The sequence below is a fragment of the Ranitomeya variabilis genome, chromosome 1 (genome assembly GCF_051348905.1).
Source record: "Ranitomeya variabilis isolate aRanVar5 chromosome 1, aRanVar5.hap1, whole genome shotgun sequence".
NCBI classification, from domain to species: domain Eukaryota; kingdom Metazoa; phylum Chordata; class Amphibia; order Anura; family Dendrobatidae; genus Ranitomeya; species Ranitomeya variabilis.
The window spans coordinates 992,540,057-992,612,145 of NC_135232.1; positions in this window are offsets into that span (position 1 = coordinate 992,540,057).

Consider the following 72,089-nt stretch of genomic DNA (forward strand, 5'->3'; position numbering starts at 1 on the left):
GGCCTGAAGGAGAGTCTCCTCTGCTCCAGACCCTGGGAACCATACGCACCGCACACGCCTGGGAACTTATAGTAACTTCCGATTCCGATTTCCGATATCACAAAAATATCGGAACTCGGTATCGGAATTCCAATACAGCGAATATCAGCCGATACCCGATATTTGCAGTATCGGAATGCTCAACACTAGTCAGCAGTTTAGATATTAATGGGAGTATATTGAGTTATTTAGAGGGCATTCCATATTTACACTGTTATACAAGCTGTACACTGACTACTTTACATTGTGTCAAATCATCAGTGTTGTCCCATGAAAAGATATAATAAAATATAAACAGAAATGTGAGGGGTGGTGTACTCAGTTTTGTGATATACTATATACTTGAATCACAATGCACAGACAAAAAGAGCATCTTATTCATTTAACAATCTACCCAGTTCATTGTTTTATAAACTTGTGATTGAATATCATGTCACATTTGCATGTAGCTGAAAAGTGGGGCCCTGGAGTTGGTTACTGGGGGCCCTTGGCTCCCCAGTCTGACACTATATGTCACTATAGGCCAGTGGAATAAACCCTTCTTGACAAATAATACAGGCTCATATTTGATGATGCTTTATGCATTACATTCTTTTTACGCCTTCACTAATTGTGAACTACCATATATTTTGGACTATAAGACGCACTGGACCTAAGACACATCCCAAATTTTGGGGTTGAAAATAGCAGAAAAAAGATTTTTATGATATGGGGCCCGTTTATTGTCCAAATTTAAAGTATCTTACCTGAGGGCCGGTGGTGGTACATGTTGTGAATTTGGATTCTGGGCTCCCCCGGTGGCTACTGGTGGAATTGAACTGGTGTTTTCATCTTCTCTGTTCACCTGTTCCCATCAAGATGTGGGAGTCGCTATATAACCTTGCTGCTCTGTTAGTTGCTTGCCGGTCAACAATGTTATCAGAAGCCTCTCTGTGCTTGTTCCTGCTCCTAGACAACTACTAGATAAGTTGGACTCTTGTCCATGTTTGTTTTTGCATTTTTGTTCCAGTTCACAGCTGTAGTTTCGTTACTGTGTCTGGAAAGCTCTTGTGAACAGGAATTGCCACTCTGGTGTTATGAGTTAATGCCAGAGTTTTAAAGTAATTTCTGGATGGTGTTTTGATAGGGTTTTCAGCTGACCATGAAAGTGCCCTTTCTGTCTTCTGCTATGTAGTAAGTGGACCTCAAATTTGCTAAACCTATTTTCATACTACGTTTGTTATTTCATCTTGATTCACCGCCAATACATGTGGGGGGCCTCTGTCTCCTTTCGGGGTATTTCTCTAGAGGTGAGCTAGGACTAATATTTCCCTCTGCTAGCATTATTTAGTCCTCCGGCTGGTGCTGGGCATCTAGAATCAACGTAGGCATGCTACCCGGCCACTGCTAGTTGTGTGTTAGGTTTAGTTCATGGTCAGCTCAGTTCCCATCTTCCAAGAGCTAGTTCCTATGTATGCTGATGCTATGTTCTCTTGCCATTGAGAACATGACAGTTTGACCGGCCCACTAAAGGGTTAAAATCCTTGGCTGAGAAAGGAGAGAAATAAGAAGTCTGCTGAGAATTTTTTTTTTTTTTTTTTTTTTCTCCTTCTAATCTTTGAATGGCTCTGTGTCCACCTGTTTGTAATGGATCTTCAGAGTGTGACTGCAGGTTTGAATAATCTCGCCACGAAGGTACAAAATTTGCAAGACTTTGTTTGTCATGCACCTATATCTGAGCCGAGAATTCCTTTGCCGGAATTTTTCTCGGGGAATAGATCTGGGTTTCAGAATTTTCGAAATAATTGCAAATTATTTTTGTCCCTGAAATTTCGCTCTGCCGGAGACCCTGCACAGCAGGTCAGGATTGTGATTTCCTTGCTCCGGGGCGACCCTCAGGACTGGGCTTTTTCATTGACACCAGGGGATCCTGCGTTGCTCAATGTGGATGCGTTTTTTCTGGCCTTGGGGTTGCTTTATGACGAACCTCATTTGGAGCTTCAGGCAGAAAAAACTTTGATGTCCCTATCTCAGGGGCAAGATGAAGCGGAAATTTACTGTCAAAGATTCCGTAAATGGTCTGTGCTTACTCAGTGGAATGAGTGCGCCCTGGCGGCGACTTTCAGAGAGGGTCTCTCTGATGCCATTAAGGATGTTATGGTGGGGTTCCCTGTGCCTGCGGGTCTGAATGAGTCCATGACAATGGCTATTCAGATCGATAGGCGTTTGCGGGAGCGCAAACCAGTGCACCATCTGGCGGTGTCCACTGAGAAGTCGCCAGAGAGTATGCAGTGTGATAGAATTCTGTCCCGAAGCGAGCGGCAGAATTTTAGACGGAAAAATGGGTTGTGTTTCTATTGTGGTGATTCTACTCATGTTATATCAGCATGCTCTAAGCGCACTAAAAAGCTTGATAAATCTGTTTCCATTTGCACCTTACCGTCTAAGTTTATTCTATCTGTGACCCTGATTTGCTCTTTGTCATCTATTACCACGGACGCCTATGTCGACTCTGGCGCCGCTTTGAGTCTTATGGATTGGTCCTTTGCCAAACGCTGTGGGTATGATTTAGAGCCTTTGGAGACTCTTATTCCTCTGAAGGGGATTGACTCCACCCCATTGGCTAATAATAAACCACAATACTGGACACAAGTAACTATGCGTATTAATCCGGATCACCAGGAGATTATTCGCTTTCTGGTGCTGTATAATCTACATGATGATTTGGTGCTAGGATTGCCTTGGCTGCAATCTCACAACCCAGTCCTTGACTGGAGAGCTATGTCTGTGTTGAGCTGGGGATGTAAGGGGGCTCATGGGGATGTACCTGTGGTTTCCATTTCATCATCTATTCCCTCTGAAATTCCTGAGTTCCTGTCTGACTATCGTGACGTCTTTGAAGAATCCAAGCTTGGTTCATTACCTCCGCACCGAGAGTGCGATTGTGCCATAGATTTAATCCCGGGTAGTAAATACCCAAAGGGTCGTTTATTTAATCTGTCTGTGCCTGAACATGCTGCTATGCGAGAATATATAAAGGAGTCCTTGGAAAAGGGACATATTCGTCCATCGTCATCTCCCTTAGGAGCCGGTTTTTTCTTTGTGTCAAAAAAAGACGGCTCTTTGAGACCATGTATCGATTATCGGCTTTTGAATAAAATCACTGTAAAATATCAATACCCATTGCCGTTGCTGACTGATTTGTTTGCTCGCATAAAGGGGGCCAAGTGGTTCTCTAAGATTGACCTTCGTGGGGCGTATAATTTGGTGCGAATCAGGCAGGGGGATGAGTGGAAAACCGCATTTAATACGCCCGAGGGCCACTTTGAGTATTTAGTGATGCCTTTTGGTCTTTCAAATGCTCCGTCAGTTTTCCAGTCCTTTATGCATGATATTTTTCGCGATTATTTGGATAAATTTATGATTGTGTATCTGGATGATATTCTGATTTTTTCGGATGACTGGGACTCTCATGTCCAGCAAGTCAGGAGGGTTTTCCAGGTTTTGCGGTCTAATTCTTTGTGTGTGAAGGGTTCTAAGTGTGTTTTTGGGGTACAGAGGGTTTCCTTTTTGGGATATATTTTTTCTCCCTCTTCCATTGAAATGGATCCTGTCAAGGTTCAAGCTATTTGTGATTGGACGCAGCCCTCTTCTCTTAAGAGTCTTCAGAAATTTTTGGGCTTTGCTAACTTTTATCGTCGATTTATTGCTGGTTTTTCGGATATTGCTAAACCATTGACCGATTTGACTAAGAAGGGTGCTGATGTTGCTGATTGGTCCCCTGATGCTGTGGAGGCCTTTCGGGAGCTTAAGCGCCGTTTTTCCTCTGCCCCTGTGTTGCGTCAGCCTGATGTTGCTCTACCTTTTCAGGTTGAGGTCGACGCTTCTGAGATCGGAGCTGGGGCAGTGTTGTCGCAGAAAAGTTCTGACTGCTCCGTGATGAGGCCTTGTGCCTTCTTTTCCCGTAAATTTTCGCCCGCTGAGCGGAATTATGATGTTGGGAATCGGGAGCTTTTGGCCATGAAGTGGGCTTTTGAGGAGTGGCGCCATTGGCTTGAGGGGGCCAGACATCAGGTGGTGGTATTGACTGACCACAAAAACTTGATTTATCTTGAGACCGCCAGGCGCCTGAATCCTAGACAGGCGCGCTGGTCATTATTTTTCTCTCGGTTTAATTTTGTGGTGTCATACCTACCGGGTTCTAAGAATGTTAAGGCGGATGCCCTTTCTAGGAGTTTTGAGCCTGACTCGCCTGGTAACTCTGAGACCACAGGTATCCTTAAGGATGGAGTGATATTGTCAGCCGTTTCTCCAGACCTGCGGCGGGCCTTGCAGGAGTTTCAGGCGGATAGACCGGATCGTTGCCCACCTGATAAACTGTTTGTTCCTGATGATTGGACCAGTAGAGTCATCTCTGAGGTTCATTCTTCTGCGTTGGCAGGTCATCCTGGCATTTTTGGTACCAGGGATTTGGTGGCAAGGTCCTTCTGGTGGCCTTCCCTGTCACGAGATGTGCGAGGCTTTGTGCAGTCTTGTGACGTTTGTGCTCGGGCCAAGCCTTGTTGCTCTCGGGCTAGTGGATTATTGTTGCCCTTGCCTATTCCTAAGAGGCCTTGGACGCACATCTCGATGGATTTTATTTCAGATCTGCCTGTTTCTCAGAAGATGTCTGTCATCTGGGTGGTGTGTGACCGTTTCTCTAAGATGGTCCATTTGGTTCCTCTGCCCAAGTTGCCTTCTTCTTCCGAGTTGGTTCCTCTGTTTTTTCAAAATGTTGTTCGTTTGCATGGTATTCCTGAGAATATCATTTCTGACAGAGGGACCCAATTCGTGTCTAGATTTTGGCGGGCATTCTGTGCTAGGATGGGCATAGATTTGTCTTTTTCGTCCGCTTTCCATCCTCAGACGAATGGCCAGACCGAGCGGACTAATCAGACCCTGGAGACATATCTGAGGTGTTTTGTGTCTGCTGACCAGGATGATTGGGTTGCTTTTTTGCCATTGGCAGAGTTCGCTCTCAATAATCGGGCCAGCTCTGCCACTTTGGTGTCCCCGTTTTTCTGTAATTCGGGGTTTCATCCTCGATTTTCCTCTGGTCAGGTGGAATCTTCGGATTGTCCTGGAGTGGATGCTGTGGTGGAGAGATTGCATCAGATCTGGGGGCAGGTGGTGGACAATTTGAGGTTGTCCCAGGAGAAGACTCAGCTTTTTGCCAACCGCCACCGTCGTGTTGGTCCTCGGCTTTGTGTTGGGGATTTGGTGTGGTTGTCTTCTCGTTTTGTCCCTATGAGGGTCTCTTCTCCTAAGTTTAAGCCTCGGTTCATCGGCCCGTATAAGATATTGGAGATTCTTAACCCTGTTTCCTTTCGTTTGGACCTCCCTGCATCCTTTTCTATTCATAACGTTTTTCATCGGTCATTATTGCGCAGGTATGAGGTACCGGTTGTGCCTTCCGTTGAGCCTCCTGCTCCGGTGTTGGTTGAGGGTGAGTTGGAGTACGTTGTGGAGAAAATCTTAGACTCTCGTGTTTCCAGACGGAGACTCCAGTATCTGGTCAAGTGGAAGGGATACGGCCAGGAGGATAATTCTTGGGTGAATGCATCTGATGTTCATGCCTCTGATCTGGTTCGTGCCTTTCATAGGGCCCATCCTGATCGCCCTGGTGGTTCTGGTGAGGGTTCGGTGCCCCCTCCTTGAGGGGGGGGTACTGTTGTGAATTTGGATTCTGGGCTCCCCCGGTGGCTACTGGTGGAATTGAACTGGTGTTTTCATCTTCTCTGTTCACCTGTTCCCATCAAGATGTGGGAGTCGCTATATAACCTTGCTGCTCTGTTAGTTGCTTGCCGGTCAACAATGTTATCAGAAGCCTCTCTGTGCTTGTTCCTGCTCCTAGACAACTACTAGATAAGTTGGACTCTTGTCCATGTTTGTTTTTGCATTTTTGTTCCAGTTCACAGCTGTAGTTTCGTTACTGTGTCTGGAAAGCTCTTGTGAACAGGAATTGCCACTCTGGTGTTATGAGTTAATGCCAGAGTTTTAAAGTAATTTCTGGATGGTGTTTTGATAGGGTTTTCAGCTGACCATGAAAGTGCCCTTTCTGTCTTCTGCTATGTAGTAAGTGGACCTCAAATTTGCTAAACCTATTTTCATACTACGTTTGTTATTTCATCTTGATTCACCGCCAATACATGTGGGGGGCCTCTGTCTCCTTTCGGGGTATTTCTCTAGAGGTGAGCTAGGACTAATATTTCCCTCTGCTAGCATTATTTAGTCCTCCGGCTGGTGCTGGGCATCTAGAATCAACGTAGGCATGCTACCCGGCCACTGCTAGTTGTGTGTTAGGTTTAGTTCATGGTCAGCTCAGTTCCCATCTTCCAAGAGCTAGTTCCTATATATGCTGATGCTATGTTCTCTTGCCATTGAGAACATGACAGGTACAGCTGGGTTACAGGAGGCATGGTCCCTTCATCAGGAAGCCATCGGTGGTCGAAGTGGGGCAGTGTTGCAGGCCCGGGGTGTGATGCTGCGGGTCCAGTGTCGGCGGTGAGGAAGAGCATAGGAACAGGGTCCCGTCCTCAGAATGCCAGCGGCAGAAATGTGTCTACGCTGCTGTCCAGTGTCCACGCTGCTGTCCAGTGTCCACACCATGGCCCGGAGTCCATGACAAGCAAATCACCAGTTTCCATGTGGCCATCTTCCTGAAGCCGTGGGCCACTGGAGACTTCAGGACAATGGCTCCGGAGGCAGCGCATGTGCAGATTCAAATCTCGGCGGCCACGCACAGCATCCGGTGGCCATTTTCCTGAATCCTTCAGCGGCCCACGGCTTCAGGAAGATGGCCGCACAGAAACCAGTGATGCGCTCACCCTGGACATGGTGTGAACAGTGGCGTGCACACCGGACAGCAGCACTGGGCCGTGGCATGGACACATTTCTGCCACCTATATCCTGAAGAAGGGACCCTGCTCAGGTGCACTCCGCATTGCCCGCTGCCACAGCATCACTACACCTATGCCACCACCTCCAATTCCGCTGCCGTAACCCCCTCGGTAAGACTGCGTTCGCACCGTAAGATGCATACCCCATTTTACTCCCAAATTTTTTGGGAAAAAAGGGCATCTTATGGTGCGACAAACTCTGAGTGCTTTCCAGGAAAGAAGCTGCGGCAAAAACGCAGGTTTTGGTACGTTTATGGTGGTGTTTTTGGTGCATTTTTTCATGTGTTATTTTCCATTTATTTCAATGGGTGAAAAACACTGAAATAATGTTGAAAGAAGTGACATGCACTATCTCCAAAATACCATGCAAAGCACAAAATACTGATGACAAATAAATCACTGTGATGTGTGTGCATGACATTTTTGAAATCTCATAGGCTTTGCTGGTACTGTAAAAAGAGAAAGTATCCCAAACCATAGGACTAAAATATAAATACCGGACCACAGAAAAATTCAGATAAAAATGCCTTTATTTGTACATATGGCAAAAATAGTATTAATACAATATTAAAAAAAACAAGTGCCTGTGCACTAGTAAATGTGTGATGCATGTGCCGCATGAGCTTCGGATGCCATTATCGGCATCACACATTTACAGTATAAAAGCTACTTGATTTTACACAGTCGACACCCCCTGATGAAGGAAGTAATTCCGAAACGCGCATCGGGGAGTTCGCTGTGCCGGGGCTGTGAGGTGACTTCAAGGTATACATCACAGATGTAGATCCCATCTGAACGCTCCTTGGTTTTTTTTTTTTGCACTTTAGTCTCTTTGCATTACACTTGGACACTATTTGCTCTCACACAGTGGGACTTTCTATAACACTTTGCACTTTGATGACTAAGTATTTATCTCATTCAATGTTATTTTATGTGTTATAGTTTTCACATTTTTTTAAACATTTTTTTAACATTCTCTTGGGATCTTGTATCTAACTTATACAGTATTCATTTTATATTTTATACCTTTTGGTCCATCATAAGCACACATCGTTGCAGAATTAAATATTATTACTTTTTACTTTATTTTTAACCGTGCACAGGCACTTGTTTGTTTAATATTGTATTCATACTATTTTTCCATATGTACAAATAAAGGCATTTTTATCTAAATTTTTCTGTGGTCCGGTATTTCTATTTTAGTCCTATGGTTTGGGATACTTTCTCTCTTGGCCTCAATTGAGTGGTTTCCACTTTTTCTCTTTAAGTACACCTGGTAACAATAATAATAGAAACTCATAATTATAATTTTTTAGTATTCATCATTTTTTGTGGGATCCTCAGGTGTACTTTATTTATTTATTGGTGCTGTAAAAAGCAGCTGAAAATTTGCATTAAAAAACGCAGCAAAAATGCCCAGTGTGAACTTAGCCTTACTTTTTTTCATGTAAGCGACTTAACATGGACGTGTGAAGGAAGCCTAAAATGATGGATCTGGAAGTTGCTGGATGCAGTTTCCACTTTCATTTCCACTAGTGGTGATTCTATAATCTGCACATGAGGCGTTTAGAAATGAGCATATCACTTAGGTTTATTCATATGAAATAGCTTGTCATGAATTTCCCTAAAGTCTGTTGATCTAATGCATTTGTACATCAGCTTCATAATTTTGGTTACGAGTGTCTGTGCATTTCATTATGCATCTCAATTTATTTTTATTTAATGCATTTCTCTCATAAACAATAACATCTCCTGAGAACTTAGATTTATATTTATATTTATTTATACTTCAATTATATTTTACTTTGTTATCTCGATGAAATGAACAATCCTTCACAACATATGACTACTTGAAATACAAAACTTTTCCTAATGGATTAAATTTTAATATTTAAGTAATATTTCAATGTGAGAAAAGATTAATAACGAAATGTGTTTTTTGCAGATATCATTTTCATTTTCTGCTGTCAATTGTGCTAGTTATCTGAAAGGAGCACATTTATGTATGATTAATTTTTTCATTGTGTCCCAATGACAATTACATGAGTCACTGGGTAGTACAGTTTGGCTATATTGTGACACAAAAGAATAATTTGCAACATGCTTTGTAATAAAGAATTTTAAATTATATTTCACGTTTCTGGGTTCCAAAAGATTACCATACATGAATCGGGCATAAACTCACCATTATGCTTTGAAAATGGAGCAGTGATCCTTAAAATATTTGTTTTGTTGGATTTAAGCAATTAAATAGAGTACTTATAGTAACTGGAATACTATATCCTAAATTTGTTATTGAACTTGGAGGACTTTTGGGAAAGATATTTTTTGGTGTGGATTATTTGGTTTATTTTCCTCTTTAACTGTACACCATAAATGTCTGATAGGTCCAAGAGATCTATCATGACCAACGTCTAACTTTAGAACAAGGTTCCTTGTGGTCGGCGCTCATAGCAAGCCTGCAATTCTGCAGCATAGATGTGATAAGTGCATCACCTCTATGTAGCAGAGGCGATAGGGTTGTGGCAGCTTCTAGTCTCCCATGGAGGCTATTGAAGCATGTCAAAATTTTAAAAAAATGTATTTAAAAATATTAAAAAATATATATATATAAAAGTTCAAATCATCCACCTTTCACCCCAATCAAAATAAAACAATAAAAAAAAAAAAATCAAACCTACACATATTTGGTATCGCTGAGTTCAGAATCACCCTATCTATCAATACAAAAAGCATAAACCTAATCGATAAATAGAGTAGAGAGAAAAAAAAATCAAAACGCCAAAATTACGTTTTTTTTGGTCGCCGGGACATTGCATTAAAATGCAATAACGGGAGATCAAAAGAACATATCTGCACCAAAATGGTATCATTAAAAACGTCAGCTCGGCGCGCAAAAAATAAGCCCTTACTCGACCCAGATCATGGAAAATGGAGATGCTACTGTTATCGGAAAATTGCACAAATTTTTGTTTTTTGTTTTTTTTAGCAAATTTTGGAATTTTTTTTACCATAAAGATAAAAGAGAACCTAGACAAGTTGGGTGTCTGTGAACTCATAATGGCCTGGAGAATCATAATGGCATGTCAGTTTTAGCATGCAGTGAACCTAGCAAAAAAGCCAAACAAAAAACAAGTGTGGGATTGCACTTTTTTTGCAATTTCATCGCACTTGGAATTTTTTTCCCATTTTCAGTGACACGACATGGTAAAACCAATGGTATCGTTCAAAAGTAAAACTCGTCCTGCAAAAAATATGCCCCCACATGGCCATATTGATGGAAAAATATAAAAAGTTATTGCTCTAGAAAGAAGGGGAGTGAAAAATGAAAATGAAAAAAATGAAAAAGCTCCGGGGGTGAAGGGGTTAAAAACTGACTATCTGACTCCTTCTAAGTTCTATGTAGCAATAGGAAGTTTCTTTTTTCTGCATGAGTCATCACTCAAAAGTCCCTGGCAGGAGGGAGGAGGGAACAACTGGGTCAGGAGTTGAAGAGGGGAATGATAAATGAAGGGACGAGACACTTGCTGTTTTTACATAGAGCAGATAAAAGAGAAGAATTAGCTGGGTAGAAAGGCAAAGTGAGCAATTGTAAGTACACAGTGCTATATAATATGATTGCAATATGCTAAGAGGGTAAAAACTTTGGTGGGAGGAGTGCTTCTAAAAAGTAAATTTCTTTGCGTGGGTTAATTTGTAGAAGTTTGTATTTGAAAATGTGTGAACATACCCTGACTCAGAAAAAAATGTTTAGTTCTTGTGCATTTTATTCCTTTATGACTTATGAATACGGCATACTGTAATATTTTTTTTTACCACGTAAGGTTGTATATCGGTTACTCACAGACAAGCCGTTATACATCACTGCTCTAATGCATTAGAACAGGCCTGGGCAAGATGCGGCCCACGGATGGAGATCGCGTTGGCCATTTTCCTGAAGCCGAGTTTGCAGATTTAGATCTCGGCTTCAGGAAAATGGCTGCCGCGATCTCCATCTGCGCACGCGTGGCCTCCCGTGGCCATTTTCCTGAAGCCCCATGAAGCAGAGCACTCCATCTGCGCATGCACGGCCTCGGGAAGATGGCCACCACCATCGATATTCAACCCGGCGCCACCGATATTCAACCCGGCTGCTGCTCACATTGCATTCCAGGCTGCTGCGTCACCTCACCGTGGAAGGGACCCTGTGCACGCCTGTTGTGATCCTAATGGCAGAGGATCTCAGGGTCTTCAGCAAAGTCTGCAAACATAAAAACTAGCTCTTAGGGAGGTGGTAACTGAGCTGACCATACCTGATCCTAGCCCACAACTAATAGCAGCCGGGGAACGTACCTATGTTGGTTCTAGACGTCTCGCGCCAGCCGGAAATCTAACTAACCCTTTCAGAGAAAATACAGACCTCACTTGCCTCCAGAGAAAGGTACCCCAAAGTAGATACAGGCCCCCAACAAATAATAACGGTGAGGTAAGAGGAAAGGACAAACGTAAGTATGAACTAGATTCAGCAAAGAGAGGCCCACTAAATAATAGCAGAAATATAGAAAGCGAACTTATGTGGTCAGCGAAAAACCCTACAAAAATATCCACGCTGAATATCCAAGAACCCCCGTACCGACTAACGGTATGGGGGGAGAATATCAGCCCCCTAAGAGCTTCCAGCAAAATCAGGAATCACATTATGAACAAGCTGGACAAAAAACAGAATAATACAAATAAACAAAAAACAAGAAAGCAGGACTTAGCTTATGTTGCAAAAATCAGGACCAGTAGACAAGAGCAACCAGACAAGGACTGATTACATGGATGCCAGGCAATGGACTAAGACTCCAGGAAGTTTAAATAGAAACACCCAGAGTCTTAACGAACCAGGTGACTACCAACCTGGGGAAAGAGTATCCAAGAGCCATACCGTGAGTGACCACAAGAGGGAGCCCAAAAGTATAGTTCATAACAGTACCCCCCTTTAAGAAGGGGTCACCGAACCCTCACTACGACCACCAGGGCGATCAGGATGGGCAGCGTGAAAGGCACGAACCAAATCGGCCGCATGAACATCAGAGGCGACTACCCAGGAATTATCCTCCTGACCATAGCCCTTCCATTTGACCAGATACTGAAGCCTCCGTCTAGAGAGACGAGAATCTAAGATCTTCTCCACCACATACTCCAACTCGCCCTCAACCAAGACCGGAGCAGGAGGGTCAACAGCAGGAACCACAGGCACAATGTACCGCCGCAACAAAGACCTATGGAACACATTGTGAATGGCAAACGACACAGGAAGATCCAAACGAAAAGACACCGGATTAAGGACCTCCAAAATTCTATAAGGACCAATAAAGCGAGGCTTAAACTTAGGAGAGGAAACCTTCAGAGGGACAAACCGAGAAGACAACCAAACCAAATCCCCAACACGAAGTCGGGGACCCACACCGCGGCGGCGGTTGACAAAACGCTGAGCCTTCTCCTGTGACAACTTCAAGTTGTCCACCACATGATTCCAAGTCCGCTGCAACCTATCAACCACAGAATCCACCCCAGGACAGTCAGAAGGCTCAACATGACCCGAGGAGAAACGAGGATGAAAACCAGAGTTACAGAAAAATGGCGAAACCAAAGTAGCGGAACTAGCCCGATTATTGAGGGCAAACTCAGCCAATGGCAAGAAGGTCACCCAATCATCCTGATCCGCAGAAACAAAACATCTCAAATAAGCCTCCAGCATCTGATTAGTTCGCTCCGTTTGGCCATTAGTCTGAGGATGAAAGGCAGACGAGAACGACAGATCAATGCCCATCTTAGCACAAAAAGATCGCCAGAATCTGGACACAAACTGGGATCCTCTGTCAGACACGATATTCTCAGGAATGCCGTGCAAACGAGCCACATTCTGAAAAAACAAAGGAACCAGATCGGAAGAGGAAGGCAACTTAGGCAAGGGCACCAAATGGACCATCTTGGAAAAACGATCACACACCACCCAGATGACAGACATTCCCTGAGACACCGGAAGATCTGAAATGAAATCCATGGAAATGTGTGTACAAGGCCTCTTCGGGACGGGCAAGGGCAAAAGCAACCCGCTGGCACGAGAACAGCAAGGCTTAGCCCGAGCACAAGTCCCACAGGACTGCACAAAAGCACGCACATCCCGTGACAAGGAAGGCCACCAAAAGGACCTAGCCACCAAATCTCTGGTACCAAAAATCCCAGGATGCCCTGCCAACACCGAGGAATGAACCTCGGAAATAACTCTGCTGGTCCATTTATCAGGAACAAACAGTCTATCAGGTGGAAAAGAGTCAGGTCTACCAGCCTGAAATCTCTGCAACACACGTCGCAAATCAGGAGAAATGGCCGACAAAATCACTCCCTCTTTAAGAATACCAGCCGGCTCTGAGACTCCAGGAGAGTCAGGCACAAAGCTCCTAGAGAGAGCATCAGCCTTCACATTTTTCGAACCAGGCAGGTATGAGACCACAAAGTCAAAACGGGAGAAAAACAATGACCAACGAGCCTGTCTAGGATTCAGGCGTTTAGCAGACTCGAGATACATCAGATTTTTGTGATCAGTCAAGTGTTGTGAAATTGAATTTTGGGCTCCCCCGGTGGCCACTGGTGGAATTGAACTGGTGTGCATCATCCTCTCTGTTCACCTGTTTCCATCAGGATGTGGGAGTCGCTATTTAGCCTTGCTCCTCTGTCACTTCCATGCCGGTCAACATTGTAATCAGAAGCCTTTCTGTGCATGTTCCTGCTGCTAGACAACTCCCAGCTAAGTTGGACTTTAGTCCTTGTTTGATTTTGCATTTTGTTCCAGTTCACAGCTGTAGTTTCGTTTCTGTGTCTGGAAAGCTCTTGTGATCTGAAATTGCCACTCTGATGTTATGAGTTAATACTAGAGTCTTAAAGTAATTTCAGGATGGTCTTTTGATAGGGTTTTCAGCTGACCATGAAAGTGCCCTTTCTGTCTTCCTGCTATCTAGTAAGCGGACCTCAATTTTGCTAAACCTATTTTCATACTACGTTTGTCATTTCATCTAAAATCACCGCCAATATTTGTGGGGGCCTCTGTCTGCCTTTCGGGGAAATTTCTCTAGAGGTGAGCCAGGACTATATTTTCCTCTGCCAGGATTAGTTAGTCCTCCGGCCGGCGCTGGGCGTCTAGGGATAAAACGCAGGCTACGCTACCCGGCTACTGTTAGTTGTGCGGCAGGTTTAGTTCATGGTCAGTTTAGTTTCCATCCTTCCAAGAGCTAGTTCTTATGTTTGCTGGGCTATGTTCTCTTGCCATTGAGAACCATAACAGTTTGACCGGCCACAAAGGGTTAAATTAATTGACAGAGAAAGGAGAGAAAAGAGAAGTCTGCTGAAGATTTTTTTTTTTTTTTTTTTCAGTTCTGAGTGTGCTTGTAATTGAATCTCTTGCAAGTCTGCCTATATTGCAGCCTTTCTCTCTCTCTCTCCTTCTAATCCTGGAATGGCTCTGTGTTCACCTGTTTAAAATGGATATTCAGAGTTTAGCTGCAGGTTTGAATAATCTCACCACGAAAGTTCAAAATTTACAAGATTTTGTTGTTCATGTTCCTATATCTGAACCTAGAATTCCTTTGCCTGAATTTTTCTCGGGGAATAGATCTTGCTTTCAAAATTTCAAAAATAATTGCAAGTTGTTTTTGTCCCTGAAATCTCGCTCTGCTGGAGATCCTGCTCAGCAGGTCAGGATTGTGATTTCCTTGCTCCGGGGTGACCCTCAGGATTGGGCTTTTGCATTGGCTCCAGGGGATCCTGCGTTGCTCAATGTGGATGCGTTTTTTCTGGCCTTAGGGTTGCTTTATGAGGAACCTCAGTTAGAACTTCAGGCGGAAAAGGCCTTGATGTCCCTATCTCAGGGGCAAGACGAAGCTGAAATATACTGCCAGAAATTCCGTAAATGGGCTGTGCTTACTCAGTGGAATGAGTGCGCCCTGGCGGCGAATTTCAGAGAGGGTCTCTCTGATGCCATTAAGGATGTTATGGTGGGGTTCCCTGTGCCTGCGGGTCTGAATGAGTCCATGACAATGGCTATCCAGATCGATAGGCGTCTGCGGGAGCGCAAACCTGTGCACCATTTGGCGGTGTCTACTGAGAAGACGCCAGAGAATATGCAATGTGATAGAATTCTGTCCAGAAGTGAACGGCAGAATTTTAGACGAAAAAATGGGTTGTACTTCTATTGCGGTGATTCAACTCATGTTATATCAGCATGCTCTAAGCGTACTAAGAAGCTTGATAAGTCTGTTTCAATTGGCACTTTACAGTCTAAGTTTATTCTATCTGTGACCCTGATTTGTTCTTTATCATCTATTACCGCGGATGCCTATGTCGACTCTGGCGCCGCTTTGAGTCTTATGGATTGGTCCTTTGCCAAACGCTGTGGGTATGATTTGGAGCCTCTTGAAACTCCTATACCCCTGAAGGGGATTGACTCCACCCCATTGGCTAGCAATAAACCACAATACTGGACACAAGTAACTATGCGGATTAATCCGGATCACCAGGAGATTATTCGCTTTCTTGTGCTGTATAACCTACATGATGTGTTGGTGCTTGGATTGCCATGGCTGCAATCTCATAACCCAGTCCTTGACTGGAAAGCTGTGTCTGTGTTAAGCTGGGGATGTAAGGGGACGCATGGGGACGTACCTGTGGTTTCCATTTCATCATCTATTCCCTCTGAGATTCCTGAATTCTTGACTGAATATCGTGACGTTTTTGAAGAACCTAAGCTTGGTTCATTACCTCCGCACCGGGAGTGCGATTGTGCCATAGATTTGATTCCGGGTAGTAAATACCCTAAGGGTCGTTTATTTAATCTGTCTGTGCCTGAACATGCTGCTATGCGGGAATATATAAAGGAGTCCTTGGAAAAGGGACATATTCGTCCTTCGTCATCTCCCTTAGGAGCCAGTTTTTTCTTTGTGGCTAAGAAAGATGGCTCTTTGAGGCCGTGCATTGATTATCGGCTTTTGAATAAAATCACGGTTAAATATCAATATCCGTTGCCACTGCTGACTGATTTGTTTGCTCGCATAAAGGGGGCCAAGTGGTTCTCTAAGATAGATCTCCGTGGGGCGTATAATTTGGTGCGAATTAAGCAGGGGGATGAGTGGAAAACCGCATTTAATACGCCCGAGGGCCACTTTGAGTATTTGGTGATGCCTTTTGGTCTTTCAAATGCCCCTTCAGTCTTTCAGTCCTTTATGCATGACATTTTCCGTGATTATTTGGATAAATTTATGATTGTGTATCTGGATGATATTTTGATTTTTTCGGATGACTGGGACTCTCATGTCCAGCAGGTCAGGAGGGTTTTTCAGGTTTTGCGGTCTAATTCCTTGTGTGTGAAGGGTTCTAAGTGCGTTTTTGGGGTTCAAAAGATTTCCTTTTTGGGATATATTTTTTCCCCCTCTTCCATCGAGATGGATCCTGTCAAGGTTCAGGCTATTTGTGATTGGACGCAACCCTCTTCTCTTAAGAGTCTTCAGAAATTTTTGGGCTTTGCTAACTTTTATCGTCGATTTATTGCTGGTTTTTCTGATGTTGTTAAATCATTGACTGATTTGACTAAGAAGGGTGCTGATGTTGCTGATTGGTCCCCTGCTGCTGTGGAGGCCTTTCGGGAGCTTAAGCGCCGCTTTTCTTCCGCCCCTGTGTTGCGTCAGCCTGATGTTGCTCTTCCTTTTCAGGTTGAGGTCGACGCTTCTGAAATCGGAGCTGGGGCGGTTTTGTCGCAGAGAAGTTCCGATTGCTCCGTGATGAGACCTTGTGCTTTTTTCTCGCGTAAATTTTCACCCGCCGAGCGGAATTATGATGTTGGGAATCGGGAGCTTTTGGCCATGAAGTGGGCTTTTGAGGAGTGGCGTCATTGGCTTGAGGGGGCTAGACATCAGGTGGTGGTATTGACTGACCACAAAAATCTAATTTATCTTGAGTCCGCCAGACGCCTGAATCCTAGACAGGCGCGCTGGTCGTTGTTTTTCTCTCGGTTTAATTTTGTGGTGTCCTACCTGCCGGGTTCTAAGAATGTTAAGGCGGATGCCCTTTCTAGGAGTTTTGAGCCTGACTCCCCTGGTAATTCTGAACCTACAGGTATCCTTAAGGATGGAGTGATATTGTCTGCCGTTTCTCCAGACCTGCGGCGGGCCTTGCAGGAGTTTCAGGCGGATAGACCTGATCGTTGCCCACCTGGTAGACTGTTTGTTCCTGATGATTGGACCAGTAAAGTCATTTCTGAGGTTCATTCTTCTGCGTTGGCAGGTCATCCTGGAATCTTTGGTACCAGGGATTTGGTGGCAAGGTCCTTCTGGTGGCCTTCCCTGTCTCGAGATGTGCGAGGCTTCGTGCAGTCTTGTGATGTTTGTGCTCGGGCCAAGCCTTGTTGTTCTCGGGCTAGTGGATTGTTGTTGCCCTTGCCTATCCCGAAGAGGCCCTGGACGCACATCTCGATGGATTTTATTTCGGATCTTCCTGTTTCTCAGAAGATGTCTGTCATCTGGGTGGTGTGTGATCGTTTCTCTAAGATGGTCCATTTGGTTCCCCTGCCTAAGTTGCCTTCTTCTTCCGAGTTGGTTCCTCTGTTTTTTCAAAATGTGGTCCGTTTGCATGGTATTCCGGAGAATATCGTTTCTGACAGAGGTACCCAATTCGTGTCTAGATTTTGGCGAGCATTCTGTGCTAGGATGGGCATAGATTTGTCTTTCTCGTCTGCTTTCCATCCTCAGACTAATGGCCAGACCGAGCGGACGAATCAGACCTTGGAGACATATTTGAGGTGTTTTGTGTCTGCAGATCAGGATGATTGGGTTGCTTTTTTGCCTTTAGCGGAGTTTGCCCTGAATAATCGGGCCAGCTCTGCCACCTTGGTGTCTCCCTTTTTCTGTAATTCGGGGTTTCATCCTCGATTTTCTTCTGGTCAGGTGGAATCTTCGGATTGTCCTGGAGTGGATGCTGTGGTGGAGAGGTTGCATCAGATTTGGGGGCAGGTAGTGGACAATTTGAAGTTGTCCCAGGAGAAGACTCAGCTTTTTGCCAACCGCCGGCGTCGGGTTGGTCCTCGGCTTTGTGTTGGGGACTTGGTGTGGTTGTCTTCTCGTTTTGTCCCTATGAGGGTTTCTTCTCCCAAGTTTAAGCCTCGGTTCATTGGCCCGTACAAGATATTGGAGATTCTTAACCCTGTGTCCTTCCGTTTGGACCTCCCTGCATCTTTTTCTATTCATAATGTTTTTCATCGGTCATTATTGCGCAGGTATGAGGTACCGGTTGTGCCTTCCGTTGAGCCTCCTGCTCCGGTGTTGGTTGAGGGCGAGTTGGAGTACGTTGTGGAAAAAATCTTGGACTCCCGTGTTTCCAGACGGAAACTCCAGTATCTGGTCAAATGGAAGGGATACGGTCAGGAGGATAATTCTTGGGTGACTGCCTCTGATGTTCATGCCGCCGATTTGGTCCGTGCCTTTCATAGGGCTCATCCTGATCGCCCTGGTGGTTCTGGTGAGGGTTCGGTGCCCCCTCCTTGAGGGGGGGGTACTGTTGTGAAATTGAATTTTGGGCTCCCCCGGTGGCCACTGGTGGAATTGAACTGGTGTGCATCATCCTCTCTGTTCACCTGTTTCCATCAGGATGTGGGAGTCGCTATTTAGCCTTGCTCCTCTGTCACTTCCATGCCGGTCAACATTGTAATCAGAAGCCTTTCTGTGCATGTTCCTGCTGCTAGACAACTCCCAGCTAAGTTGGACTTTAGTCCTTGTTTGATTTTGCATTTTGTTCCAGTTCACAGCTGTAGTTTCGTTTCTGTGTCTGGAAAGCTCTTGTGATCTGAAATTGCCACTCTGATGTTATGAGTTAATACTAGAGTCTTAAAGTAATTTCAGGATGGTCTTTTGATAGGGTTTTCAGCTGACCATGAAAGTGCCCTTTCTGTCTTCCTGCTATCTAGTAAGCGGACCTCAATTTTGCTAAACCTATTTTCATACTACGTTTGTCATTTCATCTAAAATCACCGCCAATATTTGTGGGGGCCTCTGTCTGCCTTTCGGGGAAATTTTTCTAGAGGTGAGCCAGGACTATATTTTCCTCTGCCAGGATTAGTTAGTCCTCCGGCCAGCGCTGGGCGTCTAGGGATAAAACGCAGGCTACGCTACCCGGCTACTGTTAGTTGTGCGGCAGGTTTAGTTCATGGTCAGTTTAGTTTCCATCCTTCCAAGAGCTAGTTCTTATGTTTGCTGGGCTATGTTCTCTTGCCATTGAGAACCATAACAGTCAAGACCACCACACGATGCTTAGCTCCCTCGAGCCAATGACGCCACTCCTCAAATGCCCACTTCATGGCCAACAACTCCCGATTACCAACATCATAGTTCCGCTCAGCCGGCGAAAACTTCCTGGAAAAGAAAGCACATGGTTTCATCATAGAGCAACCAGAGCCTCTCTGCGACAAAACAGCTCCTGCACCAATCTCAGAAGCATCCACTTCAACCTGAAAGGGAAGTGAGACATCAGGCTGGCATAAAACAGGCACCGAAGTAAACCGGCGCTTCAGCTCCCGGAAGGCCTCAATGGCCGCAGGAGCCCAATTACCGACATCAGAACCTTTCTTGGTCATATCCGTCAGAGGTTTAACAACGCTAGAAAAGTTAGCAATAAAACGACGGTAGAAATTAGCAAAACCCAAAAACTTCTGAAGACTCTTAACAGACGTGGGTTGAGTCCAATCATGAATAGCTCGGACCTTGACTGGGTCCATCTCCACAGCAGAAGGGGAAAAAATAAAACCCAAAAAGGAAACCTTCTGCACTCCAAAGAGACACTTTGAGCCCTTCACAAACAAAGCATTATCACGCAAAACCTGAAACACCATCCTGACCTGCTTTACATGAGAATCCCAATCATCAGAAAAAACTAAAATGTCATCCAGATAAACAATCACAAATTTATCTAGATACTTCCGGAAGATGTCATGCATAAAGGATTGAAACACTGAAGGAGCATTAGAGAGCCCAAAAGGCATCACCAAGTACTCAAAATGACCTTCGGGCGTATTAAATGCAGTTTTCCATTCATCTCCCTGCCTAATGCGCACAAGGTTGTACGCACCACGAAGATCTATCTTGGTGAACCAACAGGCACCCTTAATCCGAGCAAACAAGTCCGACAATAGTGGCAGAGGGTATTGAAATTTAACCGTGATTTTATTCAGAAGCCGATAGTCTATACAAGGTCTCAAAGATCCGTCTTTCTTGGCCACAAAAAAGAATCCCACACCAAGAGGGGAAGAGGATGGACGAATATGTCCTTTCTCCAAAGACTCCTTTATATAAGAACGCATCGCGGCATGCTCAGGTACCGACAGATTAAATAATCGTCCCTTAGGAAACTTACTACCAGGAATCAAATCTATAGCGCAGTCACAGTCCCTATGAGGAGGAAGAGCACTGGACCTGGACTCACTGAACACATCCTGATAGTCAAGCAAATACTCAGGAACTTCTGAAGGAGTGGAGGAAGCAATAGACACTGACGGGGAATCACAATGAATTCCCTGACAACCCCAACTTGACACAGACATAGCCATCCAATCCAGAACAGGATTGTGAGCCTGTAACCATGGCAGACCCAAAACGACCAAATCATGCATTTTATGCAGAACAAGAAAACGAATCACCTCCCAATGTTCAGGAGTCATGCACATGGTCACTTGTGTCCAATACTGCGGTTTATTCTCCTCCAATGGCGTAGCATCAATTCCTCTAAGAGGAATAGGATTTTCTAAAGGCTCCAGGACAAAACCACAGCGCCTGGCAAACAACAAGTCCATATGACTCAGGGCAGCGCCTGAATCCACAAACGCCATAACAGGGTAGGAAGACAATGAGCAAATTAAAGTCACAGACAAAATAAATTTAGGCTGCAAGTTACCAACGGCGACAGGACTAACAAACTTTGTTAGGCGTTTAGAGCATGCTGATATAACATGTGTAGAATCACCACAGTAAAAACACAACCCATTCTGACGTCTATGATTTTGCCGTTCAGTTCTATTCTGAATTCTATCACATTGCATTAAATCAGGCGTCTGTTCAGACAACACCGCCAAAGGATTAGCGGATTTGCGCTCCCGCAAACGCCGATCAATCTGAATGGCCAGCGTCATAGAATCATTCAGACTTGTAGGAATGGGAAAGCCCACCATCACATTCTTAATGGTTTCAGAAAGGCCATTTCTGAAATTTGCGGCCAGAGCACACTCATTCCACTGAGTAAGCACGGACCATTTCCGAAATTTTTGGCAATACACTTCGGCTTCATCCTGGCCCTGAGAAATAGCCAGCAAATCCTTATCTGCCTGAATTTCAAGATTGGGCTCCTCATAAAGCAATCCGAGCGCCAGAAAAAACGCATCAATATTCGCCAATGCCGGATCTCCTGGCGCCAATGAGAAAGCCCAATCCTGAGGGTCGCCCCGCAAGAAGGAGATAACAATTTTAACTTGCTGAGCTGAGTCTCCAGACGAACGAGGTCTCAAAGATAGAAACTATTTACAATTATTCCTAAAATTCCTAAATTTAAATCGATCTCCAGAGAACAGCTCAGGAATAGGAATCTTAGGCTCTGACATAGGACTGCTAATAACAAAATCCTGAATGCCCTGCACACGAGCAGCAAGCTGATCCACACTAGTAATCAGAGTTTGCACATTCATGTCTGCAGCAGAGTTTCAAGCCATTCAGAGATAAAGGGGAAGGAAGAAAAAAAACAAAAACTCAGAACTTCTTTTTCTTTTAATCCCACTTCTGCAATGCATTAACTATTCAGTGGCCTGGCATACTGTTGTGATCCTAATGGCAGAGGATCTCAGGGTCTTCAGCAAAGTCTGCAAACATAAAAACTAGCTCTTAGGGAGGTGGTAACTGAGCTGACCATACCTGATCCTAGCCCACAACTAATAGCAGCCGGGGAACGTACCTACGTTGGTTCTAGACGTCTCGCGCCAGCCGGAAATCTAACTAACCCTTTCAGAGAAAATACAGACCTCACTTGCCTCCAGAGAAAGGTACCCCAAAGTAGATACAGGCCCCCAACAAATAATAATGGTGAGGTAAGAGGAAAGGACAAACGTAAGTATGAACTAGATTCAGCAAAGAGAGGCCCACTAAATAATAGCAGAAATATAGAAAGCGGACTTATGTGGTCAGCGAAAAACCCTACAAAAATATCCACGCTGAATATCCAAGAACCCCCGTACCGACTAACGGTATGGGGGGAGAATATCAGCCCCCTAAGAGCTTCCAGCAAAATCAGGAATCACATTATGAACAAGCTGGACAAAAAACAGAATAATACAAATAAACAAAAAACAAGAAAGCAGGACTTAGCTTATGTTGCAAAAATCAGGACCAGTAGACAAGAGCAACCAGACAAGGACTGATTACATGGATGCCAGGCAATGGACTAAGACTCCAGGAAGTTTAAATAGAAACACCCAGAGTCTTAACGAACCAGGTGACTACCAACCTGGGGAAAGAGTATCCAAGAGCCATACCGCGAGTGACCACAAGAGGGAGCCCAAAAGTATAGTTCATAACACACGCCATGCCGCACCTCTGCCGTCGCCACACCACTGCTGCAACCCCCCCATGGACACCAGGCCGTGGTATCGCCCACCTAAGCAGGAAGGGACCCTGCTCAAGTGCACGCCACACCGCATCACCCCACCTCTGCCGACACCATGCCTCCTGTGACCCTGCTCTGCCACCGCCAGCCTTCAGGTAAGATACTGTAGATTTGGACAATAAGACGGACCCCCATCTTATAAAAAAATTTTTTTTTCTGCAATTTTCACCCCACATTTGGGGTGCGCTTTATGGTCCGGTGCGTCTTATAGTCCGAAAAATACGGTAATTATATTAGTCCGGCCCTCTAAAACCATCCCAATTTCTCATGTGGCCCCATGGCAAAATTAATTGCCCACCCCTGTATTAGAATGACTAAATATTGGCACTCTTCAATATCCTCTGCACTCAACAACCCCAAAAAGAGTTAAAATGCATGCATAAAAGATGAGTAATATTATAATATTTTCTTTGTCCTTACAATTTCTTGTAAACTACTCTGAATGACCTCACTGCAAAGTTGTTCTTTTATAGAATTTTAATTATAAATGGAGAAAAACTTCTGGGATGATAAATAACCAGCTACAAGGTGTTTCAAATTTGTATCAAAGAACGGTTTCCTCTCCTTCATATAGCTATATGCTAAGAAATGTCTTCAGAAAGTCATTGCGGTATCAGCTGATATGATAGTTCAGTATGTTCAGCTATTCATTATTAATGCATGAAGTCTGGAGCCTTGTAGACACAGTGCTAGCAGATGTAGATGAATTGTAAAACTGAGCACTAGAAGGCATTTTACATGAGTCTTAATATATCTGGAAAAAATTAACCTGGTACCTGAGTAACTAGGGCTCCTGATAAACTGTCACAAGCATATTTGGGACATTAAACAAATTATCCCATCTAAAAAAAACTGTCATCCCTGGTTGCAGTTTGTTATAAAATAACAAATTGCTCTTTACTCACTGCCCCGAATTCAGTGCCGAATCTCTGGAAGTGCTCCCAGTTTCCTGTATTGCCTGCGGTGCTAACTACATGTTGACAGCATGGCAGCCAATCAGAGTTTCCATTGCATACACAACGGAGACAATTTATCAAAGCTTTTACGCCACAAGTAAAAAAAAGTTGTGACTTTTAGCTTGTTGACGCTACTTTAGTTTACCTCTGGCAAAATGGGCAGAGCTGGGGAGGAGTAGCGTAGACGTGGCTATGCCCCCTGTCTGATTCATTGAACCTGTGTGCGTTTCTATGCCAGAAATGCTACTCTATCGCTCTACTGGAGTAGCATTTCTGGCTCGGCACATGGTCGTGCATGGCATTTAGTTGAGGCGCAAAATTCATTATGTGACATGCACCTCTTAATGAGTTTGACGCTGTTTTCTCTGTCAAGACTCACATAGAGCAAGCTTGCATTACCTTAGTCTTGTTTTTGTATTTTATCATTGGGTTTGAGCATTGTTGAGTGATTGAACCACATCATATTACACTGTATTGTACTTTCCTAATTGGCTATTGTATAAGTAAAGGGAGCTGAGAGACCCTGTCTCAGGATCTGTTATAAGCCTCAGCTGTGTCAACGTGTCACTTACTTCAGGCAAGTGAAACTCCTCAATACCTTTGATTATAACCACTCATTTACTTTAACAAATGATAACAAAAGGATTGCAAAATTGCCCTTATTAATCAATATAATACACTGGCTAACACTTTGGCATCAATTATTAATTATTACTTTATTCTCCAAGAATTTAGAAAAAAATGGTTTATTTAGGTAATCTTTTCAGTGCAACCATTGCGTTTTGTGTCATAAAACAATACCACACTTGAAAATAAGCAACTTTGTAATATATATGATCATAGATGATTTCTTCTTTAACCTCCTGGACTGATCTTTTATTTTTAAAATTCTCATTTTTCAGGTAAAATTTGCATTCAGGAAAGATAGATTGTTACACTAATGAGACAGGAAAAGACTTTGGCTACTAATGAGATTCTACGAAGGTCAGGGTAGTGGAAGGCCGAGGAAGGAACTAGAGGCAGAGTCCTTTCCTTCTCTCCTCCCATCTACATAGAATCTCATCTATCTCCCTCTGTTTTGAGGCCTGCTGACACATAGTGAGGTGAGATACTGAGGGGCCATCATGATTGTGTACACCTTGTAATGGTAGAATGGCTTTAGATCAAAATAGTGTCAACTTAAGGTACCTTCACACTAAGCGACATTGCAGCGAGAAAGACGACGATCCGTGACGTTGCAGCGTCCTGGATAGCGATCTCGTTGTGACACCGCTGTGCTCTGCTTTATGGCCGGCCGACGCTGACACATTCAGTGCAGGGAAGCCGCCGGCGGGGGACGTGACAGACATCAGAAGGTGAGTATGTAGTGTTTTTTTTTTACTTTTACAATGGTAACCAGGGTAAATATCGGGTTACTAAGCGCGGCCCTGAACTTAGTAACCCGATGTTTATGCAGCGCCCCAGAGTCCTGGTCGTTGCAGTACTGATGCTCCGCCGCTAAGGGGGGCTATGGTACGTCTGATGGCACTGAAGGAGTCCACCTGACCAGGTATCACAGACACCAATACACTTCACAGTCTGGCCTCCAGGGGGAGCTAAGGGTGCTATGTATTAGGCCACTCCTCACAATCTGGTAAAACTGGGGGTTGGATAGGAAGTTAGTGAGAAGCTGACTGGGTTGGAACCAGGCAACATCCTGTGGCAGAGGGTGTTGCAGGGGAAGATTCAGGGGGGTCCCTGTCAGGGGTGGGATCCTGACAGAGGCCTAGCGAACTGAGAGAACGTTACGGGACCGCGCCTGCACCTGATCGCGGCGGTACCCTAAGAAAGGACAAGAAGCGAGGTTTATTGTGCTGAGTGAGAAACGAGATCAACGCAACAAGGGGAAACACCAGTTGGAGTCGTGCTGTAAGACGAGGCAACATCCTACTGAGGCACGCAGCCGGTGGCCGGAACGCCGAGGAAGTATAGAGCTCCAGGCCTAACTTTAAACCTACGGCAGGACAGTCAGTTATAGGCGGGCTGTCTCACTCAAATCACCTAAGAAGACATAGGGGGCAACAACAGGAGAGGGGTGACACTAGGGTCCAGGAAGAGCTCCGAGCCTACCCGTCATACGGGTGCGTCCTAGCCATATCATCTGGGTGACGAAGAAGAACATCATAATCGAGTTGTGAGGGAACTTCAGAAACAGACACAACAGTTGTGGGGACTATCCCGTAAGCACAGCAGGGGAGGACCACAACACACAAGCGCTAGAAGGTAGGCACAGATTTCCACCTGCAAAGGGAACTCTGGAGGTGCCATCGGACCGGCCGGACTCCCACAGCCCAGTTAACCGTATTCCGGACCGAGGATCCTGAAGCCTTCAGTAAAGAGGTAAAGAGACTGCAACCTGGTGTCCTCGTTATTTACTGCGACCTGCACCGCACCACTACAGCATCACCACCCACACCTTTCATTGGGCGCCCCTCAGCAGGGTCACGGACCGGGTCTAGCCACCGTGACAACCCCAGAGCAGAGACTCAGAGGCCCGGTACCGGGTACCCCTCGGCCCTGCGGCAGTGGGGGCACTACATTTACCCTGGTTACCCGGGTGCTGCAGGGGGACTTCGGCATCGTTGAAGACAGTTTCAACGATGCCGAAGTCTTTCCCCTGATCGTTGGTCGCTGGAGAGAGCTGTCTGTGTGACAGCTCCCCAGCGACCACACAATGACTTACCAACGATCACATCGCTGGTCGTGATCGTTGGTTTAGTGTAACAGTACCTTAAGTACCCTATGTTATTTACATGTACTAATACTATTTACTTATTACTATTTTTACTTACTGCAGGGGATTTGCTCATCATTTTTATTCTACGTTTTGTCTGTTATTGGCCATAGTGTGAATGTGCGCCTACATATTGCACTTATGCTAACATGTATGCTGGCTAATGTTTTTGGTTTTGCTTTAGCTTCTTGTAATTGGTACAATTGATTGAAGGGGGCTACTCCCCTTTTGGGCTGTGCATCTTGCTCATTTAGCTTTCCACACACAGGTGTGAAACAGTCAGGTCTGATTCCTGCTCTGTCTATTGTAATATCTATGGATAAAAGAAGGGATTCACATCAGCTCACCAGATCCAAGTGTGGAGTCCATGACAGATTCGGTGCACTGTGGAAGCCTTGGCCTGTTCCTACGTGAAAAATAATAATTATTTAAGAGCATATTGAGCTCCTCAGAAAGTGTTATTTTTTATATACAATATATAAAACATAGTTTTTATTGATATGCTCTTAAAATAAGGATTTACAAAATTGGACACTTGGCCTACATACAGGTATGGACTGGGACTGAAATTCAGTCCTGGCATTTGAAATCACATAGACCCGTGATGTCACTGTCCCCAAGCACCAGATGGGATATATTACTAATATTACCCTGGATGGAGGAAAGCAAGATTTACTGCAAGACCAATATTTTTATATTAAATATATTATATAATATATATTAATTATTAAATATATTAAATATTTTTGTGCTTATGTGTAAGTGTGTGTGTGTAGCCTATTCACTATCTCTATCTATACTCCACTCCGTCAAGATGGCTGGACCATCATTGTAAATACACACCTGTACTTTGTATCTCCCACACCTCATTGTAGATTGTACGCTCTCACGTGCAGGGTCGTCCTATTTGGCTTTAATTATTGTACCGTTAACGTTGTTATGACTGTTGTGTTTGAAACCGTTAAACTGTAAAGCACTGCAGAATATGTTGGTGCTATATAAATAAAGATTATTAATATTATTATTTAATGATACCAGAGGCCTGCTGGGGTAAGTGATGGAGTCAGCGACTTTGTGCTTCATCACAACTCTTAACAGTATGGGTGGCTTGAGAACACTAATTTTGTTAACAATGTAGCAGACAAGGCAGCCCATTACCAGTCAGGTCCTTCTGGCATGTGTCAGAATTGCCAGATGGCCAGTCCGGCCTTGTCTACATATTTCGAGCGATCTTAATCATAGCCAAATCACAAAACTATTGAAACTTTTTTTACTTGGTCTCACAATTTTTATGGATCAGTATGAGAGGAGAAGTAATATCTTGCGCTGTCTGATAAATCTAAAATATAATAATAATAATCTTTATTTATATAGTGCCAACATATTCCGCAGCGGTTTACAATTCAACACTTCATATACAACAGTCATAAGTAACAAAGTTAAAGATAATACAATTATTAAACCAAAGATAATAACGACCCTTCCCGTAAGATCTTACAATCTATAAAGAGGTAGAAGTGACACAAAGTACAGACTCTTAATTACAATGATCGTCCAGCCATCTTAAGGGAATGGGAGATAGATAAAGGCTGCATAAGGTAGTCACCAGCCAATATTTGTGGTGCTATTGGGTGCGATGGAGTTTGATGGAAGATTATGTTCAGAGAAATAGTGAATGGACTATATATGAAAGGACTTCGATTAGGGAAGGTGATAGGCTGCCCTAAACAGTTGTGTTTTTATGGAGCGTTTAAAACTGTAAGTTATGGTTAGTCCTAATTTCTTGGGGTAGAGCATTCTAGAGGACTGGTGAAACTCGGGAGGTGTTGGAGCCGGGCGTAGGAGATATGGATTACTGCGGATGTTAGTTGAAATTCGCTTGCAGAGTATAACGAGCAGATAGGCTGATAAACAGAAATGAGGGAGGAGCTGTGGAGGGTGCAGCATCATGGAGAGCTTTGTGGGTGACAACACGCAATTTAAATTGGATCCTATAATGTATGGGCAGCCAGTGCAATGACTGGCACAGAGCAGACGGATATGTCCCCATGACTGAAAATTCTTCATCTTGCTGAGGAGGTGACTATTCACTGGTTTGATCATCTATAGTAACTTACCCCACATTATGTTTTATTAATGTGGTGTTGTGATGTTTTAGAAGCTAAACCGTTTTCCTAACATTTTGCATTGATTATTATTGTGGTAATTTTTAAGAATGAACCCTTCCAATAGCTAATACTGATATAGCAAAAGGGAGAGAGGAAGAAGGAGAAAAAAAATAATAATCTTTAATGTTTTTCTTTATTTTCTTATAAATCTTTTCCTGTAAATCTTATTTTTTTTAAAATAATAATAATAAGATATTTGGCTGGCAGCTTCTAGAGCAGTTAGTGTCTAAGCTTAAATAAGTCTTCCAGGTTTCAAATTATATTCCTGAGACTGACTAAATGTCTTCCCGCTGGCTATTATTAGCTTAGATAATATTACAGTCTACTGTATTATCTTATACTGGCACCTCTGGAAGCATTAACTTTTCCTCAAAATGAAACTTGTCTTGCATATGATACTCCCAATGGATTCCTGTTTATATGTAATATGACTGTAAATACCATGATCTCTATTTTTTTTGTCATTGTAACCTAGTGACAAACCACATAAGTAACTATGGCTTATAATGTGAAGCAAGGTAAGGCCTTGTTCAATGGTTCAGTATAGAAAATTCTTTTGGTAAAAGTGTTATAAAATATAATATATGACAAGTATTACTCATGGAGGAATTCAGCAAATTGGAAATAATGGAATTATATTTATTTAAAGAAGAAGTCCCATGCAATGGCCTGCTCTAAATTAAGAATGAATATATAGCAAGTTGGCAGCTCAACCACAAAGATTTAACTTCGTAGTTGACATGTAATACTTGTCCACAGTTGAAATTATGCCCCTTATACAAGAAGAGGCATTTCTTCTGTAGATCTGAAGTCTTTCAAAAATGGCAAATCTGTACTATCCTGAACAACCAAGGTTTGGATAGAATTCATCCAAAATATTTTTTGTGATCTTCTTTAATCAAATTGCATATTATTCAAATTTGACGGGACAGGAAAGTTTCAGGAAGTTTGACTTGTAGTTGATTTGCAACTCATCTCTACTGCCAAGTATCTACAGGGTGGGCCATGTATATGGATACACCTAAATAAAATGGGAATGGTTGGTGATATCAACTTCCTATTTGTGGCACATTAGTATATGGGAGGGGTAAAACTTTTCACATTAGTATATGGGAGGGGGAAAACTTTTCAAGATGGGTGGTGACCATTGCGGCCATTTTGAAGTCGGCAATTTTGGATCCAACTTTATTTTTTCCAATGGGAAGAGGGTCATGTGACACATCAAGATTATTGAAAATTTCACAAGAAAAACAATGGTGTTCTTGGTTTTAACATAACTTTATTCTGTCATGAGTTTCTCTTTGTATACAGCCATTGACATGTCGCAGAGGTTAACACGTGAGAAGCGGATAGAAATTGTGTTGATGTCTGGTGAACGCAGTACTCGGATCATAGCAGCAGATTTCAATGCAAGACACCCTACGCAAGAAAACTGTCACCACTCCCATGTTATTTAGGTGTATCCATATAAAAGGCCCACCCAAAAAATTTTGCCTCATCACTGAATATAATGTTCTGTTTAAACTGAGGGTCATGTTCCAATTTTTGTTTTACCCATTCTGCAAATTCAGAGCACCGATTTGGTACATCCCTTTGGCGGAAATTAGCTACTCCAAATGGCACCCTTACAAAATCCAGCTGCTGCAGCATCTCAACGAGGATGACCCAGATCGTCTTGCTGAATTTGCAGAATGGGCAAAACAAAAATTGGAACAGGACCCTCAGTTTCAACAGAACATTATGTTCAGTGATGAGGCAAACTTTTTTTGGGTGGGCCATTTATATAGATACACCTAAATAACATGGGACTGGTGACAGTTTCCTTGCATAGGGTGTCTTGCATTGAAATCTGTTGCAATGACCTGGTACTGCGTTCAGCAGACATCAACACAATTTCTATCAGCTCCTCACGCGCTAACCTCTGCGACATGTCAATGACTGTAAACAAAGAAACAAAATAACTCATGAAAGAATAAAGTTACATTAAAACCAAGCACACCATTGTTTTTCTTGTGAAATTCTAAATAAGTTTGATGTGTCACATGACCCTCTTCCCATTGGAAAAAATAAAATTGGATCCAAAATGGCCAACTTCAAAATGGCCGCAATAGTCACCACTAGTGATGAGCGAGTTTGCCCAAGCATGCTCGGGTGATCTCCGAGTATTTGTAAGTGCTCGCAGATTTAGGTTTTGGTGATGAAGCTGCATGATTTTCGGCTGCTAGACAGCTTGAACACATGTGGGGATTTCCTAGCAACAAGGCAACCCCCATATGTACTCAGGCTAGCTAGCAGCCGTAAATCATGCAGCTGTGTTGACAAAAACTAAATCACTGAGCACTGGCAAATACTCGGAGACCACCCGAGCATGCTTGGGAAAACCCGAGCAACGGGTATATTCTCTCAGCACTAGTCACCACCCATCTTGAAAAGTTTTCCCCCTCCCATATACTAATGTGCCACAAACAGGAAGTTGATATCACCAACCATTCCCATTTTATTTAGGTGTATCCATATACATGGCCCACCCTGTAGTTAACCTTTAATTGAACTGGATTAAGCCCTGTCCAGAAAACTGCTACAGCTATCAGTCAAAGACAAGCTGGTCAGGTTGGTGGGAGAGCATCCAAGAGGAAACTTTGTTACCCACTACACAATTTGGAGCTAATTATAATATTATGGAAAATGAATTTAATCTTTGTTTTCCCAGTTATCCTACCAGTAGGGTTGAGCGACTTTCATTTTTTTAAGATCGAGTTGGGTTTTGGGAAACCCGATTTTGTCCAGAGTCGAGTCGAGTGCAGTCGGCCGATTGTCGCTAAAAGTCGGGGATCGACCGAAACACGAAACCCAATGCAAGTCAATGGGGAAGCATAGTCGGCAGTGAGTGGAGGCCAGGAAAACACCTACAGTGCCCATTTTAATGCCAAAAACATCCATTCTTGTTTCTGAAGCTTGTCAATCTTAATTAACTTTATAATAATAGTTGGGCATTGGAACTTGGGGGTCATTTGGCAAAAGTTGTTGGGGGCAGGGCTGGTTCAAGGTTTTAATGGGCCCAGGAAACGTGGACTACGTCACGGCGGTGGAGCAGGGAGAGGTAAGTATTTCAACGTTGCAAGTGCTGTGATCCTGAGCAAGCAGGGGGGGCCCACTCATTCGCATTGGCACTGGCACAGGGCCCCTCAAAGTATGGCGGTGTGTTTGCATGGCGGGGGCGCCTCCCACCAGCAGCGACACTTTTGCGTACTCTGAGGGGCCCTGTGCCAGTGACGTCGCCAACGAGTATGCCCCCCCCACCTGATGAAGGAACCTGCACTTTCATCTGCACCTTCCTCTTTGTCCCTGTGTAAGGTGGTATAACATGCGGGAAGGGGAACCTTACTTTCAGCAGGGTCAGATTCTGGCTGTGTAGAGTGCAAGGGGAATGTAGTGGTCTAGGTCAATGTACCAGCAGACTCATCTAGCAGTGGCTGGGCAATGGGCAGGATGAGGAGGAAACAGATATAGGGCCAAAGAATAAATTAGGCTAAATGCAGTTCAAAATTGGTAACAGGACTAAACAGGCGGCATTGCTTTGTTCAGTGGAGTAGCAAACCCAAGAGCAGCAAACACTTTTTCAAGGGCCCAACCACACCAGTAGGCCAAATGCAGTTTAATATCTGATACTATAGGCCAAAAGCCAGAAGGTAGAAACTCAGCTGTATTCAGTTGAGGACAAACACCAGGCAGGGGCAGACACCGTTAGTAGGCCCTAAACACCATTTTTTTTAAAATAAACAGCACTTAATGAGAGCCAGAAGGTTGAAGCTCAGCTGTATTCAGTTGAGGACAAACACCAGGCAGGGGCAGACACCGTTAGTAGGCCCTAAACACCATTTTTTAAAAACACAGCAGTTAATCAGAGCCAGAAGGTAGAAGCTCAGCTTTATTCAGTTGAGGACAACACCAGGGAGGGGCAGACACCGTTAGTAGGCCCTAACCACCAATTTTTAAAAACACAGCACTTAATGATAGCCAGAAGGTAGAAGCTCAGCTTTATTCAGTTGAGGACAACACCAGGGAGGGGCAGACACCGTTAGTAGACCGGAACCACCAATTTGTTTAAAAACAGCAGTTAATCAGAGCCAGAAGGTAGAAGCTCAGCTTTATTCAGTTGAGGACAACACCAGGCAGGGGCAGACACCGTTAGTAGGCCGGAACCACCAATTTGTTTAAAAACAGCAGTTAATCAGAGCCAGAAGGTAGAAGCTCAGCTTTATTCAGTTGAGGACAACACCAGGCAGGGGCAGACACCGTTAGTAGGCCGGAACCACCAATTTGTTTAAAAACAGCAGTTAATCAGAGCCAGAAGGTAGAAGCTCAGCTTTATTCAGTTGAGGACAACACCAGGCAGGGGCAGACACCGTTAGTAGGCCCTAACCACCAATTTGTTTAAAAACAGAAGTTAATCAGAGCCAGAAGGTAGAAGCTCAGCTTTATTCAGTTGAGGACAACACCAGGGAGGGGCAGACACCGTTAGTAGGCCCTAACCACCAATTTTTAAAAACACAGCACTTAATGATAGCCAGAAGGTAGAAGCTCAGCTTTATTCAGTTGAGGACAACTTGAATTAGGGACTGCAGACAGACTTAGCAGGCTGTCCCCTGTGTGGACCATGCATCCAATACATTAACCCATTGAGCCACAAAGGACACGTAACCTTCCGTGGCCATGCCTACAGGTCCATGTGTCTGTTGTCAGGTGTACCTTTGGACTCACAGATTGACAGAATGCAAGGACAATGCGGTCTTTAACATGCTGGTGGAGGGGTGGGATGGCTTTTCTCGCAAAAGAATTGTCAACTGGGTAGCTCATAGCGTGGTACATCGTAGTCCATCCTGGCTTTATTAATATTATATAAAAAAAAAAATAGGCTCTATGCACTTTATAATTGTTTCCAGGGGTACACGGGCAGCAGTGGTCTGGTCAGTGGAGGCCTAGTGGAAGGAGGGACCGCAGACAGGCTTCGAAGGCCTAACACAATAAAATGGGCTGGCTGTAGGCACTTTAAAATTGGTTCCAGGGGTACACGGGCAGCAGTGGTCTGGTCAGTGGAGGCCTAGTGGAAGAAGGGACCGCAGACAGGCTTCGAAGGCCTAACACAATAAAATGGGCTGGCTGTAGGCACTTTATAATTGGTTCCAGGGGTACTCGGGTAGCAGTGGTCTGGTCAGTGGAGGCCTAGTGGAAGGAGGGACCGCAGACAGGCTTCGAAGGCCTAACACAATAAAATGGGCTGGCTGTAGGCACTTTAAAATTGGTTCCAGGGGTACACGGGCAGCAGTGGTCTGGTCAGTGGAGGCCTAGTGGAAGGAGGGACCGCAGACAGGCTTCGAAGGCCTAACACAATAAAATGGGCTGGCTGTAGGCACTTTATAATTGGTTCCAGGGGTACACGGGCAGCAGTGGTCTGGTCAGTGGAGGCCTAGTGGAAGGAGGGACCGCAGACAGGCTTCGAAGGCCTAACACAATAAAATGGGCTGGCTGTAGGCACTTTAAAATTGGTTCCAGGGGTACACGGGCAGCAGTGGTCTGGTCAGTGGAGGCCTAGTGGAAGGAGGGACCGCAGACAGGCTTCGAAGGCCTAACACAATAAAATGGGCTGGCTGTAGGCACTTTAAAATTTGTTCCAGGGGTACACGGGCAGCAGTGGTCTGGTCAGTGGAGGCCTAGTGGAAGGAGGGACCGCAGACAGGCTTCGAAGGCCTAACACAATAAAATGGGCTGGCTGTAGGCACTTTATAATTGGTTCCAGGGGTACACGGGCAGCAGTGGTCTGGTCAATGGAGGCCTAGTGGAAGGAGGGACCGCAGACAGGCTTCGAAGGCCTAACACAATAAAATGGGCTGGCTGTAGGCACTTTATAATTGGTTCCAGGGGTACACGAGCAGCAGTGGTCTGGTCAGTGGAGGCCAAGTGGAAGGAGGGACCGCAGACAGGCTTCGAAGGCCTAACACAATAAAATGGGCTGGCTGTAGGCACTTTAAAATTGTTTCCAGGGGTACACGGGCAGCAGTGGTCTGGTCAGTGGAGGCCTAGTGGAAGGAGGGACCGCAGACAGGCTTCGAAGGCCTAACACAATAAAATGGGCTGGCTGTAGGCACTTTATAATTGGTTCCAGGGGTACACGGGCAGCAGCGGTCTGGTCAGTGGAGGCCTAGTGGAAGGAGGGACTGCAGACAGGCTTCGAAGGCCTAACACAATAAAATGGGCTGGCTGTAGGCACTTTATAATTGGTTCCAGGGGTACACGGGCAGCAGTGGTCTGGTCAACGGAGGCCGATTGTAATGAGTGTCTGCCAGTTAGTAGTCAAAAACAACAATTAAATGTGAATGTCTCGCATTAAAACAAAACAAAAACACTAAAGGGTGCAATCATTAGGTTCAGGGGTGGGATCCTCTGCGTTGTTTCAGACCTACTAATTTAGCGCAAAGTATTTACTGTGGTAAATAGAGGACACTGCCCCTGACTATGTTAAGTACCATCATACATGTCAACACAATGGTATTGTCAGTGGCAGGTATGGAAGGATGTCAGCGCATAGACTAAACATTGGTGGAAGTGTGAGAGATAACTGTGGAAGTGGTAGAGCAATGTTTGACCTGGGGGTGGGTGAACTCTCTTGTGGCCGGCGGTACAGGCCCAGGGCCCCTCATGTTACAACAGTGTGTCTGACGTTGGGTGCGCACCACCACCGCCAGAGACACTTTATTGTACTATGAGGGACCCAGTAGCAATGCCGTCGACCAAAAGCGAGCACACCCACCTCTTCAGACAAACAGCAGTCTCACGGGTGCTTGCGCCAAGTCGCGATACCACGGCCCCGTGTGGGGAGTTTGGCCATTTAGAGAGGTGTAAACATGTCGTATGCTGGACAATCAGCTGCAGAAAATTAGACATTAGAAAAGTAATTCACAGTAGTCCACAGGCAAGAGCTTTTCATAGGAAAGCTAGGTGTCGGCCGGGCAAGGTGGGGCAAAAGATTTCGAAATCCAGTTGTGGTTCATTTTAATGAATGTTAGATCGTCAACATTTTGGGTAGCCAGACGAGTCCTTTTTTCGGTTAATATTGAACCTGCAGCACTGAATACTCTTTCTGATAGGACACTTGCTGCCGGGCAAGCAAGCTCCTGCAATGCATATTCTGCCAATTCTGGCCAGGTGTCTAATTTTGATGCCCAGTAATCAAATGGGAATGACGGTTGAGGGATAACATCGATAAGGGATGAAAAATAGTTAGTAACCATACTGGACAAATGTTGTCGCCTGTCACTTTCAATTGATGCAGCAGTACCTGTCCTGTCTGCGGTCATCTCAAAATCACTCCACAACCTGGTCAGAAAACCCCTCTGTCCAACGCCACTTCTGATGTGTGCACCCCTAACACTCCTAGTCTGCTGCCCCCTGGAGCTCGTGTGAGAACGATCACGTGCGCTGTGTGCTGGGAATGCCTGAAGCAAACGGTCAACAAGAGTTGATTGTTTGGTTGCTAATATTAGTTCCAAGTTCTCATGTGGCATAATATTTTGCAATTTGCCTTTATAGCGTGGATCAAGGAGGCAGGCCAACCAGTAATCGTCATCGTTCATCATTTTCGTAATGCGTGTGTCCCTTTTTAGGATACGTAAGGCATAATCCGCCATGTGGGTCAAAGTTCCAGTTGTCAAATCTCCGGTTGTGATTGGTTGAGGGGCAGTTTCAGGCAAATCTACGTCACTTGTGTCCCTCAAAAAACCAGAACCCGGCCTTGCCACGCAACCAATTTCCAGTGCCCCGGGAAAGCTTCCGCATTAAAAATATACTCATCCCCATCATCCTCCTCGTCCTCCACCTCCTCTTCGCCCGCTACCTCGTCCTGTACACTGCCCTGACCAGACAATGGCTGACTGTCATCAAGGCTTTCCTCTTCCTCTGGTGCAGACGCCTGATCCTTTATGTGCGTCAAACTTTGCATCAGCAGACGCATTAGGGGGATGCTCATGCTTATTATGGCGTTGTCTGCACTAACCAGCCGTGTGCATTCCTCAAAACCCTGAAGGACTTGACACATGTCTTGTATCTTCGACCACTGCACACCTGACAACTCCATGTCTGCCATCCTACTGCCTGCCCGTGTATGTGTATCCTCCCACAAAAACATAACAGCCCGCCTCTGTTGGCACAGTCTCTGAAGCATGTGCAGTGTTGAGTTCCACCTTGTTGCAACGTCTATGATTAGGCGATGCTGGGGAAGGTTCAAAGACCGCTGATAGGTCTGCATACGGCTGGAGTGTACAGGCGAACGTCGGATATGTGAGCAAAGTCCACGCACTTTGAAGAGCAGGTCGGAGAAACCAGGATAAGTTTTCAATAAGCACTGCACCACCAGGTTTAAGGTGTGAGCCAGGCAAAGAATGTGTTTCAGTTGGGAAAGGGAGATGGCAGCCATGAAATTCCTTCCGTTATCACTCACTACCTTGCCTGCCTCAAGATCTACTGTGCCCAGCCACGACTGCGTTTCTTGTTGCAAGAACTCGGACAGAACTTCCGCGGTGTGTCTGTTGTCGCCCAAACACTTCATAGCCAATACAGCCTGCTGACGCTTGCCAGTAGCTGGCCCATAATGGGACAACTGGTGTGCAACAGTGTCATCTGCCGATGGAGTGGTTGGCCGACTGTGGTCTGTGGAAGAGCTGTAGCTTCTGCAGGAGGATGAGGAGGAGGAGGAGGAGGGGGTGCGAACGCCTACAGCCAACTGTTTCCTAGACCGTGGGCTAGGCACAACTGTCCCGAAATTGATGTCCCCTGTGGACCCTGCATCCACCACATTCACCCAGTGTGCCGTGATGGACACATAACGTCCCTGGCCATGCCTACTGGTCCATGCATCTGTAGTCAGGTGCACCTTTGTACTCACAGATTGCCTGAGTGTATGGACGATGCGCTGTTTAACATACCGGTGCAGGGCTGGGATGGCTTTTCTGGAAAAAAAGTGTCGACTGGGTAGCTCGTATCGTGGTTCAGCGTACTCCATCAGGGCTTTGAAAGCTTCGCTTTCAACTAATCGTTAGGGCATCATCTCTAACGAGATTAGTCTAGCTATGTGGGCGTTAAAACCCTGTGTACGCGGATGCGAGGATAAGTACTTCCTTTTTCTAACCAGGGTCTCATGTAGGGTGAGCTGGACTGGAGAGCTGGAGATCGTGGAACTTTCGGATGTGCCGGTGTACATGGCAGACTGAGAGACGGTTGGAGACGGTATTGTTTCCGACAGTGCCCTAGATGCAATATTTCCTCCTACAAAACTGGTGATTCCCTGACCCTGACTGCTTTTGGCTGGCAAAGAAACCTGCACAGATACTGCCGGTGGTGCGGAAAATGGTGGCCTTACAGTGACGGAAGGGATGTTGCGTTGCTGACTAGCTTCATTGGCCGAGGGTGCTACAACCTTAAGGGACGTTTGGTAGTTAGTCCAGGCTTGAAAATGCATGGTGGTTAAGTGTCTATGCATGCAACTAGTATTTAGACTTTTCAGATTCTGACCTCTGCTTAAGCTAGTTGAACATTTTTGACAGATGACTTTGCGCTGATCAATTGGATGTTGTTTAAAAAAATGCCAGACTGCACTCTTCCTAGCATCGGATCCCTTTTCAGGGATTGCAGACTGAGCTTTAACCGGATGGCCACGCTGTCCTCCAACAGGTTTTGGCTTTGAAACGCGTTTTGGGCCAGATACGGGCCCGGCAGATGGAACCTGTTGCGATGTTGATGCCTGCTGCGGCCCCTCCTCCACCTCCGCTTCTGAACTACTGCCGCCTGCACCCTGTTCCCCCAATGGCTGCCAATCGGGGTCAACAACTGGGTCATCTATTACCTCCTCTTCGAGCTCGTGTGCAACTTCATCTGTGTCACTGTGTTGGTCGGTGGTATAGCGTTCGTGGCGGGGCAACATAGTCTCATCAGGGTCTGATTGTGGATCAGTACCCTGAGAGGGCAATGTGGTGGTCTGAGTCAAAGGAGCAGCATAGTACTCTGGCTGTGGCTGTGCATCAGTGCACTCCATGTCAGAATCTACTTGTAATGGGCATGGCCTGTTACGGTATGTGTAAAGAGCTCCATGGAGTAACCCGTTGTGTCGCCTGCTGCATCCTTCTCTCTTGTTGTAGTTTTTGCTGAAGAGGACAAGGAAGCGACTTATCCCTGACCGTGAACATCCACAAGCGACGCGCTGCTTTTACATTTACCAGTTTCAGAAGAGGAGGCAAAAGAGCTAGAGGCTGAGTCTGCAATGTAAGCCAAAACTTGCTGTTGCTGCTCCGCCTTTAAAAGCGGTTTTCCTACTCCCAGAAAAGAGAGCGTTCGAGGCCTTGTGTAGCCAGACGATGAAACTGGCTCCACAGCTCCAGACTTAGGTGGAATATTTTTATCCCCACGACCACCTGATGCTTCACTACCACTACCATCATTACCAGCTGACAATGAACGCCCACGGCCACGACGACCTCTTGCACCAGACTTCCTCATTGTTTTAAAAACTTAACCAAAGTAACTTTATTTGTTGCTGTCAAACAACTTACACGGTGAGCTATAACTTCAGTATGATTTCAATATCCCTTAACAGGTTGGTGAGACCACAAGGAAAATCAGGCACAATGTTACACACTCTGTTTTCTGTGGCACCAAATCACAGAGATGCCACACACGCAGGACTGTCACTCAAGCACAAATGTCAATATTAATCTCCCACTGTTTTATTTTTTTTTTCTTTTTCAGGGAGACTTTAGAAACCAAATAATAAAAAATAAATAGGCTTTCTATGGCCCACTGAGTGAGAGATGGCACACACAGGAGTCAGGAGTGGCACACAAGCAGAAAGGGCAATATTAATCTCCCACTGTTTTCTTTTTTTTTTCTTTTTCAGGGAGACTTTACAAACCAAATAATAAAAAATAAATAGGCTTTCTATGGCCCACTGAGTGAGAGATGGCACACACAGGAGTCAGGAGTGGCACACAAGCAGAAAGGGCAATATTAATCTCCCACTGATTGATGTAGTGTTTTTTTTTCAGGTAGATTTTAGAACCCAAATCAAGCAAAAAAATTAATAGGCTTTCTATGGCCCACTGAGTGAGAGATGGCACACACAGGAGTCAGGAGTGGCACACAAGCCCTGACTGAGGCCAATATTTTTCTCCCACTGATTGATGTAGTGTTTTTTTTTTCAGGTAGATTTTAGAACCCAAATCAAGCAAAAAAATTAATAGGCTTTCTATGGCCCACTGAGTGAGAGATTGCACACACAGGAGTCAGGAGTGGCACACAAGCCCTGACTGAGGCCAATATTTTTCTCCCACTGATTGATGTAGTGGTTTTTTTTCAGGTAGATTTTAGAACCCAAATCAAGCAAAAAAATTAATAGGCTTTCTATGGCCCACTGAGTGAGAGATGGCACACACAGGAGTCAGGAGTGGCACACAAGCCCTGACTGAGGCCAATATTTTTCTCCCACTGATTGATGTAGTGGTTTTTTTTCAGGTAGATTTTAGAACCCAAATCAAGCAAAAAAATAAATAGGCTTTCTATGGCCCACTGAGTGAGAGATGGCACACACAGGATTCAGGAGTGGCACACAAGCAGAAAGGGCAATATTAATCTCCCACTGATTGATGTAGTGTTTTTTTTCCAGGTAGATTTTAGAACCCAAATCAAGCAAAAAAATAAATAGGCTTTCTATGGCCCACTGAGTGAGAGATGGCACACACAGGAGTCAGGAGTGGCACACAAGCCCTGACTGAGGCCAATATTTTTCTCCCACTGATTGATGTAGTGTTTTTTTTTTCAGGTAGATTTTAGAACCCAAATCAAGCAAAAAAATTAATAGGCTTTCTATGGCCCACTGAGTGAGAGATGGCACACACAGGAGTCAGGAGTGGCACACAAGAAGAAAGGGCAATATTAATCTCCCACTGATTGATGTAGTGTTTTTTTTCAGGTAGATTTTAGAACCCAAATCAAGCAAAAAAATAAATAGGCTTTCTATGGCCCACTGAGTGAGAGATGGCACACACAGGAGTCAGGAGTGGCACACAAGCCCTGACTGAGGCCAATATTTTTCTCCCACTGATTGATGTAGTGTTTTTTTTTTCAGGTAGATTTTAGAACCCAAATCAAGCAAAAAAATTAATAGGCTTTCTATGGCCCACTGAGTGAGAGATGGCACACACAGGAGTCAGGAGTGGCACACAAGCCCTGACTGAGGCCAATATTTTTCTCCCACTGATTGATGTAGTGTTTTTTTTCAGGTAGATTTTAGAACCCAAATCAAGCAAAAAAATTAATAGGCTTTCTATGGCCCACTGAGTGAGAGATGGCACACACAGGAGTCAGGAATGGCACACAAGCCCTGACTGAGGCCAATATTTTTCTCCCACTGATTGATGTAGTGTTTTTTTTTCAGGTAGATTTTAGAACCCAAATCAAGCAAAAAAATAAATAGGCTTTCTATGGCCCACTGAGTGAGAGATGGCACACACAGGAGTCAGGAGTGGCACACAAGCAGAAAGGGCAATATTAATCTCCCACTGATTGATGTAGTGTTTTTTTTCCAGGTAGATTTTAGAACCCAAATCAAGCAAAAAAATAAATAGGCTTTCTATGGCCCACTGAGTGAGAGATGGCACACACAGGAGTCAGGAGTGGCACACAAGCCCTGACTGAGGCCAATATTTTTCTCCCACTGATTGATGTAGTGTTTTTTTTTCAGGTAGATTTTAGAACCCAAATCAAGCAAAAAAATTAATAGGCTTTCTATGGCCCACTGAGTGAGAGATGGCACACACAGGAGTCAGGAGTGGCACACAAGCCCTGACTGAGGCCAATATTTTTCTCCCACTGATTGATGTAGTGTTTTTTTTTTCAGGTAGATTTTAGAACCCAAATCAAGCAAAAAAATTAATAGGCTTTCTATGGCCCACTGAGTGAGAGATGGCACACACAGAAGTCAGGAGTGGCACACAAGCAGAAAGGGCAATATTAATCTCCCACTGATTGATGTAGTGTTTTTTTTTCAGGTAGATTTTAGAACCCAAATCAAGCAAAAAAATTAATAGGCTTTCTATGGCCCACTGAGTGAGAGATGGCACACACAGGAGTCAGGAGTGGCACACAAGCCCTGACTGAGGCCAATATTAATCTCCCACTGATTGATGTAGTGTTTTTTTTTCAGGTAGATTTTAGAACCCAAATCAAGCAAAAAAATAAATAGGCTTTCTATGGCCCACTGAGTGAGAGATGGCACACACAGGAGTCAGGAGTGGCACACAAGCAGAATGGGCAATATTAATCTCCCACTGATTGATGTAGTGTTTTTTTTTCAGGTAGATTTTAGAACCCAAATCAAGCAAAAAAATAAATAGGCTTTCTATGGCCCACTGAGTGAGAGATGGCACACACAGGAGTCAGGAGTGGCACACAAGCCCTGACTGAGGCCAATATTTTTCTCCCACTGATTGATGTAGTGTTTTTTTTTCAGGTAGATTTTAGAACCCAAATCAAGCAAAAAAATTAATAGGCTTTCTATGGCCCACTGAGTGAGAGATGGCACACACAGGAGTCAGGAGTGGCACACAAGCCCTGACTGAGGCCAATATTTTTCTCCCACTGATTGATGTAGTGTTTTTTTTTTCAGGTAGATTTTAGAACCCAAATCAAGCAAAAAAATAAATAGGCTTTCTATGGCCCACTGAGTGAGAGATGGCACACACAGGAGTCAGGAGTGGCACACAAGCAGAAAGGGCAATATTAATCTCCCACTGATTGATGTAGTGTTTTTTTTTCAGGTAGATTTTAGAACCCAAATCAAGCAAAAAAATTAATAGGCTTTCTATGGCCCACTGAGTGAGAGATGGCACACACAGGAGTCAGGAGTGGCACACAAGCCCTGACTGAGGCCAATATTAATCTCCCACTGATTGATGTAGTGTTTTTTTTTCAGGTAGATTTTAGAACCCAAATCAAGCAAAAAAAAAATAGGCTTTCTATGGCCCACTGAGTGAGAGATGGCACACACAGGAGTCAGGAGTGGCACACAAGCCCTGACTGAGGCCAATATTTTTCTCCCACTGATTGATGTAGTGTTTTTTTTTTCAGGTAGATTTTAGAACCCAAATCAAGCAAAAAAATTAATAGGCTTTCTATGGCCCACTGAGTGAGAGATGGCACACACAGGAGTCAGGAGTGGCACACAAGCCCTGACTGAGGCCAATATTTTTCTCCCACTGATTGATGTAGTGTTTTTTTTTCAGGTAGATTTTAGAACCCAAATCAAGCAAAAAAATTAATAGGCTTTCTATGGCCCACTGAGTGAGAGATGGCACACACAGGAGTCAGGAGTGGCACACAAGCCCTGACTGAGGCCAATATTTTTCTCCCACTGATTGATGTAGTGGTTTTTTTTTCAGGTAGATTTTAGAACCCAAATCAAGCAAAAAAATTAATAGGCTTTCTATGGCCCACTGAGTGAGAGATGGCACACACAGGAGTCAGGAGTGGCACACAAGCAGAAAGGGCAATATTAATCTCCCACTGATTGATGTAGTGTTTTTTTTTCAGGTAGATTTTAGAACCCAAATCAAGCAAAAAAATTAATAGGCTTTCTATGGCCCACTGAGTGAGAGATGGCACACACAGGAGTCAGGAGTGGCACACAAGCCCTGACTGAGGCCAATATTTTTCTCCCACTGATTGATGTAGTGTTTTTTTTTCAGGTAGAGTTTAGAACCCAAATCAAGCAAAAAAATAAATAGGCTTTCTATGGCCCACTGAGTGAGAGATGGCACACACAGGAGTCAGGAGTGGCACACAAGCAGAAAGGGCAATATTAATCTCCCACTGATTGATGTAGTGTTTTTTTTTCAGGTAGATTTTAGAACCCAAATCAAGCAAAAAAATAAATAGGCTTTCTATGGCCCACTGAGTGAGAGATGGCACACACAGGAGTCAGGAGTGGCACACAAGCCCTGACTGAGGCCAATATTTTTCTCCCACTGATTGATGTAGTGTTTTTTTTTTCAGGTAGATTTTAGAACCCAAATCAAGCAAAAAAATTAATAGGCTTTCTATGGCCCACTGAGTGAGAGATGGCACACACAGGAGTCAGGAGTGGCACACAAGCCCTGACTGAGGCCAATATTTTTCTCCCACTGATTGATGTAGTGTTTTTTTTCAGGTAGATTTTAGAACCCAAATCAAGCAAAAAAATTAATAGGCTTTCTATGGCCCACTGAGTGAGAGATGGCACACACAGGAGTCAGGAGTGGCACACAGTCCCTGACTGAGGCCAATATTTTTCTCCCACTGATTGATGTAGTGTTTTTTTTTCAGGTAGATTTTAGAACCCAAATCAAGCAAAAAAATTAATAGGCTTTCTACGGCCCACTGAGTGAGAGATGGCACACACAGGAGTCAGGAGTGGCACACAAGCAGAAAGGGCAATATTGATCTCCCACTGATTGATGTAGTGTTTTTTTTTCAGGTAGATTTTAGAACCCAAATCAAGCAAAAAAATTAATAGGCTTTCTATGGCCCACTGAGTGAGAGATGGCACACACAGGAGTCAGGAGTGGCACACAAGCCCTGACTGAGGCCAATATTTTTCTCCCACTGATTGATGTAGTGTTTTTTTTTTCAGGTAGATTTTAGAACCCAAATCAAGCAAAAAAATTAATAGGCTTTCTATGGCCCACTGAGTGAGAGATGGCACACACAGAAGTCAGGAGTGGCACACAAGCAGAAAGGGCAATATTAATCTCCCACTGATTGATGTAGTGTTTTTTTTTCAGGTAGATTTTAGAACCCAAATCAAGCAAAAAAATTAATAGGCTTTCTATGGCCCACTGAGTGAGAGATGGCACACACAGGAGTCAGGAGTGGCACACAAGCCCTTACTGAGGCCAATATTAATCTCCCACTGATTGATGTAGTGTTTTTTTTCAGGTAGATTTTAGAACCCAAATCAAGCAAAAAAATAAATAGGCTTTCTATGGCCCACTGAGTGAGAGATGGCACACACAGGAGTCAGGAGTGGCACACAAGCAGAATGGGCAATATTAATCTCCCACTGATTGATGTAGTGTTTTTTTTTCAGGTAGATTTTAGAACCCAAATCAAGCAAAAAAATAAATAGGCTTTCTATGGCCCACTGAGTGAGAGATGGCACACACAGGAGTCAGGAGTGGCACACAAGCCCTGACTGAGGCCAATATTTTTCTCCCACTGATTGATGTAGTGTTTTTTTTTCAGGTAGATTTTAGAACCCAAATCAAGCAAAAAAATTAATAGGCTTTCTATGGCCCACTGAGTGAGAGATGGCACACACAGGAGTCAGGAGTGGCACACAAGCCCTGACTGAGGCCAATATTTTTCTCCCACTGATTGATGTAGTGTTTTTTTTTTCAGGTAGATTTTAGAACCCAAATCAAGCAAAAAAATTAATAGGCTTTCTATGGCCCACTGAGTGAGAGATGGCACACACAGGAGTCAGGAGTGGCACACAAGCAGAAAGGGCAATATTAATCTCCCACTGATTGATGTAGTGTTTTTTTTTTCAGGTAGATTTTAGAACCCAAATCAAGCAAAAAAATTAATAGGCTTTCTATGGCCCACTGAGTGAGAGATGGCACACACAGGAGTCAGGAGTGGCACACAAGCCCTGACTGAGGCCAATATTTTTCTCCCACTGATTGATGTAGTGTTCTTTTTTCAGGTAGATTTTAGAACCCAAATCAAGCAAAAAAATTAATAGGCTTTCTATGGCCCACTGAGTGAGAGATGGCACACACAGGAGTCAGGAGTGGCACACAAGCCCTGACTGAGGCCAATATTTTTCTCCCACTGATTGATGTAGTGTTTTTTTTTTCAGGTAGATTTTAGAACCCAAATCAAGCAAAAAAATAAATAGGCTTTCTATGGCCCACTGAGTGAGAGATGGCACACACAGGAGTCAGGAGTGGCACACAAGCAGAAAGGGCAATATTAATCTCCCACTGATTGATGTAGTGTTTTTTTTTCAGGTAGATTTTAGAACCCAAATCAAGCAAAAAAATTAATAGGCTTTCTATGGCCCACTGAGTGAGAGATGGCACACACAGGAGTCAGGAGTGGCACACAAGCCCTGACTGAGGCCAATATTAATCTCCCACTGATTGATGTAGTGTTTTTTTTTCAGGTAGATTTTAGAACCCAAATCAAGCAAAAAAAAAATAGGCTTTCTATGGCCCACTGAGTGAGAGATGGCACACACAGGAGTCAGGAGTGGCACACAAGCCCTGACTGAGGCCAATATTTTTCTCCCACTGATTGATGTAGTGTTTTTTTTTTCAGGTAGATTTTAGAACCCAAATCAAGCAAAAAAATTAATAGGCTTTCTATGGCCCACTGAGTGAGAGATGGCACACACAGGAGTCAGGAGTGGCACACAAGCCCTGACTGAGGCCAATATTTTTCTCCCACTGATTGATGTAGTGTTTTTTTTTCAGGTAGATTTTAGAACCCAAATCAAGCAAAAAAATTAATAGGCTTTCTATGGCCCACTGAGTGAGAGATGGCACACACAGGAGTCAGGAGTGGCACACAAGCCCTGACTGAGGCCAATATTTTTCTCCCACTGATTGATGTAGTGGTTTTTTTTTCAGGTAGATTTTAGAACCCAAATCAAGCAAAAAAATTAATAGGCTTTCTATGGCCCACTGAGTGAGAGATGGCACACACAGGAGTCAGGAGTGGCACACAAGCAGAAAGGGCAATATTAATCTCCCACTGATTGATGTAGTGTTTTTTTTTCAGGTAGATTTTAGAACCCAAATCAAGCAAAAAAATTAATAGGCTTTCTATGGCCCACTGAGTGAGAGATGGCACACACAGGAGTCAGGAGTGGCACACAAGCCCTGACTGAGGCCAATATTTTTCTCCCACTGATTGATGTAGTGTTTTTTTTTCAGGTAGAGTTTAGAACCCAAATCAAGCAAAAAAATAAATAGGCTTTCTATGGCCCACTGAGTGAGAGATGGCACACACAGGAGTCAGGAGTGGCACACAAGCAGAAAGGGCAATATTAATCTCCCACTGATTGATGTAGTGTTTTTTTTTCAGGTAGATTTTAGAACCCAAATCAAGCAAAAAAATTAATAGGCTTTCTATGGCCCACTGAGTGAGAGATGGCACACACAGGAGTCAGGAGTGGCACACAAGCCCTGACTGAGGCCAATATTTTTCTCCCACTGATTGATGTAGTGTTTTTTTTCAGGTAGATTTTAGAACCCAAATCAAGCAAAAAAATTAATAGGCTTTCTATGGCCCACTGAGTGAGAGATGGCACACACAGGAGTCAGGAATGGCACACAAGCCCTGACTGAGGCCAATATTTTTCTCCCACTGATTGATGTAGTGGTTTTTTTTCAGGTAGATTTTAGAACCCAAATCAAGCAAAAAAATAAATAGGCTTTCTATGGCCCACTGAGTGAGAGATGGCACACACAGGAGTCAGGAGTGGCACACAAGCAGAAAGGGCAATATTAATCTCCCACTGATTGATGTAGTGTTTTTTTTCCAGGTAGATTTTAGAACCCAAATCAAGCAAAAAAATAAATAGGCTTTCTATGGCCCACTGAGTGAGAGATGGCACACACAGGAGTCAGGAGTGGCACACAAGCCCTGACTGAGGCCAATATTTTTCTCCCACTGATTGATGTAGTGTTTTTTTTTCAGGTAGATTTTAGAACCCAAATCAAGCAAAAAAATTAATAGGCTTTCTATGGCCCACTGAGTGAGAGATGGCACACACAGGAGTCAGGAGTGGCACACAAGCCCTGACTGAGGCCAATATTTTTCTCCCACTGATTGATGTAGTGTTTTTTTTTTCAGGTAGATTTTAGAACCCAAATCAAGCAAAAAAATTAATAGGCTTTCTATGGCCCACTGAGTGAGAGATGGCACACACAGAAGTCAGGAGTGGCACACAAGCAGAAAGGGCAATATTAATCTCCCACTGATTGATGTAGTGTTTTTTTTTCAGGTAGATTTTAGAACCCAAATCAAGCAAAAAAATTAATAGGCTTTCTATGGCCCACTGAGTGAGAGATGGCACACACAGGAGTCAGGAGTGGCACACAAGCCCTGACTGAGGCCAATATTAATCTCCCACTGATTGATGTAGTGGTTTTTTTTCAGGTAGATTTTAGAACCCAAATCAAGCAAAAAAATAAATAGGCTTTCTATGGCCCACTGAGTGAGAGATGGCACACACAGGAGTCAGGAGTGGCACACAAGCAGAATGGGCAATATTAATCTCCCACTGATTGATGTAGTGTTTTTTTTTCAGGTAGATTTTAGAACCCAAATCAAGCAAAAAAATAAATAGGCTTTCTATGGCCCACTGAGTGAGAGATGGCACACACAGGAGTCAGGAGTGGCACACAAGCCCTGACTGAGGCCAATATTTTTCTCCCACTGATTGATGTAGTGTTTTTTTTTCAGGTAGATTTTAGAACCCAAATCAAGCAAAAAAATTAATAGGCTTTCTATGGCCCACTGAGTGAGAGATGGCACACACAGGAGTCAGGAGTGGCACACAAGCCCTGACTGAGGCCAATATTTTTCTCCCACTGATTGATGTAGTGTTTTTTTTTTCAGGTAGATTTTAGAACCCAAATCAAGCAAAAAAATAAATAGGCTTTCTATGGCCCACTGAGTGAGAGATGGCACACACAGGAGTCAGGAGTGGCACACAAGCAGAAAGGGCAATATTAATCTCCCACTGATTGATGTAGTGTTTTTTTTTCAGGTAGATTTTAGAACCCAAATCAAGCAAAAAAATTAATAGGCTTTCTATGGCCCACTGAGTGAGAGATGGCACACACAGGAGTCAGGAGTGGCACACAAGCCCTGACTGAGGCCAATATTAATCTCCCACTGATTGATGTAGTGTTTTTTTTTCAGGTAGATTTTAGAACCCAAATCAAGCAAAAAAAAATAGGCTTTCTATGGCCCACTGAGTGAGAGATGGCACACACAGGAGTCAGGAGTGGCACACAAGCCCTGACTGAGGCCAATATTTTTCTCCCACTGATTGATGTAGTGTTTTTTTTTTCAGGTAGATTTTAGAACCCAAATCAAGCAAAAAAATTAATAGGCTTTCTATGGCCCACTGAGTGAGAGATGGCACACACAGGAGTCAGGAGTGGCACACAAGCCCTGACTGAGGCCAATATTTTTCTCCCACTGATTGATGTAGTGTTTTTTTTTCAGGTAGATTTTAGAACCCAAATCAAGCAAAAAAATTAATAGGCTTTCTATGGCCCACTGAGTGAGAGATGGCACACACAGGAGTCAGGAGTGGCACACAAGCCCTGACTGAGGCCAATATTTTTCTCCCACTGATTGATGTAGTGGTTTTTTTTTCAGGTAGATTTTAGAACCCAAATCAAGCAAAAAAATTAATAGGCTTTCTATGGCCCACTGAGTGAGAGATGGCACACACAGGAGTCAGGAGTGGCACACAAGCAGAAAGGGCAATATTAATCTCCCACTGATTGATGTAGTGTTTTTTTTTCAGGTAGATTTTAGAACCCAAATCAAGCAAAAAAATTAATAGGCTTTCTATGGCCCACTGAGTGAGAGATGGCACACACAGGAGTCAGGAGTGGCACACAAGCCCTGACTGAGGCCAATATTTTTCTCCCACTGATTGATGTAGTGTTTTTTTTTCAGGTAGAGTTTAGAACCCAAATCAAGCAAAAAAATAAATAGGCTTTCTATGGCCCACTGAGTGAGAGATGGCACACACAGGAGTCAGGAGTGGCACACAAGCAGAAAGGGCAATATTAATCTCCCACTGATTGATGTAGTGTTTTTTTTTCAGGTAGATTTTAGAACCCAAATCAAGCAAAAAAATAAATAGGCTTTCTATGGCCCACTGAGTGAGAGATGGCACACACAGGAGTCAGGAGTGGCACACAAGCCCTGACTGAGGCCAATATTTTTCTCCCACTGATTGATGTAGTGTTTTTTTTTTCAGGTAGATTTTAGAACCCAAATCAAGCAAAAAAATTAATAGGCTTTCTATGGCCCACTGAGTGAGAGATGGCACACACAGGAGTCAGGAGTGGCACACAAGCCCTGACTGAGGCCAATATTTTTCTCCCACTGATTGATGTAGTGTTTTTTTTCAGGTAGATTTTAGAACCCAAATCAAGCAAAAAAATTAATAGGCTTTCTATGGCCCACTGAGTGAGAGATGGCACACACAGGAGTCAGGAGTGGCACACAGTCCCTGACTGAGGCCAATATTTTTCTCCCACTGATTGATGTAGTGTTTTTTTTTCAGGTAGATTTTAGAACCCAAATCAAGCAAAAAAATTAATAGGCTTTCTACGGCCCACTGAGTGAGAGATGGCACACACAGGAGTCAGGAGTGGCACACAAGCAGAAAGGGCAATATTGATCTCCCACTGATTGATGTAGTGTTTTTTTTTCAGGTAGATTTTAGAACCCAAATCAAGCAAAAAAATTAATAGGCTTTCTATGGCCCACTGAGTGAGAGATGGCACACACAGGAGTCAGGAGTGGCACACAAGCCCTGACTGAGGCCAATATTTTTCTCCCACTGATTGATGTAGTGTTTTTTTTTTCAGGTAGATTTTAGAACCCAAATCAAGCAAAAAAATTAATAGGCTTTCTATGGCCCACTGAGTGAGAGATGGCACACACAGAAGTCAGGAGTGGCACACAAGCAGAAAGGGCAATATTAATCTCCCACTGATTGATGTAGTGTTTTTTTTTCAGGTAGATTTTAGAACCCAAATCAAGCAAAAAAATTAATAGGCTTTCTATGGCCCACTGAGTGAGAGATGGCACACACAGGAGTCAGGAGTGGCACACAAGCCCTTACTGAGGCCAATATTAATCTCCCACTGATTGATGTAGTGTTTTTTTTTCAGGTAGATTTTAGAACCCAAATCAAGCAAAAAAATAAATAGGCTTTCTATGGCCCACTGAGTGAGAGATGGCACACACAGGAGTCAGGAGTGGCACACAAGCAGAATGGGCAATATTAATCTCCCACTGATTGATGTAGTGTTTTTTTTTCAGGTAGATTTTAGAACCCAAATCAAGCAAAAAAATAAATAGGCTTTCTATGGCCCACTGAGTGAGAGATGGCACACACAGGAGTCAGGAGTGGCACACAAGCCCTGACTGAGGCCAATATTTTTCTCCCACTGATTGATGTAGTGTTTTTTTTTCAGGTAGATTTTAGAACCCAAATCAAGCAAAAAAATTAATAGGCTTTCTATGGCCCACTGAGTGAGAGATGGCACACACAGGAGTCAGGAGTGGCACACAAGCCCTGACTGAGGCCAATATTTTTCTCCCACTGATTGATGTAGTGTTTTTTTTTTCAGGTAGATTTTAGAACCCAAATCAAGCAAAAAAATTAATAGGCTTTCTATGGCCCACTGAGTGAGAGATGGCACACACAGGAGTCAGGAGTGGCACACAAGCAGAAAGGGCAATATTAATCTCCCACTGATTGATGTAGTGTTTTTTTTTTCAGGTAGATTTTAGAACCCAAATCAAGCAAAAAAATTAATAGGCTTTCTATGGCCCACTGAGTGAGAGATGGCACACACAGGAGTCAGGAGTGGCACACAAGCCCTGACTGAGGCCAATATTTTTCTCCCACTGATTGATGTAGTGTTCTTTTTTCAGGTAGATTTTAGAACCCAAATCAAGCAAAAAAATTAATAGGCTTTCTATGGCCCACTGAGTGAGAGATGGCACACACAGGAGTCAGGAGTGGCACACAAGCCCTGACTGAGGCCAATATTTTTCTCCCACTGATTGATGTAGTGTTTTTTTTTTCAGGTAGATTTTAGAACCCAAATCAAGCAAAAAAATAAATAGGCTTTCTATGGCCCACTGAGTGAGAGATGGCACACACAGGAGTCAGGAGTGGCACACAAGCAGAAAGGGCAATATTAATCTCCCACTGATTGATGTAGTGTTTTTTTTTCAGGTAGATTTTAGAACCCAAATCAAGCAAAAAAATTAATAGGCTTTCTATGGCCCACTGAGTGAGAGATGGCACACACAGGAGTCAGGAGTGGCACACAAGCCCTGACTGAGGCCAATATTAATCTCCCACTGATTGATGTAGTGTTTTTTTTTCAGGTAGATTTTAGAACCCAAATCAAGCAAAAAAAAAATAGGCTTTCTATGGCCCACTGAGTGAGAGATGGCACACACAGGAGTCAGGAGTGGCACACAAGCCCTGACTGAGGCCAATATTTTTCTCCCACTGATTGATGTAGTGTTTTTTTTTTCAGGTAGATTTTAGAACCCAAATCAAGCAAAAAAATTAATAGGCTTTCTATGGCCCACTGAGTGAGAGATGGCACACACAGGAGTCAGGAGTGGCACACAAGCCCTGACTGAGGCCAATATTTTTCTCCCACTGATTGATGTAGTGTTTTTTTTTCAGGTAGATTTTAGAACCCAAATCAAGCAAAAAAATTAATAGGCTTTCTATGGCCCACTGAGTGAGAGATGGCACACACAGGAGTCAGGAGTGGCACACAAGCCCTGACTGAGGCCAATATTTTTCTCCCACTGATTGATGTAGTGGTTTTTTTTTCAGGTAGATTTTAGAACCCAAATCAAGCAAAAAAATTAATAGGCTTTCTATGGCCCACTGAGTGAGAGATGGCACACACAGGAGTCAGGAGTGGCACACAAGCAGAAAGGGCAATATTAATCTCCCACTGATTGATGTAGTGTTTTTTTTTCAGGTAGATTTTAGAACCCAAATCAAGCAAAAAAATTAATAGGCTTTCTATGGCCCACTGAGTGAGAGATGGCACACACAGGAGTCAGGAGTGGCACACAAGCCCTGACTGAGGCCAATATTTTTCTCCCACTGATTGATGTAGTGTTTTTTTTTCAGGTAGAGTTTAGAACCCAAATCAAGCAAAAAAATAAATAGGCTTTCTATGGCCCACTGAGTGAGAGATGGCACACACAGGAGTCAGGAGTGGCACACAAGCAGAAAGGGCAATATTAATCTCCCACTGATTGATGTAGTGTTTTTTTTTCAGGTAGATTTTAGAACCCAAATCAAGCAAAAAAATAAATAGGCTTTCTATGGCCCACTGAGTGAGAGATGGCACACACAGGAGTCAGGAGTGGCACACAAGCCCTGACTGAGGCCAATATTTTTCTCCCACTGATTGATGTAGTGTTTTTTTTTTCAGGTAGATTTTAGAACCCAAATCAAGCAAAAAAATTAATAGGCTTTCTATGGCCCACTGAGTGAGAGATGGCACACACAGGAGTCAGGAGTGGCACACAAGCCCTGACTGAGGCCAATATTTTTCTCCCACTGATTGATGTAGTGTTTTTTTTCAGGTAGATTTTAGAACCCAAATCAAGCAAAAAAATTAATAGGCTTTCTATGGCCCACTGAGTGAGAGATGGCACACACAGGAGTCAGGAGTGGCACACAGTCCCTGACTGAGGCCAATATTTTTCTCCCACTGATTGATGTAGTGTTTTTTTTTCAGGTAGATTTTAGAACCCAAATCAAGCAAAAAAATTAATAGGCTTTCTACGGCCCACTGAGTGAGAGATGGCACACACAGGAGTCAGGAGTGGCACACAAGCAGAAAGGGCAATATTGATCTCCCACTGATTGATGTAGTGTTTTTTTTTCAGGTAGATTTTAGAACCCAAATCAAGCAAAAAAATTAATAGGCTTTCTATGGCCCACTGAGTGAGAGATGGCACACACAGGAGTCAGGAGTGGCACACAAGCCCTGACTGAGGCCAATATTTTTCTCCCACTGATTGATGTAGTGTTTTTTTTTCAGGTAGATTTTAGAACCCAAATCAAGCAAAAAAATAAATAGGCTTTCTATGGCCCACTGAGTGAGAGATGGCACACACAGGAGTCAGGAGTGGCACACAAGCCCTGACTGAGGCCAATATTTTTCTCCCACTGATTGATGTAGTGTTTTTTTTTCAGGTAGATTTTAGAACCCAAATCAAGCAAAAAAATAAATAGGCTTTCTATGGCCCACTGAGTGAGAGATGGCACACACAGGAGTCAGGAGTGGCACACAAGCAGAAAGGGCAATATTAATCTCCCACTGATTGATGTAGTGTTTTTTTTTCAGGTAGATTTTAGAACCCAAATCAAGCAAAAAAATTAATAGGCTTTCTATGGCCCACTGAGTGAGAGATGGCACACACAGGAGTCAGGAGTGGCACACAAGCAGAAAGGGCAATATTAATCTCCCACTGTTTTATTTTTTTTTCTTTTTCAGGGAGACTTTAGAAACCAAATAATAAAAAATAAATAGGCTTTCTATGGCCCACTGAGTGAGAGATGGCACACACAGGAGTTAGGAGTGGCACACAAGCAGAAAGGGCAATATTAATCTCCCACTGTTTTATTTTTTTTTCTTTTTCAGGGAGACTTTAGAAACCAAATAATAAAAAATAAATAGGCTTTCTATGGCCCACTGAGTGAGAGATGGCACACACAGGAGTCAGGAGTGGCACACAAGCAGAAAGGGCAATATTAATCTCCCACTGATTGATGTAGTGTTTTTTTTTCAGGTAGATTTTAGAACCCAAATCAAGCAAAAAAATTAATAGGCTTTCTATGGCCCACTGAGTGAGAGATGGCACACACAGGAGTCAGGAGTGGCACACAAGCCCTGACTGAGGCCAATATTTTTCTCCCACTGATTGATGTAGTGGTTTTTTTTCAGGTAGATTTTAGAACCCAAATCAAGCAAAAAAATAAATAGGCTTTCTATGGCCCACTGAGTGAGAGATGGCACACACAGGAGTCAGGAGTGGCACACAAGCAGAAAGGGCAATATTAATCTCCCACTGATTGATGTAGTGTTTTTTTTTCAGGTAGATTTTAGAACCCAAATCAAGCAAAAAAATTAATAGGCTTTCTATGGCCCACTGAGTGAGAGATGGCACACACAGGAGTCAGGAGTGGCACACAAGCCCTGACTGAGGCCAATATTTTTCTCCCACTGATTGATGTAGTGGTTTTTTTTCAGGTAGATTTTAGAACCCAAATCAAGCAAAAAAATAAATAGGCTTTCTATGGCCCACTGAGTGAGAGATGGCACACACAGGAGTCAGGAGTGGCACACAAGCAGAAAGGGCAATATTAATCTCCCACTGATTGATGTAGTGTTTTTTTTCCAGGTAGATTTTAGAACCCAAATCAAGCAAAAAAATAAATAGGCTTTCTATGGCCCACTGAGTGAGAGATGGCACACACAGGAGTCAGGAGTGGCACACAAGCCCTGACTGAGGCCAATATTTTTCTCCCACTGATTGATGTAGTGTTTTTTTTTCAGGTAGATTTTAGAACCCAAATCAAGCAAAAAAATTAATAGGCTTTCTATGGCCCACTGAGTGAGAGATGGCACACACAGGAGTCAGGAGTGGCACACAAGCCCTGACTGAGGCCAATATTTTTCTCCCACTGATTGATGTAGTGTTTTTTTTTTCAGGTAGACTTTAGAACCCAAATCAAGCAAAAAAATTAATAGGCTTTCTATGGCCCACTGAGTGAGAGATGGCACACACAGGAGTCAGGAGTGGCACACAAGCAGAAAGGGCAATATTAATCTCCCACTGATTGATGTAGTGTTTTTTTTTCAGGTAGATTTTAGAACCCTAATCAAGCAAAAAAATTAATAGGCTTTCTATGGCCCACTGAGTGAGAGATGGTACACACAGGAGTCAGGAGTGGCACACAAGCCCTGACTGAGGCCAATATTAATCTCCCACTGATTGATGTAGTGTTTTTTTTTCAGGTAGATTTTAGAACCCAAATCAAGCAAAAAAATAAATAGGCTTTCTATGGCCCACTGAGTGAGAGATGGCACACACAGGAGTCAGGAGTGGCACACAAGCAGAATGGGCAATATTAATCTCCCACTGATTGATGTAGTGTTTTTTTTTCAGGTAGATTTTAGAACCCAAATCAAGCAAAAAAATAAATAGGCTTTCTATGGCCCACTGAGTGAGAGATGGCACACACAGGAGTCAGGAGTGGCACACAAGCCCTGACTGAGGCCAATATTTTTCTCCCACTGATTGATGTAGTGTTTTTTTTTCAGGTAGATTTTAGAACCCAAATCAAGCAAAAAAATTAATAGGCTTTCTATGGCCCACTGAGTGAGAGATGGCACACACAGGAGTCAGGAGTGGCACACAAGCAGAGAGGGCAATATTAATCTCCCACTGATTGATGTAGTGTTTTTTTTTCAGGTAGATTTTAGAACCCAAATCAAGCAAAAAAATTAATAGGCTTTCTATGGCCCACTGAGTGAGAGATGGCACACACAGGAGTCAGGAGTGGCACACAAGCCCTGACTGAGGCCAATATTAATCTCCCACTGATTGATGTAGTGTTTTTTTTTCAGGTAGATTTTAGAACCCAAATCAAGCAAAAAAATAAATAGGCTTTCTATGGCCCACTGAGTGAGAGATGGCACACACAGGAGTCAGGAGTGGCACACAAGCCCTGACTGAGGCCAATATTTTTCTCCCACTGATTGATGTAGTGTTTTTTTTTCAGGTAGATTTTAGAACCCAAATCAAGCAAAAAAATAAATAGGCTTTCTATGGCCCACTGAGTGAGAGATGGCACACACAGGAGTCAGGAGTGGCACACAAGCCCTGACTGAGGCCAATATTTTTCTCCCACTGATTGATGTAGTGTTTTTTTTTTCAGGTAGATTTTAGAACCCAAATCAAGCAAAAAAATTAATAGGCTTTCTATGGCCCACTGAGTGAGAGATGGCACACACAGGAGTCAGGAGTGGCACACAAGCCCTGACTGAGGCCAATATTTTTCTCCCACTGATTGATGTAGTGTTTTTTTTCAGGTAGATTTTAGAACCCAAATCAAGCAAAAAAATTAATAGGCTTTCTATGGCCCACTGAGTGAGAGATGGCACACACAGGAGTCAGGAGTGGCACACAGTCCCTGACTGAGGCCAATATTTTTCTCCCACTGATTGATGTAGTGTTTTTTTTTCAGGTAGATTTTAGAACCCAAATCAAGCAAAAAAATTAATAGGCTTTCTACGGCCCACTGAGTGAGAGATGGCACACACAGGAGTCAGGAGTGGCACACAAGCAGAAAGGGCAATATTGATCTCCCACTGATTGATGTAGTGTTTTTTTTTCAGGTAGATTTTAGAACCCAAATCAAGCAAAAAAATTAATAGGCTTTCTATGGCCCACTGAGTGAGAGATGGCACACACAGGAGTCAGGAGTGGCACACAAGCCCTGACTGAGGCCAATATTTTTCTCCCACTGATAGATGTAGTGTTTTTTTTTCAGGTAGATTTTAGAACCCAAATCAAGCAAAAAAATAAATAGGCTTTCTATGGCCCACTGAGTGAGAGATGGCACACACAGGAGTCAGGAGTGGCACACAAGCCCTGACTGAGGCCAATATTTTTCTCCCACTGATTGATGTAGTGTTTTTTTTTCAGGTAGATTTTAGAACCCAAATCAAGCAAAAAAATAAATAGGCTTTCTATGGCCCACTGAGTGAGAGATGGCACACACAGGAGTCAGGAGTGGCACACAAGCAGAAAGGGCAATATTAATCTCCCACTGATTGATGTAGTGTTTTTTTTTCAGGTAGATTTTAGAACCCAAATCAAGCAAAATAATTAATAGGCTTTCTATGGCCCACTGAGTGAGAGATGGCACACACAGGAGTCAGGAGTGGCACACAAGCAGAAAGGGCAATATTAATCTCCCACTGTTTTATTTTTTTTTCTTTTTCAGGGAGACTTTAGAAACCAAATAATAAAAAATAAATAGGCTTTCTATGGCCCACTGAGTGAGAGATGGCACACACAGGAGTCAGGAGTGGCACACAAGCAGAAAGGGCAATATTAATCTCCCACTGTTTTATTTTTTTTTCTTTTTCAGGGAGACTTTAGAAACCAAATAATAAAAAATAAATAGGCTTTCTATGGCCCACTGAGTGAGAGATGGCACACACAGGAGTCAGGAGTGGCACACAAGCAGAAAGGGCAATATTAATCTCCCACTGATTGATGTAGTGTTTTTTTTTCAGGTAGATTTTAGAACCCAAATCAAGCAAAAAAATTAATAGGCTTTCTATGGCCCACTGAGTGAGAGATGGCACACACAGGAGTCAGGAGTGGCACACAAGCCCTGACTGAGGCCAATATTTTTCTCCCACTGATTGATGTAGTGTTTTTTTTTTCAGGTAGATTTTAGAACCCAAATCAAGCAAAAAAATTAATAGGCTTTCTATGGCCCACTGAGTGAGAGATGGCACACACAGGAGTCAGGAGTGGCACACAAGCCCTGACTGAGGCCAATATTTTTCTCCCACTGATTGATGTAGTGTTTTTTTTTCAGGTAGATTTTAGAACCCAAATCAAGCAAAAAAATTAATAGGCTTTCTATGGCCCACTGAGTGAGAGATGGCACACACAGGAGTCAGGAGTGGCACACAAGCAGAAAGGGCAATATTAATCTCCCACTGATTGATGTAGTGTTTTTTTTCAGGTAGATTTTAGAACCCAAATCAAGCAAAAAAATTAATAGGCTTTCTATGGCCCACTGAGTGAGAGATGGCACACACAGGAGTCAGGAGTGGCACACAAGCCCTGACTGAGGCCAATATTTTTCTCCCACTGATTGATGTAGTGTTTTTTTTTCAGGTAGATTTTAGAACCCAAATCAAGCAAAAAAATAAATAGGCTTTCTATGGCCCACTGAGTGAGAGATGGCACACACAGGAGTCAGGAGTGGCACACAAGCCCTGACTGAGGCCAATATTTTTCTCCCACTGATTGATGTAGTGTTTTTTTTTCAGGTAGATTTTAGAACCCAAATCAAGCAAAAAAATAAATAGGCTTTCTATGGCCCACTGAGTGAGAGATGGCACACACAGGAGTCAGGAGTGGCACACAAGCAGAAAGGGCAATATTAATCTCCCACTGATTGATGTAGTGTTTTTTTTTCAGGTAGATTTTAGAACCCAAATCAAGCAAAAAAATTAATAGGCTTTCTATGGCCCACTGAGTGAGAGATGGCACACACAGGAGTCAGGAGTGGCACACAAGCAGAAAGGGCAATATTAATCTCCCACTGTTTTATTTTTTTTTCTTTTTCAGGGAGACTTTAGAAACCAAATAATAAAAAATAAATAGGCTTTCTATGGCCCACTGAGTGAGAGATGGCACACACAGGAGTCAGGAGTGGCACACAAGCAGAAAGGGCAATATTAATCTCCCACTGTTTTATTTTTTTTTCTTTTTCAGGGAGACTTTAGAAACCAAATAATAAAAAATAAATAGGCTTTCTATGGCCCACTGAGTGAGAGATGGCACACACAGGAGTCAGGAGTGGCACACAAGCAGAAAGGGCAATATTAATCTCCCACTGATTGATGTAGTGTTTTTTTTTCAGGTAGATTTTAGAACCCAAATCAAGCAAAAAAATAAATAGGCTTTCTATGGCCCACTGAGTGAGAGATGGCACACACAGGAGTCAGGAGTGGCACACAAGCCCTGACTGAGGCCAATATTTTTCTCCCACTGATTGATGTAGTGTTTTTTTTTTCAGGTAGATTTTAGAACCCAAATCAAGCAAAAAAATTAATAGGCTTTCTATGGCCCACTGAGTGAGAGATGGCACACACAGGAGTCAGGAGTGGCACACAAGCCCTGACTGAGGCCAATATTTTTCTCCCACTGATTGATGTAGTGTTTTTTTTTCAGGTAGATTTTAGAACCCAAATCAAGCAAAAAAATTAATAGGCTTTCTATGGCCCACTGAGTGAGAGATGGCACACACAGGAGTCAGGAGTGGCACACAAGCAGAAAGGGCAATATTAATCTCCCACTGATTGATGTAGTGTTTTTTTTTCAGGTAGATTTTAGAACCCAAATCAAGCAAAAAAATTAATAGGCTTTCTATGGCCCACTGAGTGAGAGATGGCACACACAGGAGTCAGGAGTGGCACACAATTTTGTCAAATTAGTGGGGAAAGAGATTGATAGATTGAATACAGATCCCATTCACGACAACCTCACCCCTCCACAGAGAAAAGCTATCAAGGAACTGCATGATATGAAGGATGTGGTTATTAAGCAGGCGGACAAGGGCGGTAATGTCGTGATCTGGCCTACATCACTTTATGAGGCTGAGGCATTTCGACAGCTTCAGAGATCTGAACACTATAGAAAGCTGGACAACATACCTCTACTGGCTTTCCAACGGAGTCTAAAATCCCTCTTGGATGAGGGTGTGGAATGTTCAGCAATTACCTGTAAGATGAGGGATGCACTTTTTCCGGAGTTCCCTGTTGTCCCGACGTTCTACCTATTGCCCAAGGTCCACAAGGACCCCTCATGCCCACCAGGCAGACCTATTGTCTCGGGCATGGGGGGTCTTTGTGAGCCTTCCTGCCAATTTATTGATTTTTACCTTAAGAGATGTGTGGAGACGCTTCCATCATTCGTGAAGGATACCACGGATGTGCTGAGGAGGCTGGATGGCCTTGCCCTTGAGGAGGACATGTGGTTGGTTACCTGCGACGTGGAGTCCCTGTATACATCGATTGGCCATAGCCACGGGATGAGGGCTGCTAAATTCTTTTTGGACATGACGAATCTTGGACCGGAACTTATTAATTTCATTTTGGAACTCCTCGAGTTTATTCTTACCCATAATTTCTTTGTGTTCAAGGACCGCCCTTTCCTACAGCTCCAGGGCACTGCTATGGGGGCGTCTTGTGCGCCCTCGTACGCTAACCTGTTCCTGGGGCTGTGGGAGAGGAATGTGGTCCTTGACACACCCGGTCACAGCTCGGTCATCTCGTGGCTACGCTATATCGATGATATTCTTTTTATCTGGCAGGGCTCCACGTCGCGGTTGGATGCCTTCTTGAACCACCTCAACATTAACAATCTTAATATCAGGTTGACCTGGAAGTATAGCCAAACTTCTATTGATTTTTTAGATTTGGCTATTTCCAGGCTGCCTGACGGCAATATTGCCACGGATGTCTTCCGCAAGGGCACGGCCACCAATGCACTCTTACATTTCTCCTCGTCGCACCCGCCAAAACTTAAGAGTTCTATACCAGTCGGTCAGTTTCTGCGGGCCCGCAGAATCTGTTCTAATGATGACACCTTCTTCAGGCAGGCTGGTGAGCTCACACATCGGTTCAGAGATAGGGGGTACAGATTTGCTGACATTCAGAGAGGATATTCACGGGCTTTGTATTCAAACAGGTCCTCTCTCTTAGCAGGACCGACCAGGAGATCTGCAGCTAACAATGATGCTGGACCACGTTTTATTACGCAATTCAATGCCAACTGGTCAGCAATAAATGAGATTTTTAGAAGACACTGGCCGGTCCTTCTGACGGATAAGGACCTGGCACGACAACTTACCCCGTATCCACTTATCACGTGGCGTAGATCTCGTACGCTCCGTGACACACTCTGTAGCAGTCACTATGTCCCCCCTAAAACGAACCCTTTTGGCATTAGCTCCAAAGGGCCCCCCTGGGGTTGCTTCCCTTGTGGCAATTGTTCTGCTTGCAGGTACGTCTCCAGAACTAAGGAATTTACCAACTCTATGGGGGACAAAACGTATAGGATAGTACATCACATCACCTGCAACACGGAAGCTTTAATATATTATGCCAAATGTCCGTGCAATCACATATATATTGGCATGACCACTAGGGCCTTCAAAGTACGAGTTCAAGAGCATATTAGGGATATCAGGAACTCCGCTACCTGTTCGGAGCCCCTCCTATTAAAGTCCATACCAAGACACTTTTTCGATGTCCACCACAGTAACCCTAAGGGTTTGAGTTTTTGCGGTATTGACCGCGTCTACATGGGGATTCGTGGTGGCAACACTAAACAGAAACTCCTCCAAAAAGAGACGCGTTGGATAGTTAATCTCGACACTCTCTCACCTAGAGGCCTCAATGAGGCTATCAGTTTCAAGTCCTTTTTATGAATTCAGGTCGCTTGTGTTTTTATTTGCATGTTTGGGGTTAATTTTATGTTTACTTTTCCTTTTTGGTTGCACTTGTCGGTTGTTGTTATTTGTTATTTATTCTCATATTTTGTCTTTGACCAGATGTTCACATGTCTCCGTTTTGATTCGTTTATGTGGGACCTTATCCATCCGAAGATTACTACATCTACTGCAACATTGCAATTTGGTGTCTGTTGGGGAGCTGCCGCATTACAACAATCGCACGTGGCTCGTATATTCTTTCTCGGTGCCTAGTTGGACAGTCTTTTCACTAACTATTGCTTGGCTGTTATATCTCTTTTTTCTTTATTCATTAGGTCTAATTTTTTGGGGGGTTAGCAGGACTTAATTATTTATGATAAGTTCATGTATTTTGTATATTTAATTATGTTATTGACATGTCTTGCGGTTTCGTGGTATGCTCTTGGGGGCACCATATGGGTCATTATGTATTCTTAACTATCGCTTTTCCTGTTTCTCTGTGCATTATTCCCGCGCTAAATAACCTGCTAATATTCTCGGTTTTGCCCCTATCCAGCCCTATATTTGTCCAGCTTTAGTTACGGCATACATACCTCCTCCCCTGCATTCCTCCCTCCGGCTTGAGCATGCCCTACGCATGCGTTGTGAGATCCTCGGCCGTTTTGAGTGGCTGCGTTGCCATGGTGATGGGCGGAGATGACTACCGCTCCACCGCCCACACCCTGCAGTGTGTGATCGTGCCTGCCGGCCACTCCCGCATTCAGATGGGAGCATGCTGGCTGGCCAGCGATCCATGGTCACGGCACCTTCTCTATTCTGCCTTCCTGGCTTGAGCGCGCTCCACACATGCGCTGCGGGGTCCCCGGCCGTTCCGGGCGCTTGCTGCGTTGCCGTGGAGATGGGCGGAGATGACGCACGTCCTCCCGCCCATACTCCGTGGCGCGTGGCTGCGCCCGCCGGCCGGCGACTTCCGCATCATGGTGCGAGTGCGCCGGTTGGCCAGTATGTCCCCCTTTTGTCCCTATTTAAACCCCAACTTTGCTTTTAGCACACTACGCCTCCTGACGAAGCCTTTTCACGGCGAAACGTGCGTCGAGGCCTTCCTTCTGTCCACACCACGCCGATACCAGTCTCCCACCATGTCTCAAGGTAATGTGCCTTTACCAGTATTTGCCTGCATGCATTTTAGTTAGGACTTGGCTGTGCTGGTATTTTGTTATCACTGTTTGCCCGGTTCTTTTGTAGCATAACCACATTTATGGGCTAGGGTCATCTTGAACCCCTTGGGAGGTTCTTTACCGGATATCCCCTTACATTATTTACACTGACCATTTATGCTACCTTTTGTACATCATTATATCAATAAATCTTTGAACCTGGGCCTTATTCTGGCGTGGATGGGCAGTCAGGCTACCTGGACTGTGTGTGTCTTTCCCCAGCCTTCCACAACATCTTTGCTGGTGGCCATGTTGGCACGTCTTTCCGATCACCGTGTTCTTTGTCCATAAATATGTACTGTAATATTGTGTATGCATATTGTATTAATAAAATTTGGTTTTTTTGATACCTTTCTCGCTTGGTTGCATATTTTGCAGATACTTGCTATTCCATCTTGCAGCCTAGTGCTTGTTTTAGGTTTATATGGTTTGGCTGAGAGGTATGCCCTCTGCTGGCCGAGAGGGCAATTTTGGTTTTGGTATTTCTTGCTAATTCTTCTGTATCTACAGATCCCCCTACAGGGTATATGGATTTTAAGAAGCGGGACAAAACCTGGGTTACACAACTCGGGACGGTGTTTGGTGAGAAACGGGCTAACGACAAAGACACACAGGATACTAAGGACTTGAAACTGAAAATTAGGGACCTCCTAAAAAAGAGAACAAAAATTTGGTGGAACAAGGCCGCTCTGGAGCATTATTTGCAGAAGGACATTGTCCCTAGAGGCCTACGGGTACAAATCTTTCCCACATTGGGCGTGGAGGATCCTTCCTTCACGGCCAAGTGGGAGGAAACCCTCACCAAGTGTTCAAGGACTTTATTGGAGCTACTGGTAGGAGCAGATAAGAGGTCCCTTGAAAACCTTGAGAAAGAAATTGAGAATATACGCGAACAGATCCAAGGCTCCATTTCCAGTGAGGAGTGTAAAAAATTTGATCTATCTCTGGAAGAAGAGCTTTCTAAGTGGGAGTTTGAAATACAGAGTAATAAAACCAAAAAATATCAACGTGATCTCGAAGATTACCAATATAACCGTGTTTATCGGTGGCATCAGAAACTTCCCAAAAAACACTCGAGATCACACTCCTTCTCCAGTTTATCTACCACCTCTGAGGGAGCATGTGGAGATCTTTTTTTAGACAAAACTGGCGGATCGGGAGTAATGCCCCGTCCTCCACATCCATCTACCCCCGCCATCAAAAAGAAAAAACACTCTTACAACATGAGAGACAAGAAGGCCAGGAGGTTTTGAAGGTAATCAACCTATCTAAACATACTTTGAGTACACCACAGTTAGAGGTGCTGTCCAGGGGCCTTTCATTTTCACCGGTGGAGGGTCCTGACAGATTTACTCTGATCAAAGATCTACAACTTTTCGCAAGAAAATTAATTTTTAAAAAGTATTTTGCCTCCAGATCTGACCCTTCTTTGTCTCCAATAGACCTTCAGGTCTTAAATGACCTGGAATCTTTGGAGGCGGAAAATGTTCATAGTGAGTCTTCCTCTACTCCTGTCCATCTACATCAGCGGTCACGCACCTTCCCGCCCCTGTCCGCCTGCCCTCCAGTGGAGATTTTTGTCAAATTAGTGGGGAAAGAGATTGATAGATTGAATACAGATCCCATTCACGACAACCTCACCCCTCCACAGAGAAAAGCTATCAAGGAACTGCATGATATGAAGGATGTGGTTATTAAGCAGGCGGACAAGGGCGGTAATGTCGTGATCTGGCCTACATCACTTTATGAGGCTGAGGCATTTCGACAGCTTCAGAGATCTGAACACTATAGAAAGCTGGACAACATACCTCTACTGGCTTTCCAACGGAGTCTAAAATCCCTCTTGGATGAGGGTGTGGAATGTTCAGCAATTACCTGTAAGATGAGGGATGCACTTTTTCCGGAGTTCCCTGTTGTCCCGACGTTCTACCTATTGCCCAAGGTCCACAAGGACCCCTCATGCCCACCAGGCAGACCTATTGTCTCGGGCATGGGGGGTCTTTGTGAGCCTTCCTGCCAATTTATTGATTTTTACCTTAAGAGATGTGTGGAGACGCTTCCATCATTCGTGAAGGATACCACGGATGTGCTGAGGAGGCTGGATGGCCTTGCCCTTGAGGAGGACATGTGGTTGGTTACCTGCGACGTGGAGTCCCTGTATACATCGATTGGCCATAGCCACGGGATGAGGGCTGCTAAATTCTTTTTGGACATGACGAATCTTGGACCGGAACTTATTAATTTCATTTTGGAACTCCTCGAGTTTATTCTTACCCATAATTTCTTTGTGTTCAAGGACCGCCCTTTCCTACAGCTCCAGGGCACTGCTATGGGGGCGTCTTGTGCGCCCTCGTACGCTAACCTGTTCCTGGGGCTGTGGGAGAGGAATGTGGTCCTTGACACACCCGGTCACAGCTCGGTCATCTCGTGGCTACGCTATATCGATGATATTCTTTTTATCTGGCAGGGCTCCACGTCGCGGTTGGATGCCTTCTTGAACCACCTCAACATTAACAATCTTAATATCAGGTTGACCTGGAAGTATAGCCAAACTTCTATTGATTTTTTAGATTTGGCTATTTCCAGGCTGCCTGACGGCAATATTGCCACGGATGTCTTCCGCAAGGGCACGGCCACCAATGCACTCTTACATTTCTCCTCGTCGCACCCGCCAAAACTTAAGAGTTCTATACCAGTCGGTCAGTTTCTGCGGGCCCGCAGAATCTGTTCTAATGATGACACCTTCTTCAGGCAGGCTGGTGAGCTCACACATCGGTTCAGAGATAGGGGGTACAGATTTGCTGACATTCAGAGAGGATATTCACGGGCTTTGTATTCAAACAGGTCCTCTCTCTTAGCAGGACCGACCAGGAGATCTGCAGCTAACAATGATGCTGGACCACGTTTTATTACGCAATTCAATGCCAACTGGTCAGCAATAAATGAGATTTTTAGAAGACACTGGCCGGTCCTTCTGACGGATAAGGACCTGGCACGACAACTTACCCCGTATCCACTTATCACGTGTCGTAGATCTCGTACGCTCCGTGACACACTCTGTAGCAGTCACTATGTCCCCCCTAAAACGAACCCTTTTGGCATTAGCTCCAAAGGGCCCCCCTGGGGTTGCTTCCCTTGTGGCAATTGTTCTGCTTGCAGGTACGTCTCCAGAACTAAGGAATTTACCAACTCTATGGGGGACAAAACGTATAGGATAGTACATCACATCACCTGCAACACGGAAGCTTTAATATATTATGCCAAATGTCCGTGCAATCACATATATATTGGCATGACCACTAGGGCCTTCAAAGTACGAGTTCAAGAGCATATTAGGGATATCAGGAACTCCGCTACCTGTTCGGAGCCCCTCCTATTAAAGTCCATACCAAGACACTTTTTCGATGTCCACCACAGTAACCCTAAGGGTTTGAGTTTTTGCGGTATTGACCGCGTCTACATGGGGATTCGTGGTGGCAACACTAAACAGAAACTCCTCCAAAAAGAGACGCGTTGGATAGTTAATCTCGACACTCTCTCACCTAGAGGCCTCAATGAGGCTATCAGTTTCAAGTCCTTTTTATGAATTCAGGTCGCTTGTGTTTTTATTTGCATGTTTGGGGTTAATTTTATGTTTACTTTTCCTTTTTGGTTGCACTTGTCGGTTGTTGTTATTTGTTATTTATTCTCATATTTTGTCTTTGACCAGATGTTCACATGTCTCCGTTTTGATTCGTTTATGTGGGACCTTATCCATCCGAAGATTACTACATCTACTGCAACATTGCAATTTGGTGTCTGTTGGGGAGCTGCCGCATTACAACAATCGCACGTGGCTCGTATATTCTTTCTCGGTGCCTAGTTGGACAGTCTTTTCACTAACTATTGCTTGGCTGTTATATCTCTTTTTTCTTTATTCATTAGGTCTAATTTTTTGGGGGGTTAGCAGGACTTAATTATTTATGATAAGTTCATGTATTTTGTATATTTAATTATGTTATTGACATGTCTTGCGGTTTCGTGGTATGCTCTTGGGGGCACCATATGGGTCATTATGTATTCTTAACTATCGCTTTTCCTGTTTCTCTGTGCATTATTCCCGCGCTAAATAACCTGCTAATATTCTCGGTTTTGCCCCTATCCAGCCCTATATTTGTCCAGCTTTAGTTACGGCATACATACCTCCTCCCCTGCATTCCTCCCTCCGGCTTGAGCATGCCCTACGCATGCGTTGTGAGATCCTCGGCCGTTTTGAGTGGCTGCGTTGCCATGGTGATGGGCGGAGATGACTACCGCTCCACCGCCCACACCCTGCAGTGTGTGATCGTGCCTGCCGGCCACTCCCGCATTCAGATGGGAGCATGCTGGCTGGCCAGCGATCCATGGTCACGGCACCTTCTCTATTCTGCCTTCCTGGCTTGAGCGCGCTCCACACATGCGCTGCGGGGTCCCCGGCCGTTCCGGGCGCTTGCTGCGTTGCCGTGGAGATGGGCGGAGATGACGCACGTCCTCCCGCCCATACTCCGTGGCGCGTGGCTGCGCCCGCCGGCCGGCGACTTCCGCATCATGGTGCGAGTGCGCCGGTTGGCCAGTATGTCCCCCTTTTGTCCCTATTTAAACCCCAACTTTGCTTTTAGCACACTACGCCTCCTGACGAAGCCTTTTCACGGCGAAACGTGCGTCGAGGCCTTCCTTCTGTCCACACCACGCCGATACCAGTCTCCCACCATGTCTCAAGGTAATGTGCCTTTACCAGTATTTGCCTGCATGCATTTTAGTTAGGACTTGGCTGTGCTGGTATTTTGTTATCACTGTTTGCCCGGTTCTTTTGTAGCATAACCACATTTATGGGCTAGGGTCATCTTGAACCCCTTGGGAGGTTCTTTACCGGATATCCCCTTACATTATTTACACTGACCATTTATGCTACCTTTTGTACATCATTATATCAATAAATCTTTGAACCTGGGCCTTATTCTGGCGTGGATGGGCAGTCAGGCTACCTGGACTGTGTGTGTCTTTCCCCAGCCTTCCACAACATCTTTGCTGGTGGCCATGTTGGCACGTCTTTCCGATCACCGTGTTCTTTGTCCATAAATATGTACTGTAATATTGTGTATGCATATTGTATTAATAAAATTTGGTTTTTTTGATACCTTTCTCGCTTGGTTGCATATTTTGCAGATACTTGCTATTCCATCTTGCAGCCTAGTGCTTGTTTTAGGTTTATAAGGAGTGGCACACAAGCCCTGACTGAGGCCAATATTTTTCTCCCACTGATTGATGTAGTGGTTTTTTTTCAGGTAGATTTTAGAACCCAAATCAAGCAAAAAAATAAATAGGCTTTCTATGGCCCACTGAGTGAGAGATGGCACACACAGGAGTCAGGAGTGGCACACAAGCAGAAAGGGCAATATTAATCTCCCACTGATTGATGTAGTGTTTTTTTTCCAGGTAGATTTTAGAACCCAAATCAAGCAAAAAAATAAATAGGCTTTCTATGGCCCACTGAGTGAGAGATGGCACACACAGGAGTCAGGAGTGGCACACAAGCCCTGACTGAGGCCAATATTTTTCTCCCACTGATTGATGTAGTGTTTTTTTTTCAGGTAGATTTTAGAACCCAAATCAAGCAAAAAAATTAATAGGCTTTCTATGGCCCACTGAGTGAGAGATGGCACACACAGGAGTCAGGAGTGGCACACAAGCCCTGACTGAGGCCAATATTTTTCTCCCACTGATTGATGTAGTGTTTTTTTTTTCAGGTAGATTTTAGAACCCAAATCAAGCAAAAAAATTAATAGGCTTTCTATGGCCCACTGAGTGAGAGATGGCACACACAGGAGTCAGGAGTGGCACACAAGCAGAAAGGGCAATATTAATCTCCCACTGATTGATGTAGTGTTTTTTTTTCAGGTAGATTTTAGAACCCTAATCAAGCAAAAAAATTAATAGGCTTTCTATGGCCCACTGAGTGAGAGATGGTACACACAGGAGTCAGGAGTGGCACACAAGCCCTGACTGAGGCCAATATTAATCTCCCACTGATTGATGTAGTGTTTTTTTTTTCAGGTAGATTTTAGAACCCAAATCAAGCAAAAAAATAAATAGGCTTTCTATGGCCCACTGAGTGAGAGATGGCACACACAGGAGTCAGGAGTGGCACACAAGCAGAATGGGCAATATTAATCTCCCACTGATTGATGTAGTGGTTTTTTTTCAGGTAGATTTTAGAACCCAAATCAAGCAAAAAAATAAATAGGCTTTCTATGGCCCACTGAGTGAGAGATGGCACACACAGGAGTCAGGAGTGGCACACAAGCCCTGACTGAGGCCAATATTTTTCTCCCACTGATTGATGTAGTGTTTTTTTTTCAGGTAGATTTTAGAACCCAAATCAAGCAAAAAAATTAATAGGCTTTCTATGGCCCACTGAGTGAGAGATGGCACACACAGGAGTCAGGAGTGGCACACAAGCCCTGACTGAGGCCAATATTTTTTTCCCACTGATTGATGTAGTGGTTTTTTTTCAGGTAGATTTTAGAACCCAAATCAAGCAAAAAAATTAATAGGCTTTCTATGGCCCACTGAGTGAGAGATGGCACACACAGGAGTCAGGAGTGGCACACAAGCAGAAAGGGCAATATTAATCTCCCACTGATTGATGTAGTGTTTTTTTTTTCAGGTAGATTTTAGAACCCAAATCAAGCAAAAAAATTAATAGGCTTTCTATGGCCCACTGAGTGAGAGATGGCACACACAGGAGTCAGGAGTGGCACACAAGCCCTGACTGAGGCCAATATTTTTCTCCCACTGATTGATGTAGTGTTTTTTTTTCAGGTAGATTTTAGAACCCAAATCAAGCAAAAAAATTAATAGGCTTTCTATGGCCCACTGAGTGAGAGATGGCACACACAGGAGTCAGGAGTGGCACACAAGCCCTGACTGAGGCCAATATTTTTCTCCCACTGATTGATGTAGTGTTTTTTTTTTCAGGTAGATTTTAGAACCCAAATCAAGCAAAAAAATTAATAGGCTTTCTATGGCCCACTGAGTGAGAGATGGCACACACAGGAGTCAGGAGTGGCACACAAGCCCTGACTGAGGCCAATATTAATCTCCCACTGATTGATGTAGTGTTTTTTTTTTCAGGTAGATTTTAGAACCCAAATCAAGCAAAAAAATAAATAGGCTTTCTATGGCCCACTGAGTGAGAGATGGCACACACAGGAGTCAGGAGTGGCACACAAGCAGAATGGGCAATATTAATCTCCCACTGATTGATGTAGTGTTTTTTTTTCAGGTAGATTTTAGAACCCAAATCAAGCAAAAAAATAAATAGGCTTTCTATGGCCCACTGAGTGAGAGATGGCACACACAGGAGTCAGGAGTGGCACACAAGCCCTGACTGAGGCCAATATTTTTCTCCCACTGATTGATGTAGTGTTTTTTTTTCAGGTAGATTTTAGAACCCAAATCAAACAAAAAAATTAATAGGCTTTCTATGGCCCACTGAGTGAGAGATGGCACACACAGGAGTCAGGAGTGGCACACAAGCCCTGACTGAGGCCAATATTTTTTTCCCACTGATTGATGTAGTGGGTTTTTTTCAGGTAGATTTTAGAACCCAAATCAAGCAAAAAAATTAATAGGCTTTCTATGGCCCACTGAGTGAGAGATGGCACACACAGGAGTCAGGAGTGGCACACAAGCAGAAAGGGCAATATTAATCTCCCACTGATTGATGTAGTGTTTTTTTTTTCAGGTAGATTTTAGAACCCAAATCAAGCAAAAAAATTAATAGGCTTTCTATGGCCCACTGAGTGAGAGATGGCACACACAGGAGTCAGGAGTGGCACACAAGCCCTGACTGAGGCCAATATTTTTCTCCCACTGATTGATGTAGTGTTTTTTTTTCAGGTAGATTTTAGAACCCAAATCAAGCAAAAAAATTAATAGGCTTTCTATGGCCCACTGAGTGAGAGATGGCACACACAGGAGTCAGGAGTGGCACACAAGCCCTGACTGAGGCCAATATTTTTCTCCCACTGATTGATGTAGTGTTTTTTTTTTCAGGTAGATTTTAGAACCCAAATCAAGCAAAAAAATTAATAGGCTTTCTATGGCCCACTGAGTGAGAGATGGCACACACAGGAGTCAGGAGTGGCACACAAGCCCTGACTGAGGCCAATATTAATCTCCCACTGATTGATGTAGTGTTTTTTTTTCAGGTAGATTTTAGAACCCAAATCAAGCAAAAAAATAAATAGGCTTTCTATGGCCCACTGAGTGAGAGATGGCACACACAGGAGTCAGGAGTGGCACACAAGCCCTGACTGAGGCCAATATTTTTCTCCCACTGATTGATGTAGTGTTTTTTTTTTCAGGTAGATTTTAGAACCCAAATCAAGCAAAAAAATTAATAGGCTTTCTATGGCCCACTGAGTGAGAGATGGCACACACAGGAGTCAGGAGTGGCACACAAGCCCTGACTGAGGCCAATATTTTTCTCCCACTGATTGATGTAGTGTTTTTTTTTCAGGTAGATTTTAGAACCCAAATCAAGCAAAAAAATTAATAGGCTTTCTATGGCCCACTGAGTGAGAGATGGCACACACAGGAGTCAGGAGTGGCACACAAGCCCTGACTGAGGCCAATATTTTTCTCCCACTGATTGATGTAGTGTTTTTTTTTTCAGGTAGATTTTAGAACCCAAATCAAGCAAAAAAATTAATAGGCTTTCTATGGCCCACTGAGTGAGAGATGGCACACACAGGAGTCAGGAGTGGCACACAAGCCCTGACTGAGGCCAATATTTTTCTCCCACTGATTGATGTAGTGTTTTTTTTTCAGGTAGATTTTAGAACCCAAATCAAGCAAAAAAATTAATAGGCTTTCTATGGCCCACTGAGTGAGAGATGGCACACACAGGAGTCAGGAGTGGCACACAAGCCCTGACTGAGGCCAATATTTTTCTCCCACTGATTGATGTAGTGGTTTTTTTTTCAGGTAGATTTTAGAACCCAAATCAAGCAAAAAAATTAATAGGCTTTCTATGGCCCACTGAGTGAGAGATGGCACACACAGGAGTCAGGAGTGGCACACAAGCAGAAAGGGCAATATTAACTCCCACTGATTGATGTAGTGTTTTTTTTTCAGGTAG